Below are 72,089 nucleotides of genomic sequence, written 5' to 3' on the forward strand. Positions count from 1 at the left end.
AACTCTAAATAGAGACATTTGTTATCGAACAGTAAACCTTCTTTCTCATGAGCAGAATACAATGGTTAACAACCTGGTCCAATAGAGTCCAAACTGGGTGGGTCAACAGGTCTCTGGAGTCCTGGTTGATCCTCCCAAGTATCGGCGAGGGATCACACCTCATGTTCTAAGCTCTCCTCTCTCAAGCCAATGGTGAATAGGGCTGTGATCATCTCCTATGGCAGACTCTCTATCTCTACCTGAAAGTCTGGCTCATATAGTCTGAAACAGCCTGTCTCTGGTATAGTAGTTGGAAACAGCAGCTCTGGAACTGTGGACAGGGGACAACTGACCTCTGAAAGCGCACACAGTCTATAATACTTTTGGGCCAATTTTCTATCATCTGCTATGGAGTAAGTGCAGTTTTACTAATAAAGGGTTTTAACAGTATGGTTTTACACTATGGGCGGTTTGTTCTGTGACTTATGTGCTGCATATCGCTGGTTGTGACTGTGGGAAGCAACTCTGGTATCCTGTTGATTCCTTGCCACATGGTGTAGAGAAATTGGAGAAATTGGTGAATGCCAAGGCGTTGCTAGGTCTGCAAAAGATCTGGGGCTAGAGCCCATGGCAGTGATCACCAACCATTTTGCAGGCCCGGGGGGGGGGGGGTAATACGCCGGGGGTAAGCCATATTTAGTGGGCAATGGCTGGTGTTGGCGCTTCAATCATCATGGCACTGTGGTTGATATGGTGTCAGGGTGATTGAAGCACATTGTTTCTATTGTTACATTCTAATATATAATGAAGTGGTTTAACTCACCATAATGCAGAATCAGTGGGAGCCCTGGGCGTGTCACTTGCCCTATCTCCTTCCACCAGATACAGAGTGTCCCTTGCCACCATCGCCTGTCACCAGATGAAGTGTGTTACTTGCCACGTCACCTGCCCCCAGATGTGGATCGTCGCTTGCCACTTTCCCCTGGCAGCAGATGTGGATTGTCACTTGCCACGTCACCTGCCACCATTTGCAGATTGCCACGTCACCTGCCACCATTTGCAGATTGCCACGTCACCTGCCACCATTTGCAGATTGTTACTTGCCACATCTCCTGCCACCATTTGCAGATTGTCACTTACCACATCTCCTGCCACCATTTACAGATTGTCACTTGTCACATCACCGGCCACTAGGTGTGGGTTGTCACTTGCCAACTGATGTGGATTGTCACTTGCCATGCCAGCCAGTACCACCAAATGTGCATTGACGCTGCATTGCTGGCAGCACTGGTCCTTTTAGTGAGGGCAGGAGAGCTGTGATGTGGGGCAGGCAGTGGGAGATGATGTCATCCCGCTGCTCCCCGCCGCACCTCCGACATTTAAGAAAAGGGGTCTGGCTGCAAAGTGGAGCTCCACCGATGACAGGAAGCACGTGACCTCCACTCCACCGCGCTGTGAGGGCAAGAGAGTGCTGATGTGTGGGGGGCAGTGAGAGATGATGGCACCTCTCTGCTCCCCGACCGCACTTTGCTCCCACATTGAAGAGGCCAGGCTGTGAAGAGCACTGATGTGGAGCGGGCGGAGAGAGATGTCATCTCTGCTTGTCCGCCTGCTCACTTCTCTCATCTCCTCCGCCTGTCTCATGCAGCCAGCCTGCCCGCCGCAGCAGCTGCGGCCACGACCCGCTGGTTAGGTAGGGCCCTGCGGCAAGAGACTCTGGGCTATGGGCCCCAGATTCGGGGCTATAGCCCCAATAGCCACCCCCTAGCAACGCCCCTGATGATGTACTGTATATATAAACTATATAGACCACTCTTAATATGAAGGTCAGTAGCATCTGGTAAGCCTCTCCTGAGCACTGCGTGAGTCTTATCTGTAGCAAATCCTCATTTAAGGAGCATTTGTGGGATTTTTCTCATTCATCATTATATTTCACTTAGAATGAACTATATCACAGACCCTCTTTGAGCACATTAACTTCTTTACTATTTTTAGTATATTTTTTGTTTGGTTTCATTTGGAATTATATGCACTTTGAATATTGAACACTTATTGGACACTTGATCACATATCAACATTTGTATAATATTTATGTGCAAGGTATTTGGGTGATCTTTTCTTAAACCTATACAGGTATGTCTTGTATCTGGACATTGTGCGAGCAGCTACAGAAGAGTTAATTTTGGGGAAATTATGCGTAGATTGTTTTGTCTTATTATCTTTCTGGCCGATACTCTGAGTTATCTATACAGTGCATGTGGCATACCTAAATAGACAATACAAAGATTGAAAATTCTATGATTTTTGAAGTCACAAGCCACAATTACTCCATCCTCTGGATCAGGCAGCAACTGTCCACCGAGTGTAGCCACGTGGTTCTGGGCAGCTGTGTAGTGTAATCCCTCTCCCCTCTTCAGCTACACATGTCTCTCCGCCTGTTTGGTGGCTAGGGGTGGCTTGACTGTTTAAAGTGTTACTAAAGCCACAACAGTAAAATCAGTCTGTATATGCAGTAAAGCATGCTTGTTATACTCACTGTGGAACCTAAGGGGTTAATCCTCTGAATTGTGTAAAAAGACTGTTTGATTCTGTCTTCTCTGATCCTCGTCTTCTTTCACTGTCCCTAATCCAGCTCCTTAAAAAAAACAAAACCTATGGAGTCACTCTGCACATGCTTAGTTTGGTGTGTATTGCTAGAGTTTTTCTTTTTTTTTTCTTGGGAGAGTGCATGTGATCAGCACAGGACCAATCAGCACTGTCCAGGCAGAGGGTCAGGGGTCTTGCAGCAGTCATAGGACAGTCAGAGTAGAATGAAAACTCCTCCTACAAGCTTTAATCAGACACTGATATAAGTTTCAAGACTGCTATATACTGCTGATGGGAAAAGGTATTTAGCAGCTTATATTTACTAAAATAATTGCATTGTCATGTTGTGTGTACTGTGGGAGACCAGATAAAGTGAAGGCAGGGTCCTGGGTTTAGTAAAACTTTAGGGCCACAGCCACAGCCAATTTAAAGAGGAAGTAAACCCCACCAAATCTTAATTTTCTAATTCTACAATGTTGTTTTACATTGACAATCAAGAGATATATAAATTACTCAGAAACAAGTGTTAGAAGTACCTTTTTTTGTTGTTTGATTGTGGAGTTTCTTCCAGGTTTCGCCCGCGCTATTCTTTGTTCTGTTTTCCGAAGCCGATGCGGACGTCATTTCTGCCCTTAGTTCGTATCCCTGCCGAAATCTCGCGCATGCGCCATATCGTCGTTTATTTAGTCACAAGGGGGAGTATCAGGAAGACTAGAATCATTCCTGCATTGCGAGACTTCTCCTCTGTGCCGTTCAGAGGGGAAGCTCGCACACAGTCAATTACAGACATGCCGGAAATAAACAAACGGCACTATATACATGCCGTTAATGAAAGTACACGCATGACGTCATCGAAGATAAACTGACAATTTTCATGGAAAATACACAAGTAAGTGCACTTTCACAGGCAGCGATTAGCTGCCTGTGTTATCTAGTATCTGATAAGATTAGGTTGACTCTGAGGGTTTACAACCACTTTAAGTCTTTCTTGTGCTTGGTGCCAAAAAAAGATGTCTGTTGCCCATCCATACTTGGAAACATTTTCACTTTAAACATTGTAGTGGCCATTACAAAGTTTTCGCAATCCTCTCCTTGTTGGATGTTTTCATCTATTTTATATGGTGTAATGTAATATATATATATATATATATATATATATATATATATATATTTTTTTTTTTATTGATTGAACTAGATGGACTTGTGTCTTTTTTTCAACCTGACTAACTACGTAACTATGATGAAGGTCTGGTTCACACCTACTGTATGCAGATTGCAGTTGCTGCATATTCCAGGTGCATTTTGTGTTTTTAATACACGTCTTTGATCCATTGAAGTCTATGGAACCAAAAACACAACCTGCTGGTCCCTGGCCCTTTCCATAAAATGCACAGTTTTGAACGTGACCCAACGGAAACCATATTAAATGGACTGTAGTGTGTTTCTGCAAAACTGAAAATGCATTAAAAATGCATAGGTGTGAACCAGGCCTTAGAGGAGATCAAATACAAAGTCAGACAGGGATACCCAAAAACTCCCAGGTAGACTGGAACATAGTTGGTAAATATGGTAGGGAGATCTGGCTGTTGGAGTTATAAAAAATTATAAAAAGCCAGGGTTGACTAAGCCCACCAGGCACCACCTGTAACTAAGTGATTATTTTTGAATGAAAAGATTCTTTAAAAGGCTTAACAAATTGTGGCAAAGTGGCATTTCAATGATATGATGTGTGTACCTGTTTAAAAAAAACAGTTGTAAATCATTCCAAAAAACCCTGATCTCTGAAACCAAACTAAGACCCCTGCTGTATTTCACAGCTGAACTCAAGTATCACTTGATCATGAATCCATTCAGCTCAGTTTTCTTGTATTCTGTTGTCAGTAAAATGTTTTTTACTTGGCAGCTTGCAGTTGGTTATATGTTTTAGCAGAACTACTAGACTAGACTGTCAGTCCAAGGTTGACCTCCCTTAGTAAGGGTTAGCCCTTTTACTTTGATAGCAAAGGTCAGGCTTTTGACACTACGATTAGACAAACCATGAAATGGTATCAACAGTTCCTGGTCCCCTGCTCCATGAATGAACAGACTGAAAAGGTATATGTAACTGGCTAATTGTGTCACTGGAAAGCCTTTTGTAAGGCTCACGCATGGCAAATGACAACATACAGTCACAGTTCTTTATAGGGATTGTGTGCGCAAAATATAAGAACACTTCTTCAAAAGGTCACTAAGAAATACAATGCAAGAGAATGAAAGAGTTTTGAAAAGATATGAGGTGTAGAGAAGTAGGGAGGGAAATCAAACAGAAAGGCTTAGAAAAGGAGTTTCAGGGAAAGGGGTATGACTTAGGTCAGGAAATGGAATCACGCCACCTTTTAACTTTTTGCAGATCAGCCAAAAGGCTAATTATAATTATGTGTGTTAAAAGGCCAACAGGAACCAGCCAAATGCAAAGAAATATTTTGCTATTGAATACGATAAGTCTTTAAAGGTGGTCATAGACATACAGTATAGGGGTTTATTTACTAAAGACAAATAGACGCAGTTGCTCCAAAGCTAAGTAAATGGGAGAATGCTCTGCTGACTTCCATCATCCTATCTTGCACATGATTGGGTATTCTTTGCAAAGGGAAATGTTACCTTATTTACTAATCTCTGGAGCAACTGCACTTGTAGAGTGCACCTGCACTTTGCAAAGTGCACTTTCTAATTGCCTTTAGTAAATCAACCCAATAGACTTAACATAATAACCTTGCAGTCCAATAGACTTGTAGACCAACTCTGGGAACAATAACCCTACCAGAGTTAAAGCAGTTAAATTTGGTATTGTATTGGTGTGGTTGTATGTGAGTTTGCACAATCCCAAGAACCTCTGACAAGGTTCTATTGCTAGATATCCAAACAAGAAGACTTGCTGCTCCAGGTGTGGTTTTGAAAGCCTGATGACCTGGACAGGTGTCCGCCTCGGCTCGCCTCTGCATGTAATCAAAAGAAGAAATGGCCACACTCTGTATTCGATCAAAATTCTTTTATTCAGAACATCCCAAAGTGTTGACATTAAGCTGGTAATTACCAGCTTTCTGTCAACCCTTTGGGATATTCTGAATAAAAGAATTTTGATCGAGTACAGAGTGCGGCCATTTCTTCTTTTGAAGGTTCTATTGCCGTTTCCCCCACCGGGGAGAGCTCACTCCCTGTTTTGTCACCAGGACAAGAAATGAGGTGAAGCCTCTACAACAGGGACAAAGAAGGCAATAAGAACTTGAATGATATCCTAACCCTTCTCTACCTCAAACGACATGAAAAAAAAAAAATTTGGCTGGAGTTTGGCTTTATGGTCTATGGTGTGGTATCTTGATTCCCAAAATATTGTTAGATACAAAAAATTGCTTTTACTGTTAAATGTAGCGTTTCCATTGTCTGCCATCCATTCCATTGCAGTATATTTATGCTGGGGTGGGAATTGGAGTTAAAATTAGATGCAATATCCGGGAATTTTATTTGCGTACAGCTTGTTTGCATTAGAAAGATTTACCATGAATTGAATACATATGTTTAAGATAAAACTGGAAACTGGGAGACAGAAACTGACCTCATAGGCTATATCTAATATAGTTCTCCAGAGGAATTCTATCCCATAATGCCTTTGTGTATACTTGTAAAGTTGTTTTTTTGGAGGTTTTTTTTTTTAGTCCTAAGGCCCCAAATATTGTTCTGGTCATGTTCGGCAAACTGCAAGAATGTATTTTTTAAATGCATACAGCTATTAGTACTTCTAACCATTAATTTTTTTAATGTCACCCTATTTGATGAAGTTCATTCTTCTATTGATATGCTGTTTTGTGAGGTTATGAATCTGGTACAATATTACCAAGTTAAAAGACCAATTCCATCCAGAACTCATAAAACTTATATTCTGGATGGGTACCAATAGACTGTCCTGCTGTGTAATGTTATATTTCTTAAAGACGCTATAGGCCCCTTATAGTAAATATAGCTGATGCCTGAAGAACAAAAAAGTTAGAAAAAATTATATAAAAGAAAGGTATATGTAAACCCAATCTATACAATCTCAATTATGTTTTATCTGTTAATGTTTTTTTTTAAATCTTTAAATCTGCAGGTTTAAATAAAAGAATCCCAGGTAAACCTGCCATGAAGGACTTTGTATAAGGTCCTGCTATAGGGTGAAAACGTTCTGTCCCTGACTTCTTATTCTGCTTCTCCATTGCCATCCTGTCATACAAGCTTCTAAAAGAGACTTAGGCCTCATGTACACTGCTGCTGGTAAACAGACGTTTAGGAGCAGTTGGGCTTTTTTTTCAACTGCCCCTGAACTCTCCTCTATGTTATCTTATCAGTACATGTACACAGGGTCGTTTATAGTGGTTTCCAGGCAGTTGAGATTAGAAGCATTTTTTGTAAAGCAAAGAAAATGCAAACAAACGCCTGTAACAGCTTGTAAACGTGTGTAAATGCGGTGACTCGGGTTTAGCCATGTTTTGTTTATAGGCGTTTTTAATGGAGATACATTTCTGACCTTTTGCAATACAAAAAAACGCTTCTAAACGCAAACGCGGCAAAACGCGCCATGTAAACACGGCACAAGGGACGTTTTTAATTGTCGGTTACGAGCTGTCGAGTTCCATTGTTCAGGAGAGGTTTTAAAACGTCCCGTGTACATGAAGCCTAAAAGTGCACTTACATACACTGCATCTGGAAAGTATTCACAGCGCTTCACTTTTTCCACATTTTGTTATGTTACAGACTTATTCTGAATTGGATTAAATTCATTATTTTCCTCAAAATTCTACAAGCAATACCCCATAATGACAGCGTTAATTAAGTTTGTTTGAACTCTTTACAAATGTATTAAAAATCATAAAAACAAAAAAATCACCTGGCCTTTGCCATGACACTCAAAATTGAGCTAACAGTTAACAGTGCATGTCAGAGCACAAACCTAGCCATGAATTCCAAGGAATTGTCTGTAGACCTCCGAGACAGGATTGTATCGAGGCACAGATCTAGGGAAGGTTACAGAAAAATTTCTGCAACATTGATGGTCCCAATGAGAACAGTAGCTCCCATCATCTGTAAATGGAAGAAGTTTGGAACCACCAGGACTCTTCCTAGAGCGGGCCACCCGGCCAAACTGAGCGATCGAGGAAAAGGGCCTTAGTCAGGGAGGTGACCAAGAACCCAATGGTCACTCTGACAGAGCTCTAACATTTCTCTGTGGAGAACCTCCCAGAAGTACAATCATCTCTGAATCACTCCACCAATCAGGCCTGTATGGTAGAGTGGCCAGACAGAAGTAACTCCTCACTAAAAGGCACATGACAGCCCACCTGGAGTTTGCCAAAAGGCACCTGAAGGACTCTCAGACCATGAGAAACAAAATTCTCTGGTCTGATGAAACAAAGATTGAACTCTTTGGCCTGAATGGCAAGCGTCATGTCTGTAGGAAACCACTCACCGCTCATCGTCTGGCCAATACCATCCCTACAGTGAAGCATGGTAGTGGCAGCATCATGCTGTGGGGATGTTTTTCAGCGTCAGGAACTGGGAGACTAGTCAGGATCAAGGGAAAGATGAATGCAGCAATGTACAGAGACATCCTTGATCAAAACCTACTCAAGAGTGCTCTGGACCTCAGACTGGGGCGAAGGTTGATCTTCCAACAGGACAACGACCCTAAGTACACAGCCAAGATAACAAAGGAGTGGCTACAGGACAACTCTGTGAATGTCCTTGAGTGGCCCAGCCAGAGCCCAGACTTGAACCTGATTGAACATCTCTGGAGAGATCTGAAATTGGCTGGGCGTCGACGTTGTCCATCCAACTTGACGGAGCTTGAGAGGTCCTTCAAAGATGAATGGGAGAAATTGCCCAAAAATAGGTGTGCCAAGCTTGTAGCATCATACTCAAAAAGGCTTGAGGCTGTAATTGGTGCCAAAGGTGCTTCAGCAAAGTATTGAGCAAAGGCTGTGATACTTATGTACATGGGATTTTTTTCGTTTTTTATTTTTAATACATTTGCAAAAATTTCAAACAAACTTCTTTCACATTGTCATTATGGGGTATTGTTTGTATAAATTTAAGGAAAATTATGAATTTATTCCATTTTGGAATAAGGCTGTAACATAATATAATGTGGAAAAAAGTGAAGTGATGTGAATACTTTCCAGATGCACTGTATAGCTGTGTATTGTGACAGTCAATTACTCCATAATTCAATCTGAATTGTGATATTTCCAGTCTTTATATTCAAATAAACAAATTATAAATCAAAACTGAATAAAAAAAAAAAAAAAATACTCCTTTACTCCAGGAGTATTTTTTTAGTAAAAACAGGAAGCACTATGTGCCTTTCTGTTTCATTTATTTGGGAGATACCATTACATTGGAGATTGGAGATCAGTTTGGATCTGTGGAGGGGGGGGCTGATCATCTGAGCTGGTGTGAGTGATTAATAGAGATGAGTGTGTTGAAAAGGAATGGAAAAAGAAATAGAAGATCACTGGTTTTCTAAGGGGAGCACTTGACATTTATATTTTATTTCGTTTTGATTTTTGATTTGTTTATTTGAATATAAAGACTGGAAATATCACAATTCAGATTGAATGATGGAGTAATGGACTTTGACAATAATTACACAATTATATGTTTGTGCACTAATTAGACTAAAAGGTTGCGCCGCACTAATTCAGTTGTGGACTTATGTTATAAGGTGTGGCAAGATCACTATATAGTGTTCAGCTAGCAATCTACTCAAGGATATTTTATATATATATATATATATATATATATATATATATATATAGTTTATTTGTATTTAACAGTGGTAGCGCTGCTTGATATTTAGTTAATAAAAGTGCACTTACCCTTTAAACTATTTTTTTAAAATATACTTTTCATACCTTAAATCCTGCACTTTCTGGCTGGTCACGTGACATTACTGACCCTTCCTCTCCACCATTGGCAGTGGGCAGTACCTATTCCTACCTGAAACATTGTGTATGTAGTAAGCAGCATACTGGGTATGTGATGACACAATCGCAGACGGTGTGTCTATTATAGCCTGAGCTTATAATTATATGAATTTAGTTAATTGACACGGGGGGGGGGGGGTGATTTACTAAAACTGGAGAGTGCAAAATCAGGTGCAGCTGTGCATGGTAGCCAATCAGCTTCTAACTTCAACTTGCTCAAACAAGATTTGACAATAATGCATGGGGGTCCCCCCAAATTCCATACCAGGCCCTTCAGGTCTGGTATGGATATTAACGGGAACTCCGCGCCATAATTTAAAAAAATGGCATGGGGGTCCCCCACAAAATCCATACCAGAACCTTCAGGTCTGGTATGGATTTTAAGAGGAACCCTGTGCCAAAAAAAATGGCTTCCCCTCAAAAATCCATACCAGACCCTTTTCCGAGCACACAACCTGGCAGGCCACAGGAAAAGAGGGGAGGGACGAGAGAGCGCCCCCCCCTCCTGAACCGTACCAGGCCACATGCCCTCAATATGGGGAGGGTGCTTTGGGGTAGCCCCCAAAGCACCTTGTCCTCATGTTGATGGGGAGAAGGGCCTCATCCCCACAACCCTTACCCCCAGATCCCGCCCCCCCGTGTGAATTGGTAATGGGTACAAATGTACCCCTACCATTTCACAAAAAAGTGTCAAAAATGTTAAAAAAAGACAATAGACGGTTTTTGACAATTCCTTTATTAATGTCTTCTTCTTTCCCCGCTTCTTCTTCCATCCTCTTCTGGTCTTCCTTCGATGTTCTTCTTCCTCCATCTTGTTCTTTCCCCGCTTCTTCCTCCATCTTCCTCCACTTCTTCCTCTGACCTTCTCGTCCGGGATCTTCGTCCAGCTTCTTCTTCTCTGCTTCATCCTCCGATCCGCCTCAATGGGAGTCTCCCGCTGTGTGACACTTCTGTTCAGGTGACAACTCTTATATAATGGAGGGTGGGGCCACCTGGTGACCCCGCCCCCCTCTGATGCACGGGGACTTCACTATGGCTTTCCCCGTGGTGTCAGAGGGGGGCAGGGTCACCCATTTATGTAAATTACCAATTCACACGGGGTCAGAATCTGGGGGTCCCCTTGTTAAAGGGGGCTTCCAGATTCCGATAAGCCCCCCACCCGCAGACCCCCACAACCACTGGGCTAGGGTTGTGGGGATGAGGCCCTTCTCCCCATCAACATGTAGACAAGGTGCTTTGGGGGGCTACCCCAAAGCACCCTCCCAATGTTGAGGGCATGTGGCCTGGTACGGTTCAGAAGGGGGGGCGCTATCTCATCCCCCTATTTTCCTGCGGCCTGCCAGGTTGCATGCTCGGATAAGGGTCTGGTATGGATTTTTGGGGGGACCCCACGCCATTTATTTTTAAAATTTTGGCGTGGGGTTCCTCTTAAAATCGATACCAGACTTGAAGGGCCTGGTATGAAATTTGGGGGGACCCCCACGCATTTTTTTTTTACATTTTGGTTTGGGGTTCCCCTGTGGGGGAATCCAATGCCGTTTTGATCAATGAACTTTTATGTGTATTGCCGGACCGACAATTAATTTTAGCCGCGAGTACTTTTAAATTACTTTTTTTCCTTTAGAAATGTCATTTTGCTGTCAGACTGTTCTAAACATGGGAAACATGCGGAACTTTACAGGCATACTATAGACACCCCCAGGTACGAAATTTAAAGGAATATTACACTTTTATTATTTCACTTTAAGCATTATTAAAATCACTGCTCCCAAAAAAAGTCAATTTTTAAAACTTGTTTTTGCATTGATACATGTCCCCTGGGGCAGGACCCAGGTCCCCAAACACTTTTTAAGACAATACCATGCATATAAGCCTTTAAAATTCCATAGACTTTAACGGTGTTCGCGTGTTCGCACAAATTTTTTGCCTGTTTGCATGTTCTGGTGCGAACCGAACGGGGGGTGTTCGGCCCATCCCTACTCTCCAGTTTTAGTAAATCAACCTCAATGTGCCATTCAGCTCAGAAGAGAAGTATCTAGTGGAAAAGCATACTTTCCGAGTACGGCACCAAAGAAAAGTGAGCAAAAGTTGCATTTTTTTTGATTAATAGTTTTTATGAATTAAAAATAGGTAAAATATATTTTACTCAAATAACAGAAGAACATTTATAAAACTTCCCACATTTACTGCTTGGTAATTTGCAATTTTTAAAGTCAAAACCCCAAGCTACCATAGTCACAATACCTAATAAGCGAGGCTAACAGGCCCGTCATCTTCTGTATCTTTCCTATTTTTGTAGAAGCCGGATCTTGCAATCCATTTTATTTCCCTCAACTGACTCCAACTAATTGAGCCAAAATCATTTCTGCTGTAATTATTGAGCAATCAGAGAGACGATAATGCAGTTTTGGACAAATATGTAGTGCAGACTTCCATTTGGTCTAATGATGATTAAATACACCATACATTCATTCAGCGTGTAAGTATGTGGGAATCTTTTATAGATATGCCTGGAATGTCTCTCAATCTTTTAGCTGAAAGAACAATATAAAGCGTGTAGCAATAAAAATAATCTAAGTGTGTGGGTTGCACAATTTTTGTATTTTTTTTTTTTTTTCGAAGTGTGTGTCAAGTTGTCTCTCAACCTCTGCTTAAACCATCCACACCATGTCTCTTTCACACAGGCATCCATGTGTACAAGATGTAATGTGTTCACATTTTTTTTTCTTCTTTACATTGTGCTTTGTGTCTTTGAAGGGCCTGCTTCTGCACGGAAATCTCTTGGCTTCCTGCCGAAACATCTTTGGGATCAGCATCAATGTCATTTTATTAATATACAGTCTGTGGCTTCGGGACAACAGTTGAGTCACAATAACAAAGAACAGTCAGGGTGACCCTTTGCCCTTTGCTTGGGATGGTTAACCCTTCATCTACATCAATGAACAGGCTTGCTCTAAACAGATTCTTTTGACATTCTAGTTTCTGTTTAGATTCTAGAGATTAAAGTGAAACTTTAAAAAAACTTCAGCAGGCTAATTTTGGGATGGGTGGAAATACTGAAAATTAGTAACTATGGAAATCAGTTGCAAGGATTTATGTGTAGCACTAACTCTCGTTGGAGCTGCTGGTTTAAAGCGGGCTGTTACCTTCACTCTCGATACCTCTGTTTCACTGGCACCGGGTCTAGGGTCCCGTTGAGTTTACCTCTGGACGATGTAGACACTAAACACTTGAGTATATTTTCCAATGCTTTAAAGTGGAGTTCCACCCACTTTTACAACTCTTCAGCATTCCTCACTAAACTGTGCACTGTAAACAAATTGGATATTTTTTATTTTTTTTCTCAGCACCTACTGTATATCTGCTGTATTCATTTTTCACTTCCTCCTCCCTGGCCGTGGCCCATCGCATCATTTCCTGTTTGCAATGCCTTCTGGGAAGGGGAGGCAACTTCCTCTGAAACTGCCGTTGCTATGGAAACCTGACCTGAAACCTATTACACTGCTTGTGCTGCACTGAGCATGTGTGAGATCTGCAAGGATGAGATCCAGGAAGAAATACAGTCTGGCTTCAGATGCCCACACTTAAGATGGCCACGGCCTGCTGTAATTTTATAAAATAACAAACTACTGCTATAAACTAAGAAAACAGACCTTAGTTTACAGACTAACTTTACTAGAATACATTAAGCTTGTGTATTATAGGGGTATTTTTATTTAAAAAGTATAATTTCGGCCGGAACACCACTTTAATGAACCAGTAATAAAGGAAGTAGCAGGAAAGAGGCAGAAGGAAAGTTGCAGGGAAGCTCAAATACCTTTCCTTAGTATTCTTTAGAACATTCTCTGGAATTGAGCACTTGTAGTTGAATGCACTCCCCATGTGGAATTCAATCTTTGCCCGCCTGGATAGGCCTCTCTCACTTGCCTAGCAGTCAGTACGCAGCACGAACAAAAGTCTCTGCCACAGACTTGTTTGGAATAAAACCCGTACGATCCTCTGCCACAGGATGTATTGGTTTGCGATGAATGTCAGACACAGTACTTGAACCTTTAAGCCAACCCGGCAGTACTATGCAGTAAGATTACTTCAGGATATGTCCTCCAACCAAGTCACCAGGCCCCTCTCCAGACCAGCACTCTGCATGATTCTTCCATGATGGGTCCTCCCCTGGGATCTCCTCGGTTGTCCAGCTTCTTCACTCAGGATAGACAGCTCAGGACCATTCCTCTGCTGCTGTGGTAGGCCCCAGACAGGCTTTTGGGCCCACCCACACGCCGCGGCGACGTGAGCTTCCGGAACGGAGGACCACGAGGTGGTACTCTTAATGCATACCTGTTGGCCAGGAGGGCCAGCAGGTGGCTGAAAATGAACCCCTAAACATGGCATCTGTCCCATAAATACCCTCTCCCAGAATGCAACTCGGAGGACCACCTCCACCGAGTTGTCCCTGGGACAGAGGAGCACTCATACGCTTCAACATGTTGCCTTTCCAACACCAGCCCATGGTGACGACACCCACCGGCACAGTGTGGAACTACACGCAACTCAGCCAAGCTGGAACAGAGGCAAATCTAACTTCACCTAATAAGTAACCCACAAGATTTACCTATCAGCGGTAGATTGAAAATCTACCAGCGCTACATATGAATAGATGTTAAAGTGAATTTAATTCAATTCAACAGGCTTATTTTAATAGGTGAACGGGGAAGCCAAACACCACATGTGAAATGAAGTCACAGATCCAGCAGAACCCGCTAGCAAGGAGGTCTTCTTGGGCTCTTAAATCCCGGTGCTCGTCACTAGGTTCCTATCACTTGAAGAAGTCACGTGACAAGTGACGCAACGTGTCGGGTGGAGCCAGGTGACGCCACTTCCGGTGTCTCGCACACTCAGAATTAGCGGTGAGGAGCTCTCAACCTGGAGATTTTATATTGCAATAATTTCAAGATGTGGAAAATGTGAGTGCACATCTTTATACAAGTTTTAATAAAATCGATTTTAAATGGTATTGCGCAATTAATGTTTTCTATACACTCTGAGCATATCAAGAATCGCTTTACATACAAGGTGTATGTTCCCATTATTGGTGTTCCAGAGAATCGAGGATCTCCTCATATTTAAACATAAGGCTTGAATAGACCCTAAGGGTCTTCCCTAAGGTAAGCGGCCAATTCACATAGAGGTGGATGGTGGAGGTGATTGCAAACCAAGGGTTTTGTGGCACAGATTGGATTCATTATTTGTGAGTGAGAGGGTCATCCACTCCTCTCAAAATCATCACAAGATTTGGATTTTCTTTCACTTTTTTGACTTTTGAATTTTATTATTGCGCTTTAGGATTTTTTAAATATTTAGATGTGAAGATTATTGGTTACTAGGATGTATTTATTTGAATGAGCGCACCATTATTTGTATATCAGGCTTATTTTAATGCCCCCCCCCCATTTCTTAAATCATTTCCTTTTTTCCCCCTGCCACTTGATTCAGCTGCCAGGAGCAAAATAAGAAAGTCCTGTGGAGATTCCCTCTAGTCAATGCTTGCACAGGGTTGAAAACTGCCTCCACACCCTCCATGTGACAGCATTGGGAAAATCTCCAAGCCCCATGAGAGAAAGGGAAATGCATCACATGTTCCTTCATACCCAAAAGAATAGAGCGGTGAGGGAGAGAAGGAAAGGTATGTGGGAAAGCAAAATGTTTTATTACTTAGCACTCTAGCCTTGCAGCACTACGGTCCTCGATTAGAATCCCAACCCGGACTCTACCCAACATGGAATTTTAATGCTCTACCTGTGTTTGCATGGATTTCCCCTGGGTTCTCTGGTTTATTCCCATACTCCAAAAATATTCTAAAGGGTTAATTGGCCATAGCATGTGTGTATGTATGCAAATTAGTTAGGGACCTTAAAGCGGATCTTCAGTCATTTTTTTCCATCTATTAAATCTTCTGCCCTTGTTGTTTTAACTGTGGATAGTAAATACCTTATACAGCCCACGTCCCCTTTCTTGTCTGGTAATTAGCCTAGGCTTATGACATCATGTACAGCTCTCTCTCTCACTCTCGTGAGAGTTTGCCAGCAAGAGAGGGGTCAGGAGAGTTGGAGGAGGGATGGGTCATAGGAGAGCAAAGGAGAGCTGCAGAGCTGGAGGGGGTTGGTTGAGGGTGAAGATAATCTGGAGACTGCAGAGATGCTTTTGTATTCATTGAAAGAGGAGAAATGTGCAGGCAAGCAGTAGTGTGAGTGTGTCTGTCTGTCTGTCTGTATATGTGTGTGTTTGTATATATGTATATATGTATGTGTGTGTGTGTCTGTATATATGTGTGTGTCTGTGTAAATCCAGGAAGTGAACAGGCAGCAGCTTCAGCTGCCCACAGCTAAAATGGCTGCAGCCAGACTTAGTGGGGGGGGGATTTCTGCAGCATATTTGGCAAGTACAGAATCATAGTATACAGTGCCTTGAAAAAGTATTCACCCCCTTGGCTTTTTACCTATTTTGTTATATTACAGCCTTTAGTTCAATGTTTTTTTAATCTGAATTATATGTGATGGATCAGAACACAATAGTCTAAGTTGGTGAAATAAAATTTGAAAAATATATACATAAAACTATTTTTCAGAAATAAAAAACTGATAATTGGCATGTGCGTATGTATTCACCCCCTTTATTATGAAGCCCATAAAAAGCTCTGGTGCAACCAATTACCTTCAGAAGTCACATAATTAGTGAAATGATGTCCACCTGTGTGCAATCTAAGTGTCACATGATCTGTCATTACATATACACACCTTTTTTGAAAGGGCCCAGAGACTGCAACAGCTAAGCAAGAGGCACCACTAACCAAACACTGCCATGAAGACCAAGGAACTCTCCAAACAAGTAAGGGACAATGTTGTTGAGAAGTACAAGTCAGGGTTAGGTTATAAAAAAATATCCAAATCTTTGATGATCCCTAGGAAGACCATCAAATCTATCATAACCAAATGGAAAGAACATGGCACAACAGCAAACCTGCCAAGAGACGGCCGCACACCAAAACTCACGGACCGGGCAAGGAGGGCATTAATCAGAGAGGCAGCACAAAGACCTAAGGCAACCCTGGAGGAGCTGCAGAGTTCCACAGCAGAGACTGGAGTATCTGTACATAGGACGACAATAAGCCGTACGCTCCATAGAGTTGGGCTTTATGGCAGAGTGGCCAGAAGAAAGCCATTACTTTCAGCAAAAAACAAAATGGCACGGTTTGAGTTTGTGAAAAGGCATGTAGGAGACTCCCAAAATGTATGGAGGAAGGTGCTCTGGTCTGATGAGACTAAAATTTAACTTTTTGTCCATCAAAGAAAACGCTATGTCTGGCGCAAACCCAACACATCACATCACCCAAAGAACACCATCCCCACAGTGAAACATGGGGGTGGCAGCATCATGCTGTTGGGAATGTTTTTCAGCAGTCGGAACTGGGAAACTGGTCAGAGTTGAGGGAAATATGGATGGTGCTAAATACAGGGATATTCTTGAGAAAAACCTGTACCACTCTGTGTGTGATTTGAGGCTAGGATGGAGGTTCACCTTCCAGCAGGACAATGACCCCAAACACGCTGCTAAAGCAACACTTGAGTGGTTTAAGGGGAAACATGTAAATGTGTTGGAATGGCCTAGTCAAAGCCCAGACCTCAATCCAATAGAAAATCTGTGGTCAGACTTAAAGATTGCTGTTCACAAGCGCAAACCATCCAACTTGAAGGAGCTGGAGCAGTTCTGCGATGAGGAATGGGCAAAAATCCCAGTGGTAAGATGTGGTAAGCTCATAGAGACTTATCCAAAGCGACTTGGAGCTGTGATAGCCGTAAAAGGTGGCTCTACAAAGTATTGACTTTAGGAGGGTGAATAGTTATGCACATTGACTTTTTCTGTTATTTTGTACTATTTGTTGTTTGCTTCACAATAAAAAAAAAAAAAAATCTTCAAAGTTGTGGGCATGTTCTGTAAATCCTCAAACAATCCATGTTAATTACAGGTTGTGAGGCAACAAAACACGAAAAATGCCAAGGGGGTGAATACTTTTGCAAGGCACTGTATATAAACAATGCAAAGTGGTCGGAAGGAAGCTTCGGAATGTTAAAGATGTTTTTTATTACAGATTGTGTGAGCAGACTGCAGTTCCTCTTCAAGCTGGGTACACACAGGCCACAAATTGGCCTAAAATGTTTTGTTTGGCAGGAACCGACCGACTTCCGGGCCCATGTGTACAGCTCCTCCTCCGACAGAAACTGGTCTCACCACCTACTTCTGTCGAACGGACATGCTGGAAAACCAGCATCTGATCAGACAATCACTGTGTTCTGGTGGGGGGGGCAGTCCCCCTGTCAGAACAAAATAGCTCAGCGGGGAGATCGATGTACTAACATTGGATGTTAATACAGCAATCTGTATGTTTTTTTTCTGAGCCCGCTGGGTTAAATAAAAAACTTTCTGTGTGTACCTAGCATTACTTTGTAAGGTTCTTGTGCCCAAGGAATGAGGTGACTGTACAGTATGTAAAGCACTGGGTAAATTGCAGGCACTATATAAATACTTATAATAAATAAATGTGTTTTTTGAAAGGGACAATATGAATGCCTTGTCCTGCAATAACAAAATACAGGTCTATTTTAACTTAACAAAAGATAATATCCCCTCACTAACATGACTAGCCTAAAATAAATTGTGAACAGAAATTAACAAACTGAAAAATCAGGACAGAAATAGTAACCTACCTGCCTTCAAAAGGCATAAACCCCCCCAATGTCTACAAAACCTTTTGGAATGCTGCAGAAGAGCTCATTGCCCTTCATCATCATCAATGGAATTTTGCTTCGTGGGTGGCGGATGCTGTAGGATACATTGGTTGGATTGACCAAGGCAGTGGACCTGCACCTTGCTCTCTAAAGGTATTGGGAATTCCAATCCGTATGCTTTTTTGCCAGGCTGGCATTATTGGTAACCCATATCATTTTAACTAGTTATGATTTTTTCATACCACTGTTATACATTTTTAAAGAAACCATGAAACATCTACTCTGAATAATTTCACACTATGAGAGAACGGTAATTACAACACTCTTACAATATTTACAGCCTTACAATATTTTCAGAGATAGTGCAAAGAAAATATTTGAAATGGTTTAAATAGCTTTTTTTTTTTTTTTTTTTTATTCATTTCTTTTTATGATTATTTGTCAAGATAAGCAAAGCACTTTGGTAACATGTATACAATTTCATTAATTTATTGCATTGTCATTTTCAGACATTTGAAAAATGTAGTAAAAGTAATATGTATTGTAAAAGAAGTATGAATTCTAAAAGAAGTATGAATTCTAAAAGAAGTATGAATTGCCTTTGGCAGTTGTCTGAATTTACATTGTCTTGTCATAATCTGGTTCTGGAGCCCCTTGGTACAGTAATATCTAAACCTGTGCATGGTCATTGTTCCACAATATTCTGGCAATTTCTGAGAGGCATGACTATTGTACAGTTGTTGTGCCTGAACTATGAGGTAGTGCTGGACTTGAATTATGACAAGTTCATCAGTAAAAAAAAAAAGTAAAAAACTCTGCGCTAGGTTGTATAGCACAAAAAAAAAACAGCAGTCACTTATTAAAATGTGATACCAGCTTGTGAACAAAATAAAAAATTTATAAGCAGTGCTAAAAATTATAGACAATCCGAAATGAAAAAAGTTTCAACTTGCAAATAGTGCCAAAATAGCCTCCTAATAATGCCAAAAAGTGCATTAAGAATCATATAGTTTACTGAAAAATCAGTCATAAAGTGCAAACGTGCAAAAAGTGCTGACATAACCCCCTAAAATTGCATGAAGGATCATAACTTGCAAGCCTACATTTACTTGACATATAAGCAACTGGTAAACAGCACAGATCATCAAATCAATACTGAAAGTCCATAAATGAACAGTCTTTAAGTGAAATAAATGAACCATTCAGAAAGTGCACTGTGCGATGCAAACGAACAGCGGATCCACCACCAACACCCTCTTGGTGTATGCCTCTTACCGGATTTGTAGGACCATTAATTATAATGATCATAAATGCCCAAGATAAAACATGAACAGCTGATCATCCAGTCAAGAGCAGTGGTCAATCGGCAACGGATCCCAATAAGTGACTCAAAAAAATTGCCATAGTGAAGCCCATAGAGTAATCAGACTTTTATTAAAAGTAGTAAAAAGTACCTTGACATGGCTTGCGTTCAGCGTATATACATACTGTATATACAGGCATAGATGAAAGTTCCAGCAAGCTGTCGGCTCATCCACGACCACTCGGTGTGCGTGATGTCGTCACCTCCAGGCCACTCCTCATGCACGCCAATTGACCACCGCTCTCCACTGGATGATCAGCTGTTCATATTTTATCTTGGGTGTCTATGACCATTATAATTTATGGTCCTACAAATCAGGTAAGAGGTGTACACTAATGGGTGTTGTTGGTGGTGGATCCGCTGTTCGTTTGCATCGCACAGTGTACTTTCTGGATGGTTCATTTATTTCACTTAAAGGCCGTTCACCATTTATGGACTTTCACTATTGATTTGATTATCTGTGCTGTTTACCAGTTGCTTATATGGCAAGTAAATGTATGCTTGCAAGTTATATGATCCTTCATGCAATTTTAGGGGGTTGTTTTAGCACTTTTTGCACATTTGGACTTTGTGACTGATTTTTCAGTAAATTATATGATTCTTTATGCACTATTATAAAGCTATTTTGGCACTATTTGCAAGTTTGCACTTTATTATTTTGGATTGTCTATAATTTTAAGCGCCGTTTATAATTTGTTTATTTTATGACAAGGTCATACTATACACTGTAGCTTGAGATGCCACCTAACACATAGTAGGGCAGTCCCTAATGAGAGGGTCATATTAAATAACATTGAAAAGTACAATTTGGAGACAAACAAAATATTTGAAGCAGAACTCTAGGCAAAAAACATACACGATGACTGCTTTACCTGCCAAATCTTTTGTTTTTCTGTCCATTTAGCCCTGCAGGTGAGTGATTTGATACTCAGGGGGAAGACTGGAAACCTTTGGCCTATTGAGCAAACATCAACCAACTAGCCTATTTCATGGTAGGGACAGACCTTTGTGAGCTAAAGAAAGTGTACCATGCCACAATGCCACATTGATTGGTGGGCATGAGAATAGGTAGATGTTCTTAAAGGACATGGTTTAATACAACACACTCTTGCATCCTTCAACATCAGTTCCTTCACAGTTCTCAGCATTCAGTCCAAGAGCCGCTAAGAAAGCTGGTGCTGCAAGGCTTCTTATTGCAAGATGCTGTTATAGTAAGTTTGAACAGGTAGCAAGTAGCTAAATCATGCCTAGTATGTATCACTACTGACTACAGATCCGGCTTTGGTCAATTTCTGGTGAAGCATCTACACTCAGGACTACCAGTCAAACATATCAAATTAGTATTGCCTGTCCCCCTTTCAACTTCTGAGATTGACCTACAGTTCGGTTTTATTGTTCTTGTAATTAAGTTAGATTGTCCTTTTGAATGTACTTTTTGAGCGATTATTTATTAATTGGAAACACATTGCAAGATGTTATGAAAATGAGGCCGTGTGTATGTTTTATCAAATCATTTGGTAAAAATTAATGAGATACACACAAGAGCAGAAGATGTTTTTGTTTGAAATAAGTAATACATTGTGGAAGCCTTTCCTAACCTTTTTATCCCTGAGTAACCCATGAAACAATTTTTCAGGTTTCCAAGGAACACCTTCTAAAAAGATTTTACCTACAGCTCATGGTACATAAGCATGATCAATAATTTGAAGGAAATTTTAAATTAAAAATAACTAATGTGAAGTACTTGGCATATTTGACACCCAGGGCAGGGTCATTTTTAGTAAAATTCTTGAAATAAATAATAGCTGCAGAAAAGAAAGGCAGACAGTACAAATTCTGGTAACCGATAACATTAGTGGTCAGTGTAGAAGTGACATCTTACATTGGTGGTTAGTGGAAAATTACCCACTTACATTGATGTTCAGTGTAGGTGCTCACTGCTCAAGGAGCCCTTAGGAACCTTAGGAGGAACCCTAGGGTTTCCCAGAACCCTGGCTGAGAAACACTGTATTATGGTAACGAAAAAAGGGATCGTAATGAAAAATAATGCATGTATTTCAGTTCCTAAATTGTGTTTGTAACCCTTACATTGAATTTCTTTTATTTATTTTTTTGTCCTTTTAAATAAACCATGTAATGCGGTTGATTGATTGAACACTGGAGAGTACAAAATTTGGTGCAGCTGTGCATGGTAGCCCATCAGCTTCTAATGTCAGCTTGTTCAATTGAGCTTTGACAAAAAAACTGAAAGTTGATTGGTTTCTATGCAGAGCTGCACCAGATTTTTTTTTTTTATCGCATTAGAAGTCCAGTGAAGTCATGTGTTTTGGGCACTTTGCTGCATTATCTCACCCAGTGTATATCAACGCTGTTCAGGTCATCTCTGTGAAGTACAGAACAACTTCCATGCTTTGTAATGGAGAACAAAAAGGGGGAGGCGTTCTGAAGTCCTAACACACTACCTGTCTTCGGGTGACTCCTCCTCCATAGATACAGAATTGAAAGTGATTGTTGTCAGCCTAGGAGATGTAGCACTCTCCTAGTTCAGAGTAGGCTGCTAGGTAAATTCAGTCATCTTCTCTGTAAACATTGGAGCAGGGATTGATTGCTTATGCCTGTTCAGTGTTTCACAGGCTGCTGTTCTGCTACTTCCCCCTGTCTTCTAGAGACTTATAGAAAGATAGTGGAAGGGAGAGCAGGGCAGGAAGCCTGAATATTTATGGGGCCAATCCTTGGGGAGGTGTGCTCCAAAGGTGGAGGGAAAGCCCATAAATATTCTGAGGCTGGGCAACCAGAGTTCGGAGTTCCTTAGTTCAGCCTTCAGGAGGAAACCCCTGTGCTGGGGGCTCTGCCTCTGGGGCTGAGAGGGAGACAGAGAGGAAGCTGAGGAGCCTTTGAAGACATTGAGGTATCAGCTAGGCTTAGCTGGGGGGGCCTACCGAAGAGAGCCTGTTATGTAGACTGAGAAAAGCCTGAAGAGAGTTGGTGGAAGGAGTCAAACCATTCTGGGACTGAGTGAGTAGTGATCCTGACATACAAGAAAATGTGACTGTGAGGTAGTTTTGATCTCACAAGCATAGGCGTGCGAAAGGGGTGTGCCAGGTGTGCCTGGGCACACCCTAATCACCAAGGTTGCCAACCATGTAGTGTCTGTAAAAAGCCAGAGGCTACAGTTGCTCCACCTCTCTGCTGCCTCCTTAGCCAATGGTAACTACACTGCCTAGCCCCCTTCCCCAGCGTGCCTTATTTGACTTTACAACAGAAGGCAGGAGAGGGAGGACTAAACACAGTCTGCAGTGTGGGACAGGATTCAGCCTACCAGGAGAAGCTAAGCACAATGTAGTCAGTACACATACATACACACGCATGCATGTGTGTTTGAGCTTTGGGGTGCACACCCTAATGCAATAGGCTGTGCACACCTATGCTCACAAGCCAGTGCAGTGAGGAGTTGTGCAAGACAGCCAGGAGCATGCAATACTGCTGAAAGTGTGCTCAGTACAGCCAGGAGTTGTACAGTCCAGAGCAGCTAGAAGCCTGGCAGGCCTCAAATATTGGATTTCCACAGTTCCAGGGTATCCCACGCTCCTCATCCCTATCAAAGTTCCTGTTCCTAATAAAACCCAAAAAAAGAAAATCTCCTAGACTGATTCTTGAGCCAAAGGAAGATGTCAAAAATGGTGTGTGCCTTGCTGGGCATGCTTTGAGTGGAGGAAATAGGCCCAAATATCCCGTGGCTCCTGCAGTTGTAGCACTACAGATCAAAAGTATGTTACTGGCAGGATAACCAGGTGCAAAAAAAGGAAAAAAAAACCTTAAGGAAGGAAGTGAATGCAAGGCACCACAACTAGGGCTGGTAAGCTCCATTAAAGTAGATTTGTTAACGTTTATATACATTTTGCAATTCATTTATTTTTCCTACTGCTGATCTCCATGTTAGTACAAGACATAATAGTGACAAAGGGGTTGGCAGGAGGAACCAATGAGTGCTGCAGGGGACACTGGATATCGACACACCCGGACATGTCAGTTTCTCCGCAGACCCTAAGGGAAGATTCTGAACAGGAGGCAGAAGAAGTACACATTCTCTTTCTTTTTTCCCCAGGTACATGGATTGTTGAGTTTTTCCTTACGTGACAAGGTTGGTTTAAAGCTTTGTAAGCAGAGCCTAATGTGTAATAGATCACCCGCTAAACTTCTTATACTTAGGGAGTAATTCAATCTCCTATACAGTAAAGTCTGCCTGTTGGTGCAATGGAAGGTCATATTTTCAAAAAATGCAAAGCAGCAAATAATCTACCTTGAAACAGATCCAGAAAATCTTTTAACATGACTGCGTACATTTCTCAGCGCACGTAATAAATAGTTGTCTGTTATTTCTATAGCTGCATCCTGTGCGAGAGGAAATGAAGTGAGGATAAGCAAAGCCCTCTTATATCAAACATTCTGGATTTCACAAGAGCTGTGTCCAATCTTTCCTAACAGAATAGACCTTTCACCTGCCACTCCCATTGGTTGATCCTTCATTACAAGGGTCCTGAAAGTCTACATTGTTGTATTACTTTACTAAAAAGTTCACGGAGTCCTGGGCAAGATTAAAGAATATCTCCGAATCATAGGAGGAGAATATGGAAAAAAGGCAGCCAATGGCAGTCTGGTAGTTAGGGAGATTTTGGACTAGTCAGCTGCTCCAGGATCCTGCTGAGGCCCATCAGCTGCAGGCACCCGGACACAGCTAAGATGAATGCACACCATCAAAAGGCTAGGTAGAAGTTTGAAAGCACCCACACATCATGCAATTGCAGCTATGTTCCTATACATGATTATAAGCATAGAAGGACAGGTTTCTCCCAGAAAATGATAGGCGCAAAGACATCCCCTTAGGATGCTAGTATCTGCACATTGTCTGTGATTCAGTGGACTAAACACTTGCTAGGTCTACAAAAGATCTGGGGCTAGAGCCCATAGCAACGTAGTAAAGAAAGTCATACGCTTGGGTGGGCATACACATGTATCTAATATACGTGTGTATGTATCCCCAGAGGGCCCCCCTTACATCATGGTCCCCAGAGAGCCCCCCTTAAATTTGGATCCCCAGAGAGCCTCCCCCTTGCATCAGGGTTCCCAGAGAGCCTCCCCCTTGCATCAGGGTCCCCAGAGAGCCTCCTCCTTGCATCAGGGTTCCCAGAGAGCCTCCCCCTTGCATCGGGGTCCCCAGAGAGCCTCCCCCTTGCATCAGGGTCCCCAGAGAGCCTCTCCCTTGCACCAGGGTCCCCAGAGAGCCTCCCCCTTGCATCAGGGTCCCCAGAGAGCCTCCCCCTGCATCAGGGTCCCTAGAGAGCCCCCCACTTACAGCAGGGTCCCCAGAGAGCCTCCCCTTGGGGACCCCTGCAGAGACTCGGGGCTATGGGCCCCAGATTCGGAGCTATAGCCCCAAAAGCCACCCCCTAGCGACGCCACTACTAAACACTAATATCACCCTATTTCCATGTTCTCTTTCAGAAGAATGAATAAATTACCAGGTGAAAATTCTATTTTAGCCATAATAAGCACTTCCTAAAGGTGAGGACTTCTAGCTATCTAGCTATCCTCCCCTAAGATAGAACTAAAGATCCATAGATTTTTTTATCAGTTAGGCATTATGGCAGCAGGATTAGAAGCTAGGGTCAGGAAGATGCAAAGATAGGAGAGGAACCTGCCTTGTGTGTTGCTGTTGGGTGATGGGGCACAGTTTGGGCTACAGACCCACCTGTTCCAGCATACTACCATCGCCCCCCACAGTGTAATCTACCAAGTGGATGCCACTCTGTGTATGAGAAGCACTGACAACTATTCCTGTATAAATGAAGCTTGCAAACACTGTTCACAGATTCTATTCACAAATACATTGTAATAAAATTGTTAGAGAGCAATTTTCTTACTGTCTGTATGCAAATCAAACAGTTGCAGCTTTTTTTTTTTTAAAAAAGCTGTCCCCTTACTTTTATCATAATTAGCTCTTATTGACTCCTCTTTTTTCCCTACCTTTTCGTTTGCTGAACAATTTTAACATTATAAACATTTTGTTGGTCTTTTTCTTTGTTGGATTTTGTAGTGCCATATTAAAAAATACACACAAAAAATACCTTTATAATTAAATTCACAATGCTTTAATCTGTAACACCTTCAAGGGGGTGCACTTTGACATCCAAGCCAAGACTTTGTTCTCCAGCACTGAACAGTTCTTATCTACTGTTTTTGTCCAATTAGGGAGATTTCCCTTTACTTCTTCTTCCAGAGACACAACAGGAAATAAGAAAAAATCATTCCAAAGTGAGGTGGAATTCTGTTTTCGGTTCCATTCACAGCATGACTGCAAGGTGCAGCAACACCTTGATGCAGCGCCATTCATTTCAGTGGCATCACAATGCATCTCACCTCTTCAGAGAAGCCTATCTGGCCACCACCTAACAACTGTACTTATCTTCTCAATCAGCACATCACCCACAGTTATTACCTCTTGTATCTCTTGACCTTCCCTCTTAGAATGTAAGCTCTAAGGAGCAGGGCCCTCTGATTCCTACTGTATTAAAGTGTATTGTATTTGTACTGTCTACCCTCAAGTTGTAAAGCGCTACGTAAACTGTTGGCACTATATAAATCCTGTATAATAATAATAATAATAATCTTATCAGTGTCGAAGCAATAGCAAGCTCTTGTGTAACGCCAAGAAATAGTGCATGCCACAACGCGTGTTTTTTTGGCAAAGCATCTTACCCCTCGCTCCTCTGGAAATCATTACTTTTCTCTTCCCTCTGATGATCCAAGTTGTGGGCGGCTTCACTTACAGAACTGCTGAAGAGAAGCGGCACCGGAGGACCATTTGCATGGAGAGGTGGAGTCTGCAGTAGAAAGGAATAAAGTAAGCAAAGCTGCTTTTTAATGGTATCTGAGCATTTAACCTTTGCAGTATTGGAGGAGTGAGGATAGTTTTTCAGCTTTAAAGTATATATAAAGGCAAAAGCTTTCTTTTTAGTTTTGGATAGAGTGAAGAGGGATTAGAACACCTGTTTGGCGTTTGTTGCTGTCTGTGCCCCCGTTAGGAATATTATCCCTCTCTATTTGTCCTGTTTACCTTTTTCACAGTGAAAGAAAATCCAAAATTTTGGGTTGTCCGAAGAACAAGATTAGAGGGGGAATCTTTCATTGGGAGCACTAGTAATGGTACTAACAAGGGTTTTCCCTCACTTTGGAGGGATTTTCTTGCACCTCCTGTTTTGGCTATGGGAGGAAGTGAATTGAAATGTCCTCAATTGGACATCAATGGCAAAAGTTATGAAAAAAACATTTTTCGCCTTTAGTCCTACTGTAATCTATAAAACATAAAGGACATTTGTTTGCCAGCAAACCACAATGGATAATGTTAAATGTAGACCATAAGTATGAGGGCTGTACTAAAAGCAATTCAAAAGTGGGCATCATTTATCATTTACTTGCATAGATCTTTGACATTTCACACGTTGGTAGAGTAACTCTTCCTCTATAGTAACTATTCTTCTTTTTCATTGGAAGTAAATAATGGATCCCACACAGAAGCAATGTGCTGTCATTGAGTTCTTGATGAAGGAGGGGTGCAGGCTGTCTGACATCCACAGAAGACTACAGAGTGTTTACGGAGATGATACCATTGACAAGAGTCACCAATGACAAGACGAGCTTTTCAAAGATGTCATCTCCATAAACATTCTGTAGCCTTCTGTGGATGTTGGACAGTATATATGTTGGTAGAGTAACTCTTCTTCTTTTTCATTGCATGTAAATAATGGATTCTAAGCAAAAGCAATGTGCCACCATTGAGTTCTTGATGAAGGAGGGAAGCAGGCTGTGTGACATTCACAGAAAGCTACAGAACTCAATGATGGCATGTTTCTTTTGCATGGAATCCATTATTTACCTACAATAAAAAAAAGAAGAGTTCCTATACAGGAAGAGTTATGCCGCGTACACACGGTCGGACTTTTCGACCGGACTGGTCTGACGGACGCCGACAGACCAAATCCGGCGGACAAACTGACCGTGTGTGGGCTCCACCGGACCTTTAGCGGACTTTTCCAGTCGCAAATCTGATGGACTTTAGATTTGGAACTTGCTTCAAATCTTTACGTCGTAACTCCGCCGGACCCAGAAATCTGCTCATCTGTATGCTAGTCCGACGGACAAAAACCGACGCTAGGGCAGCTATTGGCTACTGGCTATCAACTTCCTTATTTAAGTCTAGTGTACGTCATCACATATGAATCCGTCGGACTTTTGTGTGATCGTATGTAGTTAAGTCCGTTTGTTAGAAAGTCTGCCGCAAGTCCGCCAAAAGTCAGTTGAAAGTCTGTCGAAAGTTTTTCGGACGGGCTGTCGGACTTTTGTAGCTGAAAAGTCCGACCGTGTGTACGCGGCATTACTCTACCAACATGTGAAATTTGAATGACCATTGTAATTTAATTTAAAAAAAGTTATGCCTATTTTTTGCATTACTTTAATACAGCCCTGATATAATAATTGCTTGAAAACAGTTTTTACATTTTAGCCTTCATGTCCCCAGTGAATCATGGTTCTCATTTTTCGGTACAGTCAAGCATCTTGCAGACACAAGCACTGCCCCATCGACTTGTTGATTCCTATGTGAAAAATCTGTGGGAAGAAGTCCTTAAGGAGCTGTAAAATGACGAAGAGCTTCACTTATTAATCTGTGATGAAAAACATGCTTGTGTTGACGCAGTGGAAAAATAAGATAGTCTCTTTTTCTGTTCAATAGTTGGCTCGCAAGGAAAAGAAGCTGAGTGTTTGCATTCTGGATAAAGATTTTTCAGCCTCCAAGTCTGCCAGCTCCTACAAAGATGGAGTTATGTAATGTTCTTCTATCAGGAATCTGAGCTCAAAAAAAAAAAAAAAAAAAAAAAAGAAGCTTCATGAAAGCTCATGCTGTTCATGGCGGAGTAATTGTTCAAATAATGAAAGGGCCTGTATCAGCTCAATTCAGCTGTCACACTTCTTTTGACACAGCTACAATATATTCTGGTTTTTATGACATTTCCTGCCCATACTTGTTAGAACGGCTTGTTAGAGTTTGTGAGGACTGAAAAGTTGGAAGGCAATTTATTTTTCATAAATGCTTGGTCTTATGTTCATTCTCAGCGGGGCGTCTTGCATCAGGGAGTGCAAGACATAATATGCCGAATGCAAATATGTCATTCACTTTGAGGTTTGGATCTTTGTGAATGAACTTTGTAAACCATAAATTATTCAGTCCTACACGGTTTAAACGCATATCTGGAACACTAGATAAAGGGCATGGGGGTCGGTTTGAGATACGATCCTCTTTTTTAAATTGTTCCTATATTCAGTTACTTTAAACATAGTTACATAGTTGGTAAAGTTGAATAAAGACACTGGCCCATCCAATTTGACCTGAGTGTATGTGATTACAATTTTCCATATCAGAAACACTTCTAAAACTACTGCCAGTGTGGGCCTTTTCTGGCACTTTTTGTTCACATGTAACAATCAGTATTTTTTGCTAGAAAAATTACTTAGTACCCCCAAACATTATATATTTTTTTAAATAAAGAGAATAATTAGCACATTTTTACGTCACACGGTATTTGCGTAATTTGTTGGGAAAAAAATACACTTTTTTGAATTTTAATGCAAAATACATAACCCAATTTTTTTGTAATATATAAAAGATGAAGTTACGAGTAAATAGATACCAAACACGTCACTTTTTAAAATTGTGCACGCCCGTGCAATGGTGACAAATGACATAAATTTTACTATCCATAGGCAACGCTTTAAAAAGCCTTTACAGGTTACCACTTTAGATTTACAGTGAGGTTCTGGTGTTAGAATTATTGCGAATGATCTAATTTCCGCGGCGATACCTCACATGTGTGGGGCGATCGTTGTTTGCGTGCATGCGGGACCAAAGCGCGAGTTCACCTTTGCGCGCAAGCAAAGCCGATCCTGGCTTTTCTTCGCTGTCCAGTCAGCCGGTGGATGTGCCAGCTGGTCGCTTTGGTCTCCCGGTGGGATGAGTGAGCCTAAGAGAGCTGCAGAAGACAGCATGGGACGGGGGACGACATCCCCTTCTGCTGCTGGTAATAGCAATCAAGCAGCTGGTGAGTCGCTCCGACTGCTATTGCAAGAGAGCTGACTGCTGGTTCTTTCTTTTTTTTTCTGTAGGTTACATCACACAATTTTGTATTCATTTTTTATTAAGGCCCACAGTGAATCCAGATTACAAACATAAATGTAAACGTCAATGTTCATCCAGCATATAGAATCCAGACCAGAATTTGAGATGACACACTGGTGGCTAAGACATGCTGTTTTCTTTTGTACCCTTTGTACGAGTCACGACTGTCCCTTTCACTGGGCTGTATTGTGCAGCAAAGATGAATTAATGAGTTTTGTAAGTTGCAGAAGAGTAGCATGAAGAGTGTACTGCACCACCACAGCCCAGAACCCCTTGTAAAAGCCTAGCATTCCTTCCTCTCATTTTATAGTATTAATGCAGTCTCTCATGCCCTCGTACTGAGTGTTGATAGGCAGTACTTCATAGCCAAGGTCCGTATCATCTATTATTGTGCGTGTCCCTTGAATATGAAGACGATGCATCACAGTTTCAAGAGGATACAGCATGACATCAGCACACAGGCTGGCAGCAAAGTTGGCTACAAGTTCTGGGAAATACTAATACTCCTCCAAAATGTTCTGAGCTGATGAAGTGGCATCAGCTGGATTTCTGGCAGGCTTTCTTTTCTTTATAAAGAATAAAACACATTTCTGAATGATTGAGCTGATTATATAATGAAGGACACCATGAAGGACAGTGGGGAAGGTAAGTACCAGAAGAGGCAGCAGACGTTTGCTGTGCGGCACGCCAAGTCCCACAAGTCGGCCAATTCCTTCTTTCACACAATCCAGAATGCCAGGATTGTCACAGATGATCTCACTCTGTACTGTTTCAATCAGACTTGATGAATAGAATGGAGTAGCAATCGCATACACCAACCCTTTAAGGATTAGGTGTCCTCCTGTCTGCTTGGGACTCTATTTATGGGTGAGCTCTCTAGGCAGAGGTGTGAATTCACTGATGATGCCTTCAGCTCCAAGGGTTACTCCCTGAACAATGAACGTGCTTCCCATCCCTTTCCAAAGTGCCCTTGGCCCCTGAGTCTTTGTAAAGCTATACATGATATTCACAATGCTAAACGGTGAAAGATGGTAATTTCTTGCATGGTAGTTAACCTGGTACTGACGGTGCAACACAATGCATGGGTGGGCCAATACATTTTCTGTAAAGAGACTGGCAAGTCCAATACCAAATCCAGCAAATCTGTTAAGCTGATCCCCGCTGGTGGCGCTGTTCTCCTCCCCCAGGCCAGGCGGTGGTTGGCTGCCATCTCCTCCATAGAGCGGAGTCTTCTCCCCCCAGTGCAGGCTACGGCTCCCCGGGATGTCAGGCAGGGTGCTGACCCAGTGCTGTGAGAGAACCCCGGAAGAGCTGAATGACCTTGCTGGGAAGCCGTGCTGGTACGGGGGTGGCGGACCTTCGTCTCCCCGCCCCCAGGCAGATCCCCGGTAGCCTAGTCCATCAAAGCCTTCAGGCCGACGGGGCTGCATGCTGCCGATAGAAGCCCGGGTCACCGCGGCAAATGTTTAGCTGCACGGTAACATCAATACCGCCACTGCCTACTAGGAAGAAGGAGGCCTGTCAGGGTTCAGGTCACGTGATGGCAAAGCATGTCCCTGACTGCTGGTTCTAAGAAAAACAGTACTGGGGTGATGCCTGCAGCTGCATATCACCCTGGTATAACCACCAAAAGTCTGGAGACAACATTGTTTATAGTGCAAAAAATAAAAATCGCAGAGGTGATCACATACCACCAAAAGAAAGCTCTATTTGTGGGAAAAAAAGGACATCCATTATGTTTGAGTACAGTGTCGCACGACTGCTCAATTGTCAGTTAAAGTAACGCTTTGTCGTATCTCAAAAAATGGCCTGGTCATTAAGAAGGTAAAGCCTTCTGGGGCTAAAGTGGTTAATGCATGCTAATAGTCTATTAGCCTTGCTTACTGCAACTTGGCATTGCATGCTATTGCTAAGTCTGTGATCTACTAGGACCCCCATATCCTTTCCCATCCTTGATTCCCCCAAACGCTCTCCCCCCTTGCAAGTAACTTGCATTCATATTTTTAGCTCCCAAGTGCATTATTTTACATTTTTCAAAATTAAACATCATCAGTCATAGCTGCACATTCTTCTATTTTAACTAGGGCTTCTTGTACAGTCACTAGCAGTATTGCATTTTTTTAAGTAATAGCATCCATTGGCCAGCAGTATTAAAAAAAAAAAAAAAAAAAACAGCTTTCCCTGCAATGTTTATCTTCAATCTGGTATTGTCCCCAACAGTAAATGCACTCCTCCACTAGAGGACGCTTTTCTTCAGGGCTGAATGAAGACTAGTATCCTCCAACTCAACTCATGTTGTCATGGACACACCCCCTAGGTGTCCGTCAATATGCAGGTTTGGGCTTACAGTATTATTGCACTATGTGGTGGGTTATTACATGAGCATCATTCAATGTGGGAGTGAGGATCACCAACTTCTGCTATCACATGAGAAGAGGAAGGACTGATGATGTCTACTTGTTGGGGGACCCACAAACTTCTTGCAATTGAAGGAAATTTGAATGGAGAACTTGCCAAAAATGTCACAGAGTTGATATCAGGGTCTAGTGGGCAATTATATAACTATGAGACCCCTTTCACACTGAGGCAGTTTTCAGGCATTTTAGCGCTAGAAATAGTGCCTGTAAAGCACCTGAAAACTGCCTCCAATTCATTGCAATGAGTGCTTTCACACTGGGGCGGTGCTCTTGCGGGATGTTAGAAAAAGTCCTGCAAGCAGCATCTTTGGGGCGGTTTGGGAGCACTGTATACAGCACTCCCAAAATGCCCTGCCCATTGCAATGAATGGCACTTAGGAAGCGCCGCAACACAGGAGTTTTTAACCCCTTTTCTGGGGTAAAAGCGGAGTTCCAGCTGCAAAATTTTTTTTTAAAAGTCAGCAGCTACAAACACCGCGGCTGCTGACTTTTAATAAGGACACTTACCTGTCCAGGGAGCCCGCAATGTCGCTCCCCCCCAGGCCGATCCGTCCATCGGACCGGATGCAGGCGCCACCATACTAACTAAGGGAAACAGGCCACGGAGCCTTCAGTCTTCACTGCCGGTTACCTACTGCATATGCGCGAGTCGCATGGCGCTTCCTGAATGGCCCTGTCATCTTCTGGGACACACTAAGGTCCCAGAATGCAGCGGGGGGACAAGTGGACGTGACGCATTAGGCCGCGGTGATGTTGGGGTGGAAGTACACAAGGTACTTCATAAAAGGTAAGTAAGGAGAAAAAAAATTATCCAAAATCGAGTGGTGGAGGGGTTGTCATTCCTTTAAGATAAAGTTGTAAAACAAGCTGCACTTCAGTGTGAAAGGCATCTTAAGATTCATACACACGAACGGATTTTCCGACAGGAATTGTGTGATGACAGGCTGTTTGTGGAAAATCGGACCGTTCGCTCCATCGAACAATTGTTGTCGGATTTTACGCGGACAAATGGCTAGAAGGCTTTAAAATTTTCTGCTGACAACGGTCTGTTGTCAGATTTTCCGAGCGTGTGTACACAAGTCAGAGCCAGAAACAGTCGGTCTTGTAAACTAGCGTTCATAATGGAGAATTAACATTCGTGACGCGGCAAATTATGAAACCTGGAAATGCAGCGCACAATTCTCTTCTTCTTTAATGGGATAATAATGAAGCTGCTGTGCTGGTGATACTGATGGAGTTATTGCAAACACATTTTCAAAGGCTTTTTTTTTTCTAGTGATATCAAGAATAATAATATTATGCTTTTTTTTTTTTTTGGTGCAAGTTACCACAACACCATTATCCCGTAGTTTTTAAGATCAAAGATACAACTATGCTTGCAGTGTTGGTGTTCTCCTGGTGTCCCTGTTTCTAACGGCCCCCATGTATTGTCTGTTGACCTGTATGAAATATATGCATATTAATTTTATATAACTTGGGAAGGCTGTTAATAATGTACTATCCATTACAGCTATCGTAGTATATGCTCCTGAAGAAGCGCTTGAGTGCGCAACATGTCGAGCCCATAATCTTTTACAGAATCTTGACTACCATCACCACATGGCGCTGATTCAACGATATGTACTGTAACTATATAGATCAATAGGTTGTTTGTATCCCTTATTGATCCAATAGCTCCGTTGTTTCTTGATCTACTTTGTATGGAGTGCATATTCTGTAAATGATGTTTACTATATAAGGTTTTATCCTGTCTTTGTCTTTCCCTGCTTTTAAAACACAATTTTTTGAAATGAAATAAAACTAGAATTTTAATGATACAAGTATCTTTATTGTGCCTATAAAGTCTTGGTGCCTGCCCACACTCCTACGTCCTTTAAACAAAAAGATACAACTATGTTGATGTCCCTTGTCAATTTTACATTGTATTTTTTAAAATGTAACTGTCTACTCCCAAACTGTCATTTGAAGTAAAACACATAGCCAAGTATTATTCTCCACAATTTTTTTATTGTGCATTAAGAAAAGAAAACAAATAAAATTAGACATGCTATCTGCCAATAGAACATTATTCAACCAAAAAATAAAATAAAAGCCTCATGCATGTATCCTGCTTCTTAATATAGGGGGTCAACAATGCCAAGAGGTTGTGAAAGCAGGGGTCCGTCATCCGGAGATAATTCTGAAAATCATGCAGATTATTTTCCTGGAGCTCCCGCAGCAAAGGCATATGACAGAATTGGTCACGATTAATAAAGCAACCAATTTTTGGTACAAGAAATCCTCCTCTTCCTGTTCCTGGACTGGACTTGGGTCAAAGCAATAACTCCAAGGCCAATAATAAATAACATGTTATCTCCTCCGATTCCGCAACATACGAATGGCCGCTCAGAAATGAAAAGTGCGAAATGAAAAGTGCAAAATGAAAAGCGCAAAATGAAAAGCGCAAAATGAAACATACGAATCAACACTCAAACTTCTACTAACACGAAATTAGCAGAACGAGCCCAAAGGATGGCGCTAAAGAGCTGAAAAACTACGTAGTAGGTCCCTACATTCGTGTTTCTTGGCCGACAATTGTGTGCTGTTTGTATGCAAGACAAGTTTGGGGCCAACGCCCTTCGGACAAAAGTCTGTGGTTTTGTCTGCAGAAAATCCGATCGTGTGTACGAGGCTTAAGAAATAATTTCCACTAAAGGGGACAATAACAGCGTCTGAGACCAAAGGTGTACTTACTTTATCCACTGCACACCATTACCTTTATTGATACTTTTGTTGAATAAATGTTTAAAAAGGAAACAATTTTTGTGTACTTACTTATTTTTATATCACCTTTATCTACAGGCACTGTTTGAATAAATATCTTATGGTTTGCACTTTCAAATTATGTTGAAAAACTCAACAATTACCATTGGAAGTACAAGAACAATTGAGTACTGTCGGTGATCCTTTTTTTATTTGCACTTACGTCCAAATTATCAGGACAAGATTTTGGAGTATTTTTCGGGGGCACACCCCAAACGCTTGTCTTGAAAATTTGAATGTTAGTGAAAAAGTATCACGAACAGTACTCAATTGTTCTTGTTGCAAGTGTACTCATGCAGATACAATCACCTCCAGAATGGGATGCACTACATTTTTTACATGACTGTATAGTGTCCTTTCCAGAATTCTTTCACCACCATTATTCAGACATTTAGTCCAGCCCTTCTCAACCTTTTCAACACATAGGAACCCTTCAAATAACCTTCTGGTTTCAGGGAACCACTGCTAAAAATGACAATATCTTCAACTCATCATACATTAGTGTGATGGTCAGTGGGAAGAAATGCTCCTTACACTTGTGGTCATTGGGAAGAATTCCCCCTTACAGATAGCTAAAAAGATCAATGGTGTTAGTGGGAACTATTTCTGAGAGGCAGAAATTACTTATTGCTCAAGGAACCCCTAGCAACCTCTGGAGGAACCCTGGTTGAGAAACCTTGATCTAGGATCATCCTGGACTAAGATCCTTTCTCTAGATATGCTCACGGAAGCACACAGCACTGGGGGACAACACTGCTCCTGCTGTGAGACATTGCAGGAGCGGCGTTGTCACATTGCAACAGGAAGCCTCACCCAGGCTAGGATCATTACATAAAAGTGCAGAAATTAAAAGTGAAAAAAAAACTGCGCTTTCTATGTATAAAATAAACTTAATTAAAGGACTATGGCGCTACTGTAATACTGATGGATGGGGAAAAAGGAGAAGGGGTTCAAATCAGAGAAGGCAGTTGGACAAAAAACTGCAAGTGGAGGCAGCTCCTCTAAAAAAGATAGGTCCTGGATACCTATGTGAAGTGGATGTGAGTAGGGGAAGAGGGGGCCAGACCACTGAAAGGGGCAGTTATGGATAGGGAGAACAACACAGTAAAAAAAGATGATGAATAAGGTGGTGAATAAGTTGGTAAAAGAGATGATGAATGATGATAAAAAATCTTTTTACCACCTTATGCAGCGTACACACGGGCGGACTTTTCGACCGGACTTGTCCGACGGACGCCGACGGACCAAATCCGGTGGACAATCGTGTGTGGGCTTCACCGGACCTTCAGTGGACTTTTCCGGTGGCAAATCTAACGGACTTTAGATTTGGAACATGCTTCAAATCTTTACGTCGTAACTCCGCTGGACCCAGAAATCCGCTCGTCTGTATGCTAGTCCGACGGACAAAAACCCACGCTAGGGCAGCTATTGGCTACTGGCTATCAACTTCCTTATTTTAGTCCCATGTACGTCATCACATACGAATCCGTCGGACTTTGGTGTGATCGTGTGTAGGCAAGTCCGTTCGTTAAAAAGTCAGTCGAAAGTCCGCTGGAAAGTCTGACGGACCAGTCCGGTCGAAAAGTCCGACCGTGTGTACGCGGCATTATTCATCATCTTTTTTTTACTGTGTTGTTCTCCCTATCCATAACTGCCCCTTTCAACTATAATTTAAACTTATCTACTATATAATACATTTTTAAATTTGCTTTTAGATACACTTTAAGTTTTTAGATATAGGTCAGCATGATGATGTGTCTGTTGAAATCAGGTAATTTTCATGGGAGGGCAGTGTTTAGGATAAATGATTACATCAGTGACAACATACTTGAGGTTATTGATGTAAAGTTTACTGGCGATTATTTTGTGTCACTTTCACCTCTTTATTCTTATGTTATTTCATCATTTGTTATGTTTGTATTTCTTACACAGATGAGTAGGTGCTCCCTCTTGTGGTGGGTTGTTTATTAGTCAGTGAGTCCAGATTCCTGAAGAACAAACTGAGATAAATACATATATGCTACATACAGATCATATTGTTTTCAGTTAGTCTGAGCAAACTAAAAGACTAGCATTTGGAAACTTGCTTTAACATTTCTTTCCTTAAAGAAGAACACCAGTAATTTTTTGAACGTTCCATCTATTAAATCTTCTGGCCTTGTTGTTTTAACTTTGGATATTAAACATTTTTTTCTGCCAGTAAATACCTTATACAGCCCACTTCCTGTTTCTTGCCTGGTCATTATCCTAGCCTTATGACATCATGCACAGCTCTCTCTTACTCTCATGAGAGTTTGCCAGGAAGGAGGGGGTGAGTCATAAGAGGGACAATGAGAGCTGCAGGGCTGCAGAGCTGGAGGTGTGCCTCTGCGTGTCTGTGTAAATCCAGGAAGTAAACAGGCAGCAGCTTCAGCTGCCCACAGTAAAAATGGGTGCAGCCAGACTCAGTGGAGGGAAATTTCTGCAGTATATTTGGCAAGTACAGAATCACAGTATATATAAAATAATATGCAAAGTGGTTGGAGGGAAGCTTCAGAATGGCAAAGATGTTTTTATTACAAATTATGTGAGCAAACTGCAGTTCCTCTTTAAACTCTGTGACACATATTCACTATGCTCTGTGAGTAGGCACTGCAGTGTTACATTTCACAGAGCCTGCCTTCTGAACTACAGATGTGCTGAGAAGAGGAATTTTAGGAGGCGAAGTCAGTACAGGAATCACTGCTTGCATGCAGCAATATACCATGGGACATGTAGTCCTTAGAAATTGAGGAGCAGCTACAAAGTATGCAGAGAATCCAGGAAGTTGTGGAAAAAGATGGGCAGAAGTCACAAAGGCGATTTTTCAGGTAAGCTTATATTGGATTGTCAGTAATAACTACAGTTTTAATTTGTATTGTTATTGCAATGCTAATGTCAAAAAAAGGGTATTGTATACTTTGAAGATACAGTAGATCTCCTTTAAATTATTACTTTATAAACCCTGTTTCCATATATAACAGTCTTAAACTTGTGCCTGTGGATTCTCTTTGATTTGCCTTTTCTCATCATGTCATGGGGGTTAATGGTCATCATCTGTCTTGTATTAAAAATTAAATTGCAGTGTATCTGGATTCATTTTTTAAATGCCAAAATAATGATCATATTCCAAAGGACGTCATTCTCGACCCTAATTCCAACAACGCAACGCAGAGTAAACAAAATGTAAACATTTGCCATTTGTACAAATTAAGGCTGAGCACAGTGCTAAATCCTCTTTCTTGCATATACAAAAATATATTATCTGTAAACAGGAATGATCATTTTCTGAACTAAATATTTAACACTTCTGAACTTTTTTTTGGAGATTTGTTATTCTAAAAGATCAGATTTAATTTGGAAATTGGAACAAAACATGCCAGATATATTTTCATCAACCAAAACTAGCAAACTAGCAACATGAAAAATCTGCAGGCTGACTGTCGATTGGTGGGGACCTCACAGGATCCAGAAGACTGTAATGACATCTTAAAAAAAGGCAACAACAAGACCAACTGGTGGTGGACCACCAGGAAGTGGTAATGCAGAGTGTCATGTGACAATGAACATTGGAGAATAGGTCAAAGCAGAGGGGTGAGGAATGTGATTTGGATTTGGTGTTCCAGGAGATAGGTTTTAAGAGTTTAGGGAATTGTTTTGGGTTTTAGGCAACATAGTAAAGACTTCAAGATGAATGAGGGTTTGGCAAGTGCTTAATGTAAAGGATAGTTTACAACATTGGAACGTTTAGGAGGAGCCAAAAGATTTATCCTTATGATTGGTCCTGAGAGTTCAAAGCTAACTAACGTCAAGATTTGTTATATTGTTTTTGGCGCCACTCAAAGTAGATGTGAAAGCATATCCATGTGGCCCAGAGCATGGGGTGCAGGCTTGTCCTGATACCAATCCAGAGGGCTAGTAAATGTAAAGGGGAAAGGATCGCTGCTACTCCTGACCAACCCAGGTTCATAAAGGATAAGGAGCGGCCTGGGCTTACAAGTCTCCACCAAGCCACACATCCTGATGCATTTCACCATGCCCACCAGGGCTTAGTCATAGGCTCTATGACTAAGCCCCAATGGACCGGGTGAAATGCATCAGGGTGTGGGGTTTGGTAGAGACAAATAGGCTGAGGCCGCTTCTTATCTTTTTTTTTTCACCTGGGCTGGTCAGGAGTAGCGGTGATCCTTTCCTCTTACCAATGTCAAGACTTAAACTCCAGCTGTTGAACTCCAACTGTTAGCCAAAATCTAACCTTGCAGTGGGCCCCCCTGCACTGTTTAACTGCTCCTTATGTCTAGGTGTGTATGATTAAGGAGTCATATCTTATTCCCCGGTCTGGTAGGCTCCCTCAAACTGTCCAATCCAGCATTGTCTTCTTCTAACGTGTTCCGGGCTGAGGTCACACTCCAACCTCTTTCACGAAAAATGCAGAGTTAAAAGATCTGCACTGTACATGATGATGCTAAGGGACTGCCAACAGGCCACAGCTTCGGGAACAGGATAGAGAATGCTGGAGCCAACTGTAGTTGGGGGAGGGTAAGCAATATATCCTCTTCATCTCCCCCCTAGATATAGAGACCACTTAAAACACACATTTAGAACATCACTAATATAGGACGTAACTACAGTCATAGCAGCCCATGCACCTTCTATGGGGTACAGTGGCAGGAGGCCTACCATTCACATCTGAAAAGAATTAGTAAAATAAATACATTTGATTATGTGACTATATTCATCACTTTACCCTCTATTTGAAAGGTTGATGGCTCAGTGATTGAAAAGTGCACGCTATTTTTTCATTAAAGCGGGGGTCCACCTATCTATCGTTTTTTTTTTTTTTTTTTAGTTCATTCACAAACTTTTCTTCTCAGCATTACATACTCACATATTGTGTGTAATATGTCCGCCTGTGTTAGATTTCGTCGGAAAGAATAACTTATATTATTCACTGCAGGCGGTTTCCATCTTCATTGTGGGCATTTGAAGCCCACAAGCATTTATTTCCTGGATGTGGTGAATGCTGTGCTCCCAGCATTCACCGCTCGTTCCTGCACATGCTCAGTGGCATCCTGGGAAGCCTGAGACTAGCTCCCAGGAGTCTGGGAGAGGCAAGAAACACGCCTACTCCCACGGGAGGAGAACCAGGAAGTGCAAAGAAGAATAGAAAAATAAAAGGTAATTACGGCGATTTAAATTTTTTTAAACGGCATGTCAGCATCTAGGCAAGGAAGAGAATACATACAGATATTGTTCAAAATTTGGGTGGAACTCCGCTTTAACTCATCCACCCGCCTTGGCAAGCTTAGTTTGGGTTCACCACACAACTGCTCTTCTTAGATACACAGGGGGAGGTTTACTAAAACTGTGCATGGTAGCCAATCATTTTCTAACGTCAGCTTGTTGAATTAAGCTTTGGCAATAAAACCTGGAAGCTGATTGGTTTCTGTTCAGAGTTGCACCAGATTTAGCATTTTCCAGTTTTCTGTAAAAAACAGGAAACAGAATAGGCACAGCAAAGCTAGTGAAAGCACTACTTGCCCCACGATGACTGCAAAGTGACCTATTTAGAATGCCTGGTAGCTATGTAATTGTTAAGTTACAGTAGCCACCATAGAATTTGAGTCCAGTAGGGGTGTAATATATGTTGCCTAGCGCTAACTACCAGTGTTAAGGGGGTGTAATATAGACCACCTGCCATTTGAGGGGGGCCCCATCACACAAATGTACATCCACGCATGGTCAAATATGGTCACTAAAAGTAATATCATATATTGTAAGTAGCATTGTAGTAGTAATGTAATTACTCTTGGAAGATGGATAGATTAGTCCATACACTACAGCTGCACACAATGGACTTACATGTAGAGTGGGCCAGTGGAGAGATGTTGGATTCTGCATTTCAGTGGAAAGTAACACCATCGGCACATTGACCCTTCCGGATGTGCCCCCTGTGCCCTGCCATATTACATAACCAAACACAGATATGCAGTGAGTCATTGAGTCTTGCACTGAGCTTGTAAAATCCTTGCAATGCTCTATGCACGCCAAGCATCATCTTACTACAGGGAAATAAAATGTTGGGATGGTGGTAGAGTAAGAGGATGGTGGGTACAGCAGTGGTGATGGGGAAAAAAAGCCTACGTTCAAAGAGGAACTGGGTGTAGCTTCCTCCATTCTGCCTACACCGGCAGCAGGACCGGACTTACCATTGGGCTTGACTGGGCTCAAGCCCATGGACCCCGGCCAATAGGGGGCCCCGCCCATTTCGAAAGCCACCGGGAGCGGCCGAGATACACAGGACATCCGGCTCTGTATCAGTTTTAAACTGAAAGGCTGCAATGACAAGGCAGCAATGACACTGGATCAAGGCTACACTGACAAGTCTGCAAATGACACTGGGGCAAGGCTACACTGACACTGACAAGGCTGCAGATGGACACTGATAAGGCTACATTGATGTAAGTTTTTTCCTTAAACTTCCCTCCTAAAAGTTTTTTCCCTTAAAATTCCCTCCTAAACTTGGGGTGCTTGTTATACGCCGGCGCGTGTTATACGCCGATAAATACAGTAATTATCATTTTATCCATTTTTATTGCTTTTATTAACCGTGGACCCAAGACGAATACCAGTACAGTATCCCCCACTTATACGCTTATATATTATCTACTTTTGTGAGTAGCCATTTGGCTGTTTTGTCTTGTCCAATTAAACAGAAGTTCTTTAATACTGCACTGAGTCTGGCGCACCTTGTCCTTTTCTATTTCTGTTTTATAGAGCTGTGCATATGTATAGAAGGGTAGGGCCCGAAAGTGACTCAAGTCCACGGGCCCCCACCACCCTAAGTCCTGCCCTGACCGGCAGCATCTCCCTAGAGGGGGATGTAAGTCACCAAAGAACCACAGTCTGAGCATTGCACCCAACGTTCAAGTCTATGTTGCCTGACACAATTAGTAAAACAACGTGAACCGCTGTGGTAAATAAGCTATTTTGGATTTGGTGGCTCTGGGTCTTCTGACATCTGTAAAGTCATTGGCCATGGTTTGCATCAAACCCAAATTTTCTGTAGCTGACTATAAGAAACTCTAGGGTATGTTAAATGGGCAGTTCTCGGCCAAAAATACTTCTATTTTTTTTCTATGGATTGTCAGCGTAGGCTACAGAAGGGTTAATAGGCAATGGATATTATTATATATTGTCATCTGTACCAGAGAGGCCATCAGACAGAGCGCAAATGTATTTTCACACTCACTTTAGTCTGTAGGAGTTCCTGAATGAAAATGGAAAGATGAGTTATTGAGAGCCAGCCTTCATTTCCACTTGGAAATTGCATCCCTGTACATCAGTGAATAGAGGCCTCTGTGCTGCTCTTGTTTTATTAATTCCATCCAGATACGCGCTGCTCTCAGGGGTACCGAATGCGACTGATCCAAGTGACGGGCGATGTAACAGAGACAGATCATACTGTACTGAATACCTGAACACCTGCAGCCTCTGTCATTCTGATCATATCTGCAATGTCCCTTCACTGTGCAACACATTGGTCAATTAGTGTGCTGCATGTTTTCTACGACTCCCCCCACCCGCTGTAGGGATGCCAATTGTGTCTCACTATCTGGGGCAAGGCTTTTATATGTTTCTCTGGGAGAAGATTGTTTCCACTCCTTGAGCAAGATATTCTAGTATGACTTATTCAGTACTGTGTAAACTTACTATCTGTTGCTATTCCAAGGGAAGCATGTTTCCAGTTAACTGAAATTTTGCTTTACTAATGTAAAAACTTGCGTCAGTTCATTTTTTATTAATACTTCTATTTTCTAGCTGTTACATATTTTGATATACGCTATATTACCAAAAGCATTGGGACGTCTGCCTTTACACGCACATGAACTTTAATGGCATCCCAGTCTTAGTCCGTAGGGTTCAGTATTGAGTTGGCCCACCCTTTGCAGCTATAACAGCTTCAGTTCTTCTGGGAAGGCTCTCTACAAGGTTTAGGAGTGTGTCTATGGGGATGTTTGACCATTCTTCCAGAAGCACATTTGTGAGGTCAGGCACTGATGTGGACAAGAAGGCCTGGCATGCAGTCTGCGCTCAAATTCATCCCAAGGGTGTTCTATCTGGTTAAGATCAGGACTCTGTGCAGGCCAGTCAAGTTCCTCCACCCCAAGCTCGCTCATCCATGTTTTTATGGACCTTGCTTTGTGCACTGGTGAGCAGTCATGTTGGAACAGGAAGGGGCCATCCCCAAACTGTTCCCACAAAGTTGGCAGCATGAAATTGTCCAAAATGTCTTGGTACGCTGACACCTTAAGAGTTCCCTTCACTGGAGCTAAAGGTCCAAGCTCAACCCCTGAAAAATAACCCCACACCATAATCCCCCCTCTAATGAGTTGGACCAGCGCACAAAGCAAGGTCCATAAATACATGGATAAGTGAGTTTGGGGTGGAGGAACTTGACTGGCCTGCACAGAGTCCTAACGTCAACCTGATAGAACACCTTTGGGATGAATTAAAGCATCATGTTTACATCTTTTTTTTTTTATTTGGCTCTCACAGGTTCCTTAGATATCCATGTCACAAATCCCAGGAAGCTGCAAGAATCAGCAAACAGCAGCTGGTGGGTGGAGCTAACATGCTTTATGGTGGGCCTCCTGTCTAAGGGGATCAAGATGGCAGTGTGGACCTAGGCCATCACCCTAGCAGGACAAAGCTGGATCCATTGGGCAGGCGAGTATGTGAATTTAAGATGTTGCTGAATGACAGGTAAAAGGGCATAAAAAGTCAGAGGGGAGCGAAGTTCCACTTTAAAGCTGTGGGTGATCACTAATGCCAGGTCCTAAGTCTCCACTGACATCACCGGGTTCATGAGTGATCGCCATTACCAGGTACTAAATCGCCACTGACATCACTGTGTCCATGAGTGATCACCATAGCCAGATCCTGAGTCGCCACTGACACCACCGGGTCCATGAGTGATCACCATAGCCAGATCCTGAGTCGCCACTGACACCACCGGGTCTGTGAGTGATCACTATTGCCAGATCCTGAATTGCCACTGACATCACTGGGTCCATGAGTGATTGCCATTGCCAGGTCTTGAGTCACCACTGACATCACCAGTTCCGGGATTGATCGCCATTGCCAGGTCCTGAATCGCCACTGAGCTCACTGGATCCATGAGTGATTGCCATTGCCAGGTCCTGCGTCGAATGCTGACATCACCGGTTACAGAAGTGATCGCCGTTGCCAGGTCCTGAGTCGTCACCAGCATTATTGGTTCTGGACTCTAGAAAGCATGAGAAGTCATGATCATGGTGGTGAGATGGCCGCCTGCCACAGCTTCCCAACCCACATCTTAAAGGGGCCCTGTTACCCCCAACTTGGGATACAATTTAAGTATTTATGTCTGTACTGTGGGATCCACCTTTACCTGAGCACTCCAATGCAGGAACTTTGGGACCCAACTGTTAAGGTATACTGGCCAGTGGGAGCATAGCATAGGGGTCCCCTCCAGGCGACTGGACACTGGACTCTGCTCCTACATGGTCAGGCTCCAGAATACCTAAGGCTATCTTCCCACCTTCTGGGTCGTCCTTACCACAGGATTGGAGGAGACTCCATAAAAGTAATGAACCCAAAACTAAAAATATAATATATTGCAGCTTATCAATCATTATGATGTGGTGGCTACATTGGTTTTCTTTTTTTTAAGCCTAGTGATCCACCCAGTAACACACCTCTTGTATTAGGCCCCTTTCACCCTGGGACATCGGCGCTGTCAGGGGTAAAGCACTGCTATTTTTAGCGGCGCTTTACCGACGTTTTTGTGGGGGTTTTTGGCTGCTAGCTGGGTGTTTTAACCCTCGCTAGGGGCTGGAAAAGTGTTAAAATGACCTGCAAAGCACCGCTGCAGCAGCGCTTTGTCGGCGGTTTGGCAACGGTGCCCATTCAGTTCAATGGGCAGGAGTGGTGAAGGAGCGGTGTATACACCGCTCCTTCACCGCTCCAGAGATGCTGCTAGCAGGACAGCGCACCGCTCCAGCGTGAAAGCACTTGGGCTTTGACACTGGTGAGAAAGGTGAGTCTCTTTACAGGCGCTATGCAGGCGCTATTTTTAGCGATGTAGCGCCTGTAAAGCGCCTCAGTGTGAAAGGGGTCTTAGAGTGCCCCTACTCTGGATGAAGGTGCAACAGAGACACATTTGGGCAGCAGCATTGTCAGTCTGGAGAGATGGGCGGGTTATAGACTAGCTGATTTAGATACACTAGCAAACTGTAGCCAAACTCAAGCTTTTTTTTTTTGTTTTTTTTAATTCTTTTGGGATAAAGGTTTTGCATAAATAAATAAAAGCTCATCATTGTAAACACCTCTGTCAGTGGTAAATAGTTTGTCTCAACTAGCTAACTGCTACATCTGGGAGGACAGCTTGTTTTACTGTCCGGATCACTAGGTCTAAATAAAAGGAAGAAAGTTTAAAAAAAAAAAAGAAAACTAATGCAGCCTAAGGATATCACATCTAAGGATCGGTAAGCTGCAATATTATAAATGTTTGCGTTTGGGTTTAATACAGCTTTAACTGCTTCCGGACCAGCCGCCGCAGTTTTACTGCGGCAGGTTGGCTCCCCTGAGCGAAATCACGTTAAGATATGTGATCTCACGGGGTCCAGATAGCAGCTGCACAGTGTGGGTGCCAATGCTCAGGTCCCGCGGACTTGATGTCCGCCGGGAGTCCCGCGATCGTCTCACGGAGAGGAAGAACGAGGAAATGTTAATGTAAACAAGCATCTCCCCATTCTTCCTAATGATAGGACACTGATCACAGCTCTCTCAGATCGGGAGCAGTGATCGGTGCCGTGTCACACATAGCCCATCCCCCTACAGTTAGAAACACTCCCTAGGACACACTTAACCGCTTCTCCGCCCCCTACTGTTTTTTTTAGCACTTATAGCTGTATAAATGTGAATGGTCCTAAAATAGCATCAAAAGTGTCCGATGTGCCCGCCATAATGTTGAAGTCACGGTAATAATCGCTGATCGCCGCCATTACTAGTAAAAAAAAAAAAATTTAATAAAAATGCAATTAAACTATCTCCTATTTTGTAGACGCTATAACTTTTGCGCAAACCAATCAATAAACGCTTATTGCGATCTTTTTACCAAAAATATGTAGAAGAATACATATCGGCCTAAACTGAGGAAAAAATTCATTTTTTTATATATTTTTCAGGGATATTTATTATAGCAAAATGTAAAAAATATTGCTTTTTTTTTTTTTAATTGTCGCTCTATTTTTGTTTATAGTGCAAAAAATAAAAACCGCAGAAGTGATCAAATACTACCATAAGAAAGCTCTATATGTGGGGGAAAAAGGACATCAATTTTCTTTGGGAGCCACGTTGCACGACCGCGCAATTTTCAGTTAAAGCGACGCAGTTTCGAATCGCAAAAAATGGCCTGGTCATTTGGCAGCCAAATGGTCCGGAGCTGAAGTGGTTAAGCCGTGTAAATGCATATCTATATATGTAATACAGGAAAAGAAACCCAAGCTGAAGGTTTATTTTGTCTTGGTATTGCCTCAGTCTTTCAAAACTTGAGGGATTGTTTGAACCTCGGAGAGGAGAACAGTCAAGAGTCAACAGCTGTGTCCGTTAAACCATGAAAACCACACAGTGTGTGTGTCTGTGTATGTGTCTGTGTGTGTGTGTATGTCACACTTCCCCAAGATAGAATTTAACGGCTAAGTACAGACAGAAGACAAGTTTAACCGAAATGATAAAGTACAATGTGGGATCAAATGACTGTTAATTGTACCGGACAAAGAAATGTATTGCGGAGTTGCACCGAGGGGTGACTCGTGAATAAATTCTGCAATGTGCTGTATCTCGTTACTTCACAAAGTTTTGACACTTTTCATAAACAACTTTCCTTTGTAACACAAACAGCAGAGATGGACGGTGCACAGATACACTGGAGGGTGATAGGAACAGAACCAAAGTTAAAGTGACACTAAACGCACTCCTTATTCCCCAAAAATAATCCATACACGTCCACTTCTTAACTACTTCAGCTCCGAAAGGTTTTACCCCCCCCCCCTTCCTGACCAGGCCTTTTTTTTTGTGATACGGCACTGCGCCGCTTTAACTGACAATTGCGCGGGCGTGCCACGCTGTAACCTAAACACAATTTAGGCCCCCCCCCCCCACAAATAGAGCTTTTGGTGGTATTTGATCATCTCTGCGGTTTTTATTTTCTGTGCTATAATCAAAAAAATACCGACAATTTTGAAAAAATAAAAAAAATATTTTTAACTTTTTGCTATAGAACATATCCAATAAAAAAAAAAAGGTAAAAAAAAAAATCGAATTTGTTCATCAATTTAGGCCAGTTTGTATTCTGCTACAGATTTTTGTAAAAAAAATTCCAAAAAGAGTATATTGATTGGTTTGCGCAAACATTATCGCGTCTACAAACTATGGGATAGATTTATGGACTTTTTTTTTTGTAATTGTTTTTTTAAAATTGTTTTTACTAGTAATGGCAGCGTTCAGCAGTTTTTAGAGCGACTACGACATTGCGGTGGAGAAATCTGATACTAATGCTGCGTACACACGATCGGACATTCCGACAACAAAATCCATGTTTTTTTTTTTCCCACGGATGTTGGCTCAAACTTGTCTTGCATACACACGGTCATACAAATCTTGTTGGAAATTCCGAACGTCAAGAACGCGGTGACGTACAACACGTACGACGAGCCGAGAAAAATGAAGTTCAATAGCCAGTGCGGCTCTTCTGCTTGATTCTGAGCATGCGTGGAACTTTGTGCGTCGGAATTGTGTACACACGATCGGAATTTACGCAAACGGATTTTGTTGTCGGAAAATTTGAGATCCAGATCTCAAATTTTGTTTGTCGGAAATTCCGATGGAAATTGTCCGATGGAGCCTACACACAGTTGGAATTTACCTTTATTGCCACCTAGCCCCTTCAGGTTTTAGGAGGATTCCACCATATTTTATCCACTCTTTACCATTAAGGATTACCAATCATTTGTATACAGACAGAGTTCTAAAAGTTCCTCCCTTTTCCTGAGTGAGGAATTGGTGACAGTCCTTGCAGTCTTGATCTGGGTGACCCCAGTGAGCTTGGGAGTTTCTTTGGGCCCCTGCGGGCATAGTGAACACTTCTTCTTTTTTCCTCCCCCTTCACACAACAATTACAGCGGGAATCCCTTAGCCAAGACAGCGACAAGTCTTTTTGTGCCATGTTTTTATGAAAGCGGTTTCGATCTTGTCATATACAAAAAGGAATAAATTACACTGTGAATGTCTGTACCCCTGAGGAAAAACCCAAAAGAATTGTCATTCGAAACGCGTTGGGTATTTCTGTCTCCTATAGTACACAGACCCATGTGGACAGAACCAGCAGCCATTCCATCTATGTAACCTTGGTATATGGTATATATGTCTCAACCACAGCAATGCTTTTAGCTTCCTTCGTTCTTTGTCTAATCTTGTATAAATAAAGTTTTGTTCATTTTATAAACACAGTTTTCATCTAATTGTCTGCCCAGTACAGCCCCACTTAAGGGGGTTCCTTTGTTGTTCGAAGGCTTTGTTTTTAGGTAAGTTTAACATAATGTGCTAGTATGCAATGCCCTCAGAACCCTCCTGTATTGAATTGTATTGTAACTGTACTGTCTGCCCTCATGTTGTAAAGCGCTGTGCAAACTGTTGGCACTATATAAATCCTGTATAATAATAATAATCATAATAATCATAGACTTTATTGATAAGACAGGGAGGCCTGGAGTAAAATGTAGAGAAAAAAATAGACAGAGAGCCGGCACGACAGGGGTTAGGTTGGTCTTTTTTTAAATCTGAAAGTTAAGTGCTATATAAATCTAATAAATAGGCAGCAAAGCTTATCTGATTGGGCCAAGGTAAGGGACAGGTGGAGCTGCAGGGGGTTGTCTGGCAGTTGGTCTGAGGAGGTTTTCAGTCAGAGGTCTTCCGAGTTTGGGAAAACTTCCCACCCTCACACCAGGGGCGCAACTAGAAATCACAGGGCCCCATAGCAAAATGTTGTATGGTCCCCCCCACAAAAAAATGAACTAATGCCATAGAAAAACAGATTACCACACCCACGTGGCACAGTACCCAGGCAACAGCTTATATTAATTTAGAACAACAAAGTATGCAGTATACTGTATGCAGCCCCTGAAGGACACACATTGCTGACCTCCATGCCTTCTAACCAATTTCTGTTCTGATTAAACTTCTGTGTAAATACAAGACAAATAGGGGAGAAAAAAGACAGCAATGATGAACAGTGGCCCTAATGGGAGATTGATCAAGTTTATTCTTAAGGTCTTAGGAACATCTGCACCCTTGAACCTGGCATTGCTTCCCCTCTCTTTGTGCCGAAATTATCCTAATGAGAAAATATAGCAAATATTTTCTTCACAAAAATATCAAAACAGTGCAAAACAGATGACAGTCTCCCACTCCCTTCCTACCTCCTGTCCAGACTCCAGAGCCTCCTCATGTACCGAAAATGATGTCCCTTCACAGGCGGGCTCGAGCGTTCTGCCCAGCCCACTCTGCTCCCGCCCACTCTGCTCTCTGCTCCTGCTGTATGCGGCTGCGTGTGTTGGGACAGGGCCGGACTCACGGGGCCCGGGAGGCTTAACAGTAAATTTACATTCCTCATCCTCACCGCAGTGGCGGATCCAGAGTCTAGTCTCCACGGATCCGCCCGCTCTCACCCACGGAGCCGCCTGTTCTCACCGGGCCCCACTCAGCTGCGGGCCCCATAGCGCCTGCGTGGGTCGCTATGGCAGTAGTTCCGCCACTGCCTCCCACCCTGCATTTGTTGGCCTTTCAGTGTTGGGAAGTTTGTTTGGTTGTGGATCCCTTTTGTCATGCAGCAGGCGGGGTACAGTACATGGTCCTTTTAAATTAGTATGGGCACAAAGGTATGTTGTAGGGACCCATCTGAGGTACAGATCCCACTTGTTTGAATGTGTATCTGCGAGTTGTCTCCAAGTCAGTGGTCTTGTGGCTGGAGGCCTGATTAAGCGTAGCCTATTGATGCCTAATAGGACCTTGGGGCTCCATTTATTACACTGTGTTATTAGGTTATTTATCAGTTATTTAACTGTTATTTATACATTTTGGTTAATAAAACAATGCTATGGCCATTTAACTCCAGCTTGTTTTGGTGTGGTTATTTTATAGGAGGTAAGATGGGGTGATGGTCAGAGTATAATATAGACAACCCATATTTAATACCCTAGTCAAGAACCAGTCCACAGCAGAGCCCAAGCAACAAAAATGGTGAATTTTCTGAGGGATAAAACATATCAGGAGAGACTTTAAGAACTTAATATGTGTAAGGTACCTGTAGCAGGTAGTGTCCGAAGTGGAGCTTGTGTGCTGAGGATTCAGGCCAAAATGTAGTCAGGCAGGTCAGGTCGGCAACAGATCAGGCAAAGTGGAATATGATCAAAATCCAGAGAATGGTCAGGCAGGCAGAGGTCATACACGAGCTGGCAGTGAAGTACAAAATCAGCAGGCTCGAGAATAGTCAAGAATTCAGGCAGAAATTCATACATGGTAATCAGTGTCACAAAGCTATCAATACACCCAGGGAGCTAGTCCACACAAACGGGCACTGAGTAACAGGAAGTGCTGCTCTTTATGGGCTGCTTGATTGTACATTGTCCGCTGCTGGCAGCAGGTGAGGCTAGTGAGTCCAAGGCAATGCCTCAGGCTGGGAAAACATTGCAACAACTCCAGAGCTCCCCCCGTGGCACAACAGGTAAGGCTCCAGCTGTGGAACCAGGTACATGACAATATGTCCAGTTTTGAGGAAAGAAGGGAAAGGGGAGACATGAGTGAAACCTTTAAATACATAAAGAGGATGGGTCGTATTTTCAATATGAAGCCAAGATCAAGAACACGAGGACGTGACCTAAAACTACTTGGAATAGACTTCCATCAGAGGCAGTAAGTCAGTCAACAGTAAGTGGATTCAAACCTGCTTGGGACAAACATAGATCTATGCTCAGTTGAAAATAAAATAGAATAAAAAACAAAAATAAATAAATAAATTAGACAGATAAGCTCGGTAACAGCGCATTGGGACAGTGGTTAAGCTTTTGACGTTCCCAGGTGACCTTGACAACTTTGAGCGCTTGGGTCTCTCTGTCCTCCGGGGACATGGGCTCCGATGGACCAAATGTGTCGCAACCAGTTAATTGGTGCCCGGTCCCTCGGGATCCTTCCTCCCTTCGACACAGAGACCATTGTAATAGTTTACGATCATGGATGTGATAGTCATATGTTTCACTCATTGACAGTCCTCTGGTTAGGTGGTTAACTTGGTTATAGTAGACCATATGTTTCTTATTTTCTATGTTCTGAGATTTATTCTACATGTTCAATGGCATTCTGATGGTTTTTCGTTTTTGTTTGGCAATGAATAAGGTTTATGGGTTATGGGGACATGACCTAAAACTTGCAGGAGGAAAGTTCAAAACTAACCTTAGAAAGTATTAATGTACCGAAAGAGTAGTTGATACTTGGAATAGACTTCCAACAGAGGGAGCGAGTCAGTCAACAGTAAGTAATTCAAACACGCTTGGAACAAACATAGATCTATTGGCAATAAAAAAAACTATAAAAATAATGGACCAGTGAATAAGGTTCATGGGCATCATTTTCAATATGAAGTTCAAGAACACAGGGACGTGACCTCAAACTACAAGGAGGGAAGTTCAAATGCTTGGGACAAACATAGATCTTAATTAAAAGAGAAAAATATATATTAAAAGAAAAAAAAATTGGGGAAGACTCAATAGACCACTTGGTCCTTTTTCTGCAGTCACTCTTATATGGTTCTATTTTTCTATTCAGAAAACTGATTCATTTCTTGCTAATAACAAACATAGCCCTGTCTACAAGAAGAAAAATAAATAAATAAATAGCCAGAAATTATTTTAATTACACCTTTTTTTCCATAAAGATACATGTAGCCACTGCAAAGAATGGTGGGTTTAGGGAGACCAGCATTAAAGGACCTATTGGTGACACATTATGAAAATCCAACCCCCTGTCTCTTCTCAATTGTCTTAAATAGCTTTGCTATCCAATCTAGGCATTGTTGGCTGGGATCTAAGTGCTTTGCGTTTCCCTTTAGCTTCTAAATGCTTAAATGATGAATATGGCATTTTAATGAAACTTGTAGACCTGCAGTGCCATTGATAATGGAACCCGCTGAAGTGAAGCATGAGATTAAAAGTTCCAAAGGAAGGAATCATACCATCGAAAATTAGGTTTAAACCCCCCATTAGAAGTTCCTTTCTGAACCCATTATTTTCCTACTATGGATTTGATTACACAAGTTAAAAAGTGATGGAACAAGAAAGACAATTCTCCAGCAAGGATTTGGAGTGTATGGCTATACACACATATGCACCAACACAAAACACGACCACTATCACCCCCACTCCAAAACGCACAATATAAACAATAAAGTTAATACAAGACACGTGAATGGGAAAAAGTTTTGGTCATAGAACTTGTCCTCTTCTCAACAGAAAGTCCACAAACCACATATCCAGATAGTATAATAGTAAAAAATACCGTGCTAAGTGCCAAATAAAAAAGAAAAAAAATGAAAGAATAAAGTGGCTGCTAAAAACGGGAGATGCACACATATACTAATTTAAAATTAAGTAAAGCTGCGCTAAAAAAAATATGAATAAATAGGAAAATAAAAAGAATGTGAATATAGTCCAAAAAACACAATAAATGTGTGTGAACTTCCAACACAACAGCAGCCTATAGGTTGATTTACTAAAGGCCAATAGACTGTGCACCTTGAAAAGTGCAATTGCACTCTGTAAGTGCAGTTGCTCCAGAGCTTAGTAAATGAGGTAAAGCTTCACTTTGCAAAGAATACCCAATCACATGCAAGGAAAATAAAAAAAACAGCATTTTTGCTTGCACATGATTGGTTGATGAAAGTCAGCAGAGCTTCTGCTCATTTACTAAACTCTGGAGCAACTGCTCTTGCCGTGTGCAACTGCACTTTCCAAAGTGCACAGTCTTTTGCCTTTAGTAAATCAACCCCTATAAAGTGCTCCAAATGTGTAATCTTGTAATAAAAACCACTGAAAGACAGTGCACCTCCACCACATAAAGTGTGTGCTTACCAGAAGGCAAGCTCTTATGAGCCTGCGGCTAAAAACCCAGCCAGGGCCTCTGTCCGGAGGAGTGTTGATATAGCAATTCACAGATATTTGCTGAGGAAAATCTTGAGCTAGTCACCAGGCGACCAGGGCGGCTTTATCATCAACCAGTCAAGGGAGTAAGTCAAGCATTACCCGAAAATGTAAACAGACTCACCATAGTGGCAAACTTACCAAAAAGGTTTATTAAAGCTAAAAATTGCACCAGCAGGAATGCAGAGTAAAATCAACAAGAAAAACAGCCGGTCGGCTTGTGAACACCCGTCCACTGCGTTACAGCGCGATGACATCAGCAGGGAGGTTTGACGTGGTGACGTCATCGCGCTGTAACGCGTATGGTGAGTCTGTTTACATTTTTGGGTAACGCTTGACCTACTCCCTTGACTGGTTGATGGTCGAGCCGCCCTGGTCGCCTGGTGCCTAGCTCAAGATGTGTCCCATTGGGGAGACTTTCCTTCATATCCTGTCCAATAACCAAAACAGGAAGTGAGAGCAAATCCCCCAAAGTATCACCAGAACTAGTGTTCCCATTGGAAGATTTCCCCTTTACTGCTGTTTTGGGGACAATCCAAAATTTGTATATAAATAAACGTGCCTGCGCTGAAAAAACATATATATCCCAATAGTTGGGAGGTGCATATATAGTGTAAAACTATACTACAATATTTCAATAAAAAAAAAAAAAAAATGCTAGTAATATATAAATTAAAGAATAAATACAATCCTTATATAAAAATATCCCATAAAGTGCAACATGCAAGAAAACAAAACATATATGTGGTTATAAATATAAGATCAAAGTGCAAAATCAAGTGTCCACATTTAAAAAGTTCAATTCATTGATATTAACACATAAAGTGCAAGTAAGTAGTGTCCACAGAAAACAGTGTTCCTCATGCTCCTCCTTAATTGTGTTCACAATCCAGCATGCTTCAGTGCTCTCCTGTGACCCCCCACTTGTGCTTGCGCTCACCTCTGAGCGTGTGACACGGTAATTAAACGGTGTCTAAACACGCATTGGAGCCACCCCTTGGGCTCATACAGGGTATGCTGGTATAAACTCCACTACTCTCAGATGTCATCAGATAGTCTCACATACAAGAAAGAAAAAGCTCCATAGTGTGATACAGTAGGGATTTATTTAAAATATATTAAAACTTCCCTCCAGAAAGGTACTCACAATATGTAGGTGCGTGAGTGCACCAATCTTTCCAGAGAGTGTTTGTATAAAACAAGCGTTTGTATGGCGTGCGGTGTGTCATTCCTCATCTACCTCTGTTGCTGACAGCTCCGTCCTCCCCCTCCCCGACGCGTATTCGGCACAGGGATCACGTGCCTTCCTCTGGAGGATCTAATTGGACGGATGCTCTGTGTGTGTGTTTATATGCTTTCTGTGGCCATTTTGCCTAGGACCGCTGACAGCTCTAGTAATAGGCTACATCGATGTAAGTATATCCTGTCAGCGGCCATTTTGCCTAGGACCTCTGGTGGCCATCAATTAGTGTCATCAGCCATCTCCCTGCGTCATCAGCCAGGGAGACCTGCTTGTATACCTATCCTGCTGGTCGGTGGGTGCCTCTTTGCTTCTCTAGCTACTGGTACCTGAGCCTGACCCCTGACTGTGACACTGGTAGAGAAATTGGACACACCCCCTTCTTCACAGTCGCATAGAGGAACAGTCACAGCTGAGGCTGTTATTCACCTGCTGTGTGCTCAAGGGGGTGCGGCTCCGTCTCCCAGGATTGTCTGGCATCAGCACAGACTGTCAGAAGTGTCCCATGCATAGGAATGAGAGAGGTGACAGAAAACACACTAGATGCTTTAGATTGAGGCAAGTACACACTATAGAAGGTTATGCCTTGTTCATTTTTTTATTTCAAAGGTTTACTGTAATGCCGCGTACACACGATCAGACTTCTCATCGGAAAAAGATATGACGGCTTTTCCAACGGGATTCCGCTCAAGTTTGCCTTGCATACACACGGTCACGCAAAAGTTTGTTGAAATTACGACCGCCAAGAACGCGGTGACGTACAACACTACGATGAGCCGAGAAAATGAAGTCCAATGCTTCCGAGCATGCGTCGAATTGTTTCAGAGCATGCGACGGAATTTTGCACGTCGGAATTGCCATAGACGATCGCATTTTCGGATAGGAACTTTTCCCGACCGAAAAATTGAGAACATGCTCTCAATCTTTTGCTGGCTGGAATTCGGCCAGCAAAAGTCAGATGAAGCATACACATGGTCGCATTTTCTGACGAAAAACTTTCATTGGTCTTTTGCGGGCCGAAATTCCGATCGTGTGTACGCGGCATAAGACATTCGCACTGTGAACTTTTTGTATACCTAGACCCCTTCATGTTTTGGTGCTTTTATCTGCAATCTTTTACGTTAGTGACAGGGACTCTTTAAAGCATTTATAAGATTTTAGTGGTTGGATTAGATCTGCTTTAAACCTGCACAGCAAGTATGTTGCAGAGGAAAACTGAAAAGGTGAATCTGTGTTAAAAATAAAAAGGAAAAAAGGAGAGAACGTGGGAAAAATCATATATAAAACTTAGACTGATAAATCTGTCATGTTATCTACAAACAAATCATCCAGGAATATGAAAGCAATTTCAAACATTCGATTTTGTTGACCCTTTTTCACATACCGAGGTATAAAAATATATTTATTTGAACTTTGGATTTGACACGAGCCTTGCCTGCTTTCTTTTTTTATGGGGGACAGGTTATTTTTCTAAGTTCAAATAAATATATTTTTATACCTTGGGGAAATGTAGGAAATGTATAGAGCCAAACTTTCCCTGCAACGGACACAAAAAAAAAAAAAAAGAAATTACAAATACAACATCACAATAAAAAAATACAAACAGCAACAGACACAATGGAAAATACAAAAAGCAATAGACGCAAAAAAAAAAAATAGAAAAAGCAATAGACGCAAAAAAATACAAATAGCAATGGACGCAAAAAAAATACAAAAAGCAATAGGCGCAAAAAAATACAAATAGCAATGGACGCAAAAAAAATACAAAAAGCAATAGACGCAAAAAAATACAAATAGCAATGGACGCAAAAAAAAATACAAAAAGCAATAGACGCAAAAAAATACAAATAGCAATGGACGCAAAAAAAAAAATACAAAAAGCAATAGACGCAAAAAAATACAAATAGCAATGGACGCAAGGACAAAAAAAATGCAAATAGCAAGGAACGCAAAAAAAAAGAAAATATTGATGCATCAAAAAATATAGATGATTAACAGGCAATGGTTTTTGTAACGGTTATTAGCGCTTCAAAGCGTAAAATGAAGTTTCTCATTTAGCCGAGGGGAATGGGGAAACGTAGCTTGGTTACAGAGACAGAAGTCTAAAATGTTCAAAGCACAACCACCTATGGAGAGAAAAAAAAAAGAAAAAGCCAGAGAATCGTTCTTTGAATGCCAGAGAGAGCCGCTGCGCCGCTCTTGCTGCAAAATACTGTTTAATTGCGTTTTCTTTAATTCTGAATTCTTTAAGTCATTATACAACTGTCCCAGTGATGGAAATGGGAATTCTGTCCCTTCTTCACAATGAGGGCCTAATACAGATCTTTAAAACTGTGCTCTGCAATGCATAATTAATCTGGCCTCATAGAGCGGCGGACAATGGGCCCCATTCAAGGCTCGGATCCTTCCCCCTGAGTTGGTGCATTTTTTTTTTTCTTTTCCTAAAAGCTCCTGCCAGCTGGGCTAAGGGAAACCTCAGTACTGTGGGAGAATGAGCGAACGGCGGGCCTCTGAGGGATTCCAAATAACTATCACAGCAAATTGGATTAGAATGTTGGCCATGCAACGGGGGTTCTTAAAACGTCTTAAAGATAATAAAATAGGGCACTGTACTAGAATTGGCACACAAGGTGGACGTGAAAGACATTCATTTATGGAAAAAACAAGTCCAACAAAAGTGTTGGGGAATGAAAGGAGATATAAACCCCATCACTGAAACCTCTTATAAGCCTAATATATCATTTCCGGAGTTTTTCAAATCTTTTTTTTAACCACCTGAGCTCCGGAAGATTTTACCTCCTTCATGACCAGGGCATTTTTTGCTATTCAGCACATCACTACTTTAACTAGCAATTGCGAGTTCATGCAATACTGTACGCAATTTTTATCATATTCTTTCACACAAGTAGAGCTTTTTTATGGTGGTATTTGATCACCTCTTGGCTTTTTATTTTTTGCGCTATAAACGAAAAAAAGACTAAAAATTTTAGGAAAAAACTATATTTTCTAATTTATAAAACATATCCAATAAAATCAAATTTCATCATAAATTTAGGCCAAAATGTATTCTGCTACGTCTTTGGTAAAAAAAAAAAAATATCCCAATAAGTGCATATTGATTGATTTGTGTGAAAGTTATAACATCTACAAACTATGGTATATATACAGTATATTTAAAAATTGATCAATTCTGATGTACTGACGGCGTATCTCATTTCTTGAGGTCTTAAAATGCCAGGGCAGTACAGATATCCTCCAAATGACCCCTTTTTGGAAAGCAGACAGTCTGAGGCATTTAGAAAGAGTCATGGTGAGCAGTGGCGGCCCGTCCATTAAGGGTGCATGGGCGCCGCCCCCCCATCCATGCTTTTGTCTCCCTAATCTACTCATGCAGAGTGGTGGACCATGGATTCCAATGGGGGGGGGGGTGTTTTTTTTTTTGAAGCATGTGATTAGCGTCAAAGACTCTAATTGGCTTTAAAAAAGGGTGGGCTCAGGGCGCAGAGCACTGCGCTCCAAGCCCACCCAGTTGTGTGACAATAGCCAATGAATATTCGCTATTGCCACACTGATCCTCCTCCTGGCCAATCAGGAAGTGGGTCCTGAGACCCGTCGCCCAATTGGCTGAAAGGACTGGCGATCCTATTGGATGCCTAGGTGGAAGAGACGCACAGTGGAAGCCGCCATGATGTAGAGGAGAGGAGACATGATAGAAGCCGCCGTCTTCTGCCCGCCGCTCGTAGGATCACTGCCTGTCCGTAACCTAGATGGGGTAAGTGCAGGGCTGGATGACTGAACGACTTGGGAGTGCCCCCCCCAAGAAAAAAAAACACCAGCCGCCACTTATGGTGAGTGTTTTGAAGTTGAAATTTTTTTTGCACATTTTTTTTGAAAATGAAGAAAATGGATACTTTTTTTTTTTTTTTACATTTTTTTTTTTAATATATACTGTCACCAAAAGTGCAGTACAACATCACCATATGACTGATGTGATAGTGACTGGTAACAGTATGTTAAAAAAATAAAAATAAATTAACAATTTATTAATTTTTTCTAATTTTTATCATTTTTTTAACTTTCTTTTTTTACTTTATTACAATTTTTTTTACATACTTTCATCACCATAGTAACACTGTAATACTTTAAGTAGGTCAGTGATTTATTATTATTTTTTTTTTAACGCTTATCTTGCTGCAATAAAGATCATTGTAACAACAAAGTTTTCAATTGTCAAGAATGGGTTACATTAATGACAGCTGTGAACACTAGTGATCGGTATTTGGCTACAGCTAATCGCATGGTACAGGGTGCTGTAATTGACCCAGGTACAGCCAGGTCCATAAATATTGGGACATCAACACAATTCTAATCTTTTTGGCTCTATACACCACCACAATGGATTTGAAATGAAATGAACAAAATTTGCTTTAACTGCAGACTTTCAGCTTTAATTTGAGGGTATTTACATCCAAATCAGGTGAACGGTGTAGGAATTACAACAGTTTGTATATGTGCTTCCCACTTTTTAAGGGACCAAAAGTAATGGGACAATTGGCTGCTCAGCTGTTCCATGGCCAGGTGTGTGTTATTCCCTCATTATCCCATTTACAAGGAGCAGATAAAAGGTCCAGAGTAAATTTTCTAGTGTGCTATTTGTATTTGGAATCTGTTGCTGTCAACTCTCAATATGAGATCCAAAGAGCTGTCACTATCAGTGAAGCAAACCATCATTAGGCTGAAAAAAACAAAACAAACCCATCAGAGAAAAGCAAAAACATTAGGTGTGGCCAAATTAACTGTTTTGAACATCCTTAAAAAGAAAGAACGCACCGGTGAGCTCAGCAACACCAAAAGACCCAGAAGACCACGGAAAACAACTGTGGTGGATGACCGAAGAATTCTTTCCCTGGTGAAGAAAACACCCTTCACAACAGTTGGCCAGATCAAGAACACTCTCCAGGAGGTAGGTGTATGTGTGTCAAAGTCAACAATCAAGAGAAGACTTCACCAGAGTGAATACAGAGGGTTCACCACAAGATGTAAACCATTGGTGATCCTCAAAAACAGGAAGGCCCGATTAGAGTTTGCCAAACAAAATCTAAAAAAAAGCCTTCACGGTTCTGGAACAACATCCTATGGACAGATGAGACTAAGATCAACTTGTACCAGAGTGATGGGAAGAGAAGAGTATGGAGAAGGAAAGGAACTGCTCATGATCCAAAGCATACCACCTCATCAGTGAAGCATGGTGGTGGTAGTGTCATGGCGTGGGCATGTATGGCTGCCAATGAAACTGGTTCTCTTGTATTTAGTGATGATGTGACTGCTGACAAAAGCAGCAGGATGAATTCTGAAGTGTTTTGGGCAATATTATCTGTTCATACTCAGCAAAATACTTCAGAACTCATTGGACGGCGCTTCACAGTGCAGATGGACAATGACCTGAAGCATACTGAAAAAGCAACTAAAGAGTTTTTTAAGGGAAAGAAGTGGAATGTTATGCAATGGCCAAGTCAATCACCTGACCAGAATCCGACTGAGCATGCATTTCACTTGCTGAAGACAAAACTGAAGGGAAAATGCCCCAAGAACAAGCAGGAACTGAAGAAAGTTGCAGTAGAGGCCTGGCAGAGCATCACCAGAGATGAAAGCCAGCGTCTGGTGATGTCTATGCGTTCCAGACTTCAGGCTGTAATTGACTGCAAAGGATTTGCAAACAAGTATTAAAAAGTGAAAGTTTGATGGATGATTGTTAATCTGTCCCATTACTTTTGGTCCCTTAAAAAGTGGGAGGCACATATACAAACTGTTGTAATTACTACACCGTTCACCTGATTTGGATGTAAATACCCTCAAATTAAAGCTGAAAGTCTGCAGTTAAAGCACATCTTGTTTGTTTCATTTCAAATCCAATGTGGTGGTGTATACAGCCAAAAAGATTAGAATTGTGTTGATGTCCCAATATTTATGGACCTGACTGCCTAATATGATAGCCATGGGTCAATCACTGCATAGGAAACACAGCTGTTATAAATTAATTTATTCATAACAGTTTTGTTGACACTATGATCACGTGATTGCATAGCGATCAAATGAGAACCAGGCCCCAAGTACCGGGATCCGCTGCACACCTCTAACCCGGAGTAGGCCGAATGACGTACATGTATTTGATCCGGCCTGCCTATGTCGCCCGCCTGCAGTAAACGTACTGTGGGCAGTCGGCAAGTGGTTGGCAATCTATGGTCACAGCATACAGTTTCATTTTATAACATCAGCTTTGTAATAACAATACAAATACTTATATTTGACAATCCTGTATAAGCTTGCTTGAAAAATCTTTCATGTTGAGAATGCTGGCTGTCTGCTGGCCATCCTTTTCCTCAACTTCCTTGATTCCCAGCATGCTTTGTGGCTTCTCTATTATTTCTAAGGACTACATATCCCATGGTACTTTGCTGCCTGCAAGCAGCGATTCCTGTACTGACTCCTGAAAGAATAGAAATGCAATAGGGATGATTTACTAAAGGCAACCTTTCCAAGTGCAGTTGCGCCAGAGCTTAGTAAATGAGAATAAACTGCTGACTTCCATCATCCAATCATGTGCAAGCAAAAATATATGTATATTATATATATTTTTTCCTTCTCTTTGCATGTGATTGGTTATTCTTTGCAAAGTGAAGCTTTGCCTTATTTACTAAACTTTGAAGCGAATGCACTTGCAGAGTGCACAGTTTTTTTGCCATTTGTAAATTACGCCCTATGTGTTTTTGAGTGATGAAGGGTTAAAACCAATGTCTTTTTTTGTTTTTTTTGTTTTTTGGCTGTCTGTGTCCCGTTACTGAGATTTCTCATCGCTTCCTGTTTTGGAGACTAGACAAGAAGTGATGGAAATCTTTAAAAAGTGAGGGTGTTTCCTTTCTTAGTTGTCACTGGGCACAATTTTAACATTTTGGATTTCCTCTCACTTTCCACCACAATGAAAAAATCATCTTTTCAATACATTTTTATATTCAAAGCTAACTCCCTTATCCATGTCTCCATGCTTTATTTTGTTGAGAAATCTCCTTGAAAACCCCCCTAGCATTTCTAGCCGTGGCCATCTTTAAGCGATTGTATACCCCACTTGGTCCTTTTTACTTACAGGTAAGCCTATAATAAGGCTTACCTGTAGGTAAAATGATTATCTCCTAAACCTGCACCATTTAGGAGATATTCACCCTTCTTGCGGGTGTGACATCATTGCAGCTCCAGCCACTCACAGAGCCAGAGCCCGCGAACCCGGAAGAAACACAGAGGGAACATGTCAGCTCCCTCAGCGGTGACCGGGCGCGCTGCAGGGGCTTCGTTCTAAGTGTAACACCCTAAGAGCAGGCAGGGTTGCTAACAAATTTAGCTTGCTAGGTGATAACTAGCCTGACTGACTGATAGAGGATTCACTGGCTTTTTCCCAAACTCTGGATTTGATGCACCTCTCTCTTTGGTCACTAGGTGGCATTGTTGCCTGTGGCAATGGAATGATAAGGGCATAGGGAATTCAGACTAGGAGTGAATAGGTTGACAATTGGCAGGGGTTTCTTTGGTCCATTGGCCTGCAGGGAGCACCTATTTATTCGGGAGGAGTCAGGTGATCGGGGTTCTGTGCCACCTGGACGGCTGTCTGGGTGAACGTGTGTCACAAGGCTCCGGGTTGCTAGGCCAGAAGCCTGAGGCCTATCCAGGTTTGAGAGAGTCAGCGCGGGGTTGGGGCTTCAGGCTGGAAGTCCAACAAAGTTGCAGAGGTTCTACCAGACGGGGAACTGGATCGTTGCCAGCGGTGAGGGAGAAGCAGTTGCCACAAGAGATGACCACTCCTGTCGCCAGGGGCAAGTGATTATCAAGGCCAGAGGTAAAGGGAGGAATAGTTGCTAGTAGGGATGAGCTTCATGTTCGATCGTTCGCCGAATTATGAACGTTATAGGCTGTTCGCGCCAAATTTGAGTGGCGCGTCACGGCCCATAATTCACTGCGGCATTGCAGTGCATTGCTGGCTGATGATTGGCCAAGCATGCACTATGACCTGCATGCTTGGCCAATCACAGCACTGTGTGTACAGAGAGCCATAATTGGCCAAAGCCAAGGAGGCTTTGGCCAATTATGGCTCAGGGGGTTTACTACACACCCCACACTATATAAGGCCGCCTCCGTGGTGGCCTTGTGTAGTGTGTTGCTGTGGAGACTGGAGAGAGATAGACAGTGTAATTTGATTTAAGTTAGATAGAGTAGGCAGGTCGAGTCAGTTAGCTGCACTTACAGTGTATTGTGTATATATATGCATCCCAGGTGCTGTATATAAATATATATATACACTGTATTCAGTTTAGCTAGATACATTCCTGTTATTCTCTTCCTAATATACTGACAGGCAGGCAGGTGTTTTTACAGTATTTCCAGTTGCACCTACAGTATAGCTACCTGAAGCCAGGTGCTTGTGTACGCTCTTGACATATTTCCAGTTACTGTACTGTGTACCCTGCACAGTTGCACCTACAGTATAGCTACCTGAAGCCAGGTGCTTGTGTAGGGTCTTGACGTACTTCCAGTTACTGTACTGCATGCCCTGCACAGTTGCACCTACAGTATAGCTACCTGAAGCCAGGTGCTTGTGTAGGCTCTTGACGTACTTCCAGTTACTGTACTGCATGCCCTGCACAGTTGCACCTACAGTATAGCTACCTGAAGCCAGGTGCTTGTGTAGGCTCTTGACGTATTTCCAGTTACTGTACTGTGTACCCTGCACAGTTGTACCTACAGTATAGCTACCTGAAGCCAGGTGCTTGTGTAGGCTCTTGACGTATTTCCAGTTACTGTACTGTGTACCCTGAACAGTTGCACCTACAGTATAGCTACCTGAAGCCAGGTGCTTGTGTAGGCTCTTGACGTATTTCCAGTTACTGTACTGTGTACCCTGCACAGTTGCACCTACAGTATAGCTACCTGAAGCCAGGTGCTTGTGTAGGCTCTTGACGTAGTTCCAGTTACTGTACTGTGTACTCTGCACAGTTGCACCTACAGTATAGCTACCTGAAGCCAGGTGTTTGTGTAGGCTCTTGACGTATTTCCAGTTACTGTACTGTGTACCCTGCACAGTCGCACCTACAGTATAGCTACCTGAAGCCAGGTGCTTATGTAGGCTCTTGACGTATTTCCAGTTACTGTACTGTGTACTCTGCACAGTTGTACCTACAGTATAGCTACCTGAAGCCAGGTGCTTGTGTAGGCTCTTGACGTATTTCCAGTTACTGTACTGTGTACCCTGCACAGTTGCACCTACAGTATAGCTACCTGAAGACAAGTGCAGGTGTTCTCATACTAATAATACTACAGGCAGGCAGTTGATTCTGCTAGCTGCAGTATTATCGGTATATATATACATCCCAGCTTTGTGCAGCTACATCTCACTGCAGGCCAATAGTATGTCTGGAAGGCCAACAAGGAGAGGCAGACAGTCACAAGCCAACAAAAGAGGGCAAGCAGACTCTGTGTCTAGAGGGAACAGTGCTGGTCTTGGACACGGTGCATCCTCATCAGCACGTGGCCGTGGGACACGCTTGGCCTTTTTTTCGGCAGCTGGCCGCGTTGAGCCGCAACATGCCGAAGACTTGGTCGAGTGTATGACCAAGCCATCCTCATCCTCCTCATCCTCTCTCACCCAGGCTCAGGGTGCTTTGTCTGGCAAAGCAGCTGCCAACGCGGCCTCTTCCCTCGGCTCAAGGCTATCAGTGACTCCTTCCCTAGCCCCACCATCTCCTCATGAGGAGTCCCCCGAACTGTTTGACCACAGTGTTGGGTACATGCTCCAGGAGGATGCAGAGTGTTTTGAAGGCTCCGATGATGGTACTCAGCAAGAGGAAGGCAGAGACGTGAGCCCAGACAGAGGGGGTGCCCAAGAAGGACAGCAATCTGGCAGTCATGTTCCCCCTGCTGCAGCATACTGCCAGGTTTGCCCCCGTAATGAGGAGGGAGGGGATGATGAGGTCACTGACTCCACGTGGGTGCCTGATAGGAGAGAGGAGGAGGAGGCACATCACCAACGAGGCAGGATGCCCTCCAGGGGCCAGCCTAAGGGCAGCACACCGACTGCATCACACCACAGAGCTCCGCATGTGCAGGGCGCTGCTGTCTCTGCGCAATATTCCAAAAGTTCTTTGGTGTGGGCCTTTTTTGAGACGAGTGCATCAGATCACACCGCTGCTATTTGCAAGATATGTCTCAAGCGTATCTCGCGTGGCCAAAACATCTCCTGCTTGGGCACCACATGCTTGACCAGACATATGTTGACCTGCCATGCAGTTCGTTGGCAAGCGTACCTAAAAGACCCACACCAAAGAACAAAGAGGACCTCTCCTTGCTCCTTATCAGCTAGGATCTCCAACCCCACTATACCTTCAGTCCTCTTTGAGACCTGCACTGAGAGGAAGGAAGGTGTAGAATTAGGTGTGTCACAGCCAAGTACTTGCGGGCAATCTGCTATCGGTACACCGACATCAGATTGTACCAGGCAAATTTCCCTGCCCCAGCTGCTGCACCGCAGAAAGAAGTTCCCTCCCAGCCATCCACATGCCCAGCGGTTGAATGCTAGCTTGGCAAAATTGCTAGCACTTCAACTGCTACCTTTTCAGTTGGTAGATTCTGCCCCTTCCGTGAATTTGTGGAATGTGCGGTTCCTCAGTGGCAGGTTCCCAAACGCCAATTTTTCTCACGGAAGGCGATTCTGGCTCTCTACCGGCATGTGGAAGGCAATGTCTTGGCCTCGCTGGACAGGGCGGTCAGCGGTAAGGTGCATATTACCACTGACTCATGGTCCAGCAGGCATGGACAGGCACGTTACCTAAGTTTCACGGTGCATTGGGTGATTATGCTGGCAGCTGGGAAGGATGCAGGACAAGGTGCAGTAGTGTTGGAGGTTGTTCCGCCACCAGGCCTCCAAAATGCCACTACTGGTAATTCTGCCACACCTCTCTCCTCCACCCCCTCCTCTTCTTCTTCCTCCATGGCCTTTTCCTGTGCTTTGTCCTCGTAACCAGCGGTGCTCCATAGGAGTTCTCTGCCCTTCGACAGGGACAACTGACCCATGTGCCCTATTTGGTGCACGTCTTTAACTTAGTGGTGCAGCGGTTCTTGGGCAGGTACCCGGGCTTACAGGATGTCCTGAGGCAGGCCAGGAAAGTCTGTGTGCATTTCCGTCGGTCATATAATGCCAGTGCTCGGCTGGCTGACCTCCAAAAGGAATTTAACCTGCCCAAGAACCGCCTAATCTGTGACATGCCCACCAGGTGGAACTCAACGTTGGCCATGCTGCATCGGCTGCACACGCAGCAGAGGGCCATCAATGAGTACCTATGCGACTATGGCACCAGGACAGGGTCAAGGGAGTTTAGTTTTCCTGTCACCATTTGAGGAGGCCACAAGGATGGTGAGCAGTGACAGTGCATGCATCAGTGACACTGTCCCCCTTGTCCATCTGTTGGAGCACACACTACATGGAATAATGGACAGGGCACTTGAGGCAGAACAGAGGCAGGAAGAGGAGGACTTCCTTAGCTCTCAAGGCCCCTTTTATCCAGACAGTGTTCCTGCGTGCCCGCCAATCACACAGGAAGAGGAGGAGGAGGAGGAGGATTGTGTCAGCATGGAGGTGGAGCCTGCACTCAGCATCAGCAGCAGTCTTTAAGGGATCATTTACAGTCCCAAGAAACCCATGGACTTGTACGTGGCTGGGAGGAGGTGGCTGCGGATCATGTCGTCCTTAGTGACCCAGAGGACTCCGGACCGAATGCCTCAGCAAACCTACGCTGCATGGCCTCCCTGATCCTGCAAAGCCTGCGGAAGGATCCTCGTATTCGTGGTATCAAGGAGAGGGATCGTTACTGGCAGGCAACCCTCCTTGATCCACGTTACAAGAGTAAGGTTGCAGACCTTATCTTGCCGTCGTAGAGGGAGCAGAGGATGAAACATCTTCGGGAGGCCTTGCAGAAAGGTCTGTGCAACGCGTTCCCAGAAACTGGGAGGTTACAAACTCCTGTTCCTGGACAACGTGTTGCCGAGGCTTCAGTCGATCAAAGAAGGAGCGGTGGAGAAGGTGGCCGTCTGACCGATGCGTTCAGACAATTTTTTAGTCCGCAGCCCCAAGGTATGATCTATTCCAGCAACCATCGCCAGCGTCTGTTTTACATGGTGCAGGAATACCTAGGGACAAGATCTGACTTGGACACCTTTCCCACCGAAAATCCTCTGGGTTACTGGGTCTTGAGGATGGATCACTGGCCAGAGCTTGCACAGTATGCAATTGAGCTACTGGCCTGTCCTGCATCCAGCGTTATTTCGGAACGCACATTCAGTGCTGCTGGAGGCTTTGTAACCGATCACAGAGTGTGCCTGTCCACCGACTCTGTAGATCGACTGACCTTCATAAAAATGAATCAGTTTTGGATCACCACCAGATACCAAGCACCTGATGCTGATGTAACCGAATACATTTTTTGGAAATGTCAGTACCGTTCAAGACTGCCTATGCTGATGCTGAGTGACTATCCTGTTATGCTGAGTGACTATCCTCTTCCTCCTCAATGATCATGCTGATAGCTTGTAAGAATATTTTTGTTTCTGTGTGCCGCCACCAGTGGCTAAGGCCATTTTTTCAGCCCCTGTTTAACAGGGGCATGTAATTACAATTTTTGATGCAATACTTTGCAGCAGGGCTTGTTTCTGCACTCCAACTAGAGTGTCTGTGAGGGGATGCAGTGTTGTGACACCAGTGCCTAAGGCCCAGTCTTTCAGCCCCTGTTTAACAGGGGCGTGTAATTACAATTTTTGAAGCAATTCTTTTCAGCAGGGCTCGTTCCTGCACTCCAACTAGAGTATCTGTGAGGGCTTGCAGTGTTGTGGCGCCAGCACCAGTGCCTAAGGCCCAATTTTTCTGCCCCTGTTCAACAGGGACATGTAATTACAATTCTTGATCTAATATTTCACAGCAGGGCCCGTTCCAGCGCCCACCAAGAGTAACTGTGAGGACTTACAGTGTTGTGGCACCAGCACCACCACCACCAAAGGCCCAATTTTTCTGCCCCTGTTCAACAGGTGCATGTAATTACAATTCTTGATCTAATATTTCACAGCAGGGCCCGTTTCTGCGCCCACCAAGAGTAACTGTGAGGACTTACAGTGTTGTGGCACCAGCACCACCACCAAAGGCCCAATCTTTCTGCCCCTGTTCAACATGCTACCAAGCGGGTAGCGTGGGTGACGCTTGAGGAGTATACAGCGGGTTAGCTGTGGAAGAGCTCAGGGGATCCAGTGAAGTCTGGGATCTTGAAGTCTAGTGAGAGGCTGGGAGCTCAGTGAGTGAAGATCTACAGTAGGATACTGTGAGATGTGAGAGCAGATCTTTAACAGGTTACTGTGAGTTACGTGTATGGATCTCTATTGACTGTTCAAAGTTCAGTTGCCATAGGAGACAGCAGTTCTACAAATACAGTTGCAGCATCCAGCTTAAAAGCCCTCTACCTGTATAGCTGTCTGCCTATTATTTGTCTCGGAAGCTGCCAATTACTATTGAATCTGCCTAAGGGTGTCCTGGCTCTAACCCTCTCTCCACCAGTTCTGTTTAAGAGACAATAAATCTCTTTTCTTGCATTCCAAAAAATGACTGGCGCCCATGTTTCCAACTTGCAATACACCCAACATGCCTAATAACCCACACTACAAGGAAGGATGTCAGCTCTCCCTGACTCTGGAGGTCACCATCAGGCCTTTAGGGGTCGGGGATGCCGATACATAAGGCAAGTATTTCATAATGTGCTAGTATGTGATGCATACTAGCATATTATGCTATTGTCTTGCAGGTTTTTTATTTATTTTTTTTTTTCAGCGGTTTACTACCACTTTAACTACTTCACATCCCAGCTATAGTCAAATGACGTCCGCAGATGGGATCTCCCATCCTGGGCGGGTGTCATATGATGTCCTCAGCTTCCAGCGGGTATAGGAGGCGTGCGCACGCCTGCCACATCACTAAGGAGCCGATGCTCGCGGCCCTGTGGCCGCGATGTCCGCCAGGCACCCGCAATCACTCGTGACAGAGCAGGAATGGGGAACTGTGTGTGTAAACATGCAGATCCACATCCTGTCAGGGGAGGGGAGACCGATCGTGTGTTCCTAGAATATAGTACTCCCCCAGTCAGTCCCATCCCCCCACAGTTAGAACACACACTGAGGGAACACAATTAACCCCTTGATCGCCCCCTAGTGTTAACCCCTTCCCTGCCAGTGACATTTACTGTATACAGTAATCAATGGCTATTTATAGCTCTGATCGCTGTCAGTGGTTTCAAAAAAGGGTCAAAAGTGTCCGATCTGTCCACCGCAATGTCGCAGTCACGATAAAAATCGCAGATCGCCGCCATTACTAGTAAACAAAAATAAATAAATAAATTAAAATGCCATAAATCAATAACCTATTTTGTAGCCGCTATAACTTTTGCGCAAACCAATCAATATACGCTTATTGCAAATTTTTTTTACCAAAAATATGTAGAAGAATACATATCAACCTAAACTGAGAAAAAAAATTGTTAAAAAAATAAATAAACAAAAATTGGGATATTTATTATAGCGAAAAATAAAAATTTTTTTTTTTCAAAATTATCGCTCTTTTTCTTTGTTTAGAGCGCAAAAAATAAAAACCGCAGAGGTGATCAAATACCACCAAAAGAAAGCTCTATCAGTGGAAAAAAAAGGACGTCAATTTTGTTTGGGTACAGTGCCGCACAACCGCGCAATTGTCAGTTAAAGCGACGCAGTGCCGAATCCCAAAAAATGGCCCAGGCAGGAAAGGGTTAAATTCTTCCGGGGCTGAAGTGGTTAAGTAAGGGCAGGTGATTCATGTAGCATTTACTTCCTGGAATCTTCCTGAAATCTATCTGTCCTTAGCTCAGGCAGGAGGGTGTGCTTAGCTGAGAAAGCTCCTCCTCCTACAAAGACTCCTGGGATGTATGATATTAATTTGGCTTAGGACAGAAACCAGGAAGTAACTGAAGAAATGTAAATGAAAAAAGTTTAAAACAAGTAATTACTGTATAATATACCTTCCTATCTATTTACTAAGGATAGCAACAAAAGGGGTTAAAAATAGTTCATGTTGATTAAGAGAGTTTAGTTCTGCTTTAAGGCCCATTGGACGTGGGGCTTTCTAGGTGCAGTGCGTCAAGTCAGCATTTTTGTGCTCATGGGAGGGACATGCACACTAAACACACAGGGCTCTAAATGTGTCCCTCTAGACTGCACTAAGACACTGAGAGGTTCGCACTGCACCCAGATAGTCCTGTGTGCAAAAGGCTTAAAGCGGAGTTTTGTTTAAAAAAAAAATTAAACGTCAGCAGCTACAAATACTGCAACTGCTGACTTTTAATAATCGGACACTTACCTGTCCCAGGGTCCAGTGATGCGGGGGGTACGAAGCCTCGCTCATCTCATACCTCATCTTATTTCATACCTGAGGGACCACAGTGGAAGCTGGCACTCACTGTAGTAGTTGGCTTTCGGGTCCTGTGCCGAGTGACTGCCCTACTGCATATTGACTACAGGGGTCGCTGTCTGATTGGATGAGGTGGAGATTGGTATGAGCTATGTGCAATTCGTTTAGTTCTGAATTCGTTTTTTAATGACTTTTGACAAATCCGTTATATCCGAAATTTCCGAATTTTCGAATTTTTCAATTTCCGAAATTTCTTAATTTCCGAGATTCCGAATTTTCAAATTTCCAAAATTACGAATTTCCGAATTTCCGAAATTCCGAATTTCCGAATTTTCAAATTTTCAAATTTCAGAATTTCCGAAAATTAGAAATGTCGGAATTTCCAAAATTTGGAAATTCAGGAATTGGAACATTTCGGAAATTCGAAAATTCGAATTCGGAAGTTCGGAAATTCGAAATTTCGGAAATTCGGAAATTAGAAATTTCGGAAATTCGGAAATTCGAAATTTCGGAAATTCGAAAATTTGAAATTAGGAAATTCTAAAATTCTGAAATTTGAAAATTTGAAAATCCAAGAATAAGAATGAAAATCTGAAAATTCAAAAGAATGAAAATCTGAAAATGCAGAAGAATGAAAATCTGAAAATTCGAAAACCCGAAAATCTGAAATAATAACTAACTAATAATAAATATTAAATTATAGGTATTGGAATTTCCTTTCAAATTTGGCTGTTAGTGAATGTAATGGGCACAAATTTATCCGAAGTTACGAATTATCTGAAATAATGAATGCCGCATCTAAGCAAATAGAACGTAACTATCTAATAATAATAAATAACAATAATAATAATAAAACCTTTTTATTATTAATTAATTTGTTCCATACCATTTGTTTAGATGCGGCATTCGTTATTTCGGATAATTTGTAACTTCAGATACATTTGTATTTGTTACGTTCACAAACAGCCAAGTTTGAAAGGAAATTCCAATACCTATAATTTATTAGTTAGTTATTATTTCAAATGTTACTGATTTTCTTTCTTTTTTTTTCGAATTTTTGAATTTCCGAAAATTCGGAAATTCGGAATTCGAAAATTCGGAAATGCGAAAATTTGAAAACCGGAATTTTCGGTTTTCCGATTTTCCGAATTTTCGAATTTCCGAAAAGAGCAAAAAAACTAATGAAACTAAAACAAACAAATCTGTCTAATTGGTATGTCACTGCCCCTCCTATCCACCTCGTCCAATCAGAGAATATCTTAAATTCCTTAAAAAAACAATATGAGTCACTCGGTATAGGGCCCAGAAGATCGTCCACTTCAGCAAGCAGTAAATTCAATATTTTCCTCAAAATTCTACAAACAATACCCCAAAATGACAATGTGAAAGAAGTTTGTTTGAAATCTTTGCAAATTTATTAAAAATAAAAAACTAAAAAATCCCATGAACATAGGCATGACACTCAAAATTGAGCTCGGGTGCATCCTGTTTCCGCTGATCATTCTTGAGATGTTTCTACAACTTGATTTACCACCTGTGGTAAATTCAGTTGATTGGACATGATTTGGAAAGGCACACACCTGTCTATATAAGGTCCCACAGTTAACAGTTCATGTCAGTGCACAAACCAAGTAATGAAGTCCAAGGAATTGTCTGTAGACCTCCGAGACAGGATTGTATCGAGGCACAGATCTGGGGAGGTGTTCAGAAACATTTCTGCAGCATTGAAGGTCCCAATGAGCACAGTGGCCTCCATCATCGGTGAATGGAAGAAGATTGGAACCATGAGGACTCTTCCTAGAGCGGGCTGCCCAGCCAAACTGAGCGATCAGGGGAGAAGGGTCTTAGTCAGGGAGAAGACCAAGAACCTGATGATC

At 42.5% G+C, this 72,089-nt stretch overlaps 1 long non-coding RNA gene and 1 pseudogene across 1 annotated transcript; one reads left to right on the plus strand and one right to left on the minus strand.

Annotated features, from left to right (window-relative positions):
* Positions 1-26,376: 26,376 nt before the first annotated feature.
* On the plus strand, positions 26,377-35,147 carry LOC141141614 (uncharacterized). Its single transcript, XR_012244164.1, has 2 exons — positions 26,377-26,604; positions 34,472-35,147. It is a non-coding gene; the product is annotated as an uncharacterized lncRNA (long non-coding RNA).
* Positions 30,047-31,372, minus strand: LOC141141613 (solute carrier family 25 member 46-A-like; annotated as a pseudogene).
* Positions 35,148-72,089: the final 36,942 nt, after the last annotated feature.

Source organism: Aquarana catesbeiana, linkage group LG04 (genome assembly GCF_042186555.1).
Source record: "Aquarana catesbeiana isolate 2022-GZ linkage group LG04, ASM4218655v1, whole genome shotgun sequence".
Lineage (NCBI taxonomy): Eukaryota > Metazoa > Chordata > Amphibia > Anura > Ranidae > Aquarana > Aquarana catesbeiana.